Source organism: Pagrus major, chromosome 14, assembly GCF_040436345.1.
Source record: "Pagrus major chromosome 14, Pma_NU_1.0".
NCBI classification, from domain to species: domain Eukaryota; kingdom Metazoa; phylum Chordata; class Actinopteri; order Spariformes; family Sparidae; genus Pagrus; species Pagrus major.
In genome coordinates, this window is record NC_133228.1 from 19,491,568 (window position 1) to 19,563,656 (window position 72,089).

At 43.0% G+C, this 72,089-nt stretch overlaps 3 protein-coding genes across 3 annotated transcripts in view; 1 reads left to right on the forward strand and 2 right to left on the reverse strand.

The window, feature by feature from the left end:
- The window catches only part of gnai1 (guanine nucleotide binding protein (G protein), alpha inhibiting activity polypeptide 1), a 17,458-nt gene extending 9,056 nt beyond the window's left edge, over positions 1–8,402 (reverse strand). The window contains exons 1-2 of the mRNA XM_073480301.1: positions 7,853–8,402; positions 865–907 (exon numbers count right to left, since the gene is read on the reverse strand). Coding sequence (XP_073336402.1) covers positions 865–907; positions 7,853–7,970 — 161 coding nt within the window. The 5' untranslated portion in view covers positions 7,971–8,402. The remainder of the gene's footprint in view (positions 1–864; positions 908–7,852) is intronic.
- A 5,507-nt stretch (positions 8,403–13,909) lies between these two features.
- cd36 (CD36 molecule (CD36 blood group)) lies at positions 13,910–19,966 on the forward strand. Its single transcript, XM_073480898.1, has 11 exons — positions 13,910–14,865; positions 15,221–15,381; positions 15,453–15,594; positions 17,207–17,362; positions 17,445–17,536; positions 17,623–17,742; positions 17,954–18,141; positions 18,219–18,337; positions 18,420–18,493; positions 19,219–19,273; positions 19,368–19,966. Exons 1-11 carry the CDS (start codon positions 14,743–14,745, stop codon positions 19,542–19,544), a joined length of 1,407 nt encoding a protein of 468 aa, XP_073336999.1. The 5' UTR covers positions 13,910–14,742; the 3' UTR covers positions 19,545–19,966.
- A 1,010-nt stretch (positions 19,967–20,976) lies between these two features.
- Positions 20,977–58,134, reverse strand: sema3c (sema domain, immunoglobulin domain (Ig), short basic domain, secreted, (semaphorin) 3C). Its single transcript, XM_073480899.1, has 17 exons — positions 58,052–58,134; positions 43,966–44,126; positions 43,230–43,292; positions 38,788–38,907; positions 36,226–36,316; positions 34,191–34,310; positions 33,949–34,091; positions 33,319–33,433; positions 32,292–32,361; positions 30,622–30,766; positions 29,585–29,807; positions 27,235–27,323; positions 26,111–26,152; positions 25,705–25,862; positions 24,817–24,884; positions 23,382–23,512; positions 20,977–22,716 (listed from the first exon to the last, which is right to left on the reverse strand). Exons 1-17 carry the CDS (start codon positions 58,077–58,079, stop codon positions 22,294–22,296), a joined length of 2,190 nt encoding a protein of 729 aa, XP_073337000.1. The 5' UTR covers positions 58,080–58,134; the 3' UTR covers positions 20,977–22,293.
- Between the last annotated feature and the right edge of the window lie 13,955 nt (positions 58,135–72,089).

The window sequence follows — 72,089 nt, forward strand, 5'->3', positions numbered from 1 at the left end:
ATTAAACTGCAGCTCACGCTCCTCCGAACACAAACTCTCAATGCTGCTGTGTGTTTATCTCTTAGCTCTATTAGCTCCATAGCTGTTAGCTCCCTTAACCAAACACACAGCACGACTCTGCTGCCCTCGGGCTGCTAACGGCTACCAGCTACACACTTGAATCAATTTATCTTACGTTTTGTAAGACATCCAACTCAAACTAAATCAGCGAATCAATATATGAGTGCAAGTTATTAAGCTAGAGAGCTTTTACTAGTCACTGATATCCAGAGTGTTTTTATTTCCCATCCCTTAAAGCAACTTTCACCAGCTAACAACATGTAAATGTATTCTGTCACCTTCCTTATGCTACAATAAGTAAGCTAATAATTTCCTTACATCAGACAGACACTGTACCATAACATCTCTCAGCACACTTGTATTCCAGTGGATTTATGACTGTTCATCGTGAGTAAAATAACATTTCTCCAGGAACAGTTTCACCGCTCTGCACATCCTGCACAGGTAGAGAACCAACAGAAGAAGCAATATCACAGCTGCTTCTGCCGAGCATCTGACATGTGAATGTCTGCTGTTTGATGAGTGTTATCAACAAGGATGTTTATGTAAGATATAATTCATATGCAGGACACACACACAACATGTGGATGATGTATAGGCAGAGTCTATATTAATGTGCTCTGCTGGGTTGTCTTCACGATTCATTATGCACGGTACCTGTTTGTACCGCTGTTCACAGAGCGTAACATTACCAAGAGGGACGCTATAAAGGCATGATTGGTGTTTGACACTGTTTGTGTTGTGCTCTCTCCGTGCCATTATGCATATCTGATGAGTGAAGATGAAGAAGAAGAAGAAACTCACTTCATCTGCTTGACAATCGTACTTTTCCCTGATTCGCCAGCACCTGGACAAGACAAAAAAAGGAGGGTTATTAGGGAGTGTAAATATTTCAAGAAGTTAATGTTGCACGCAACACGCCAAATGATTTTTAAAAATCAATTTTTAATGCTTTCGTCAACCAGCTCACTTCCTTCGTCTGCATATTTTTTTTTTTAAAAAGCGCTTAGTGTTTTTTTTTTTTTAAAACACAGTGATCTAATGCGGCCGAATGGCATGATGAGGAACCAAGATAATGAAACCGGAGCATAACCACGTCAACCTGAGGAGAACTGAGAAACAAAGAGTGTGTGTGTGTGTAACTTGTGGTTTGTGAAGGAGTCTGGTCTGGCCGCTGCTCCAGGCAGCTCCAGCCTGATACGCTGATTAGTTTGCTTGCTAAGCTCGCTCTAGTTTAACGTTACTCATTCTGACATTGTGTAAGCCAACTGTGTTTGGAAGTTTAACAGCAGCAACTTCACGTTATCAAGGCTCTGTCGATAAAACAGATTATTATTGACAGTGCTGAAGAAGACGCCGTCACGGCAGGATGGGCGGGCACTCGGCGATGGCGACTTATCGGATTGACGGCGTTGTAGTTGAGACACAGTTGAGACAATGCTGTGATGGAGAGCGCCGAGTGGGAGGGAGAGATAGGGCGAGCATGAAGGGAGTCAGACTGTCGGCTTCTGCTTTTTGTGGATCTCTCAAACGTCACAGTGCCATGGCAACTGCTCTTGTTATATCCAGGACATCTCGAGTGTGAGGCCGCAGTCACCTGAGTAGGCTTTGTGGTTGTGAGCGTGTGTGTGACATGTTGTCTTCCACCGTGACTATTATGTATTATGCATCCGCTGCTCTCACCATAACCAGTCGCTTGGAAGTGCCCTTTAATTTTTTCTTTCTTTTACCAAATCAAAGACAACTGTACGGAAGCCCATTTCCGCCAGATAAAGAAAAAAATAAATAAGATGAAAACTAAGCTTGATGAGCCATTGTTATGGGATAGAAAGTCTATTTTCCCAAGTTTTGGGATAAAAAGTCATAATTTTGATGCAAAAAGACAAAATTTTGATGCAAAAAGACAAAATAATGAAATAAAAGTCATGATTATAATACAAAAAGTCAAAGAGTCATAAGTAATTGATACATTTTTTCCCCTCATAATCTAATTATGACTCACCATGGCAGAAACTGTGCTTCCATAGATCTGTGATGTCATCATGAACCCCATTGATTAGACTCCTGTTGTCTAATGGGTATTACCATAAACTACACTAGCTCCACTAATGTGCCCTCCTCATGTTACAGCAGCAGGGACTCGGCCATAGCCAGGCAATTGGCCGGTCGACACTGACGTAATGCTGCCCTGCCGGCAGGGAAGATTTTTCAAACCACTTGAGAGCGTCTATTCCCAGAGTAAACAGCCCCCGCTTCTCTCTCAGCTCTAGAAACAGCAGAAAAAGAGGAACCACACCATGAATTCTGCCATTATGTGTGACCTCGTGATCCTGTCAGCAGAGACAAGAGGGTTTACTCTTTCATCATAAATCATTTGCTTATCTACTTCCACTTTATCCGACGTTGCAAAAACAACTTAAATTGGGACATTTTTTGACACATGCCACTTGTAGCAGAGCCTGATTCATGCCGTCAGTAACGTTTCTAAGAATATGTACTCAAAATGATCACATATTTCTGTCTGAATTCCTACAAACTTTCTCTCAGCAAGAAGTGCAGGCTGATACCACAGCCCTGGCACTTCACCTTCAGTATCATTGAATGATATTCACCCGAGGACACATTATTTTAATTACGTGTCAACACTCGGGTGCTGGAGCACCCTGGAGGCCGGTGACAATACAGTGGCAGCTCCCTGCGCTCTGAGGCCAAACACTTGCTGTGTGAATCCCTGTGGGAGCGGCTCACAGACGGCAGATACGCTGCTCGACTGGGCACGGGCGGGCCGGTGAGCTGGCACAGTTGCACCCTTCGGCCTGCCCGAGAGCCATTTTCCCCGTGCCAAAGACACTTCACATACCGACGCAGTGCCGCTCGATTTGGGATGCGTGAAAGTCCACTCGAGGCGGGCTATGAGCTCACAGTGAAGTTTCAAAGAAGCCTCCTTATAAAGGAAACGTTGAGCTAACTGCTAGTAATGTGACTTTTTAGTGGTCGTTATGGCTTTTTTTATGGCTTTGGTTGCTAAGAAAAAGTTTACTTTACTGACAGGGTGTTATCAGCAGAGATTTAAGAGACCAGATGTCTGGAGCTGCAATGATTAGTCAATCAACAGAGAAGTTACTGGCAACGATTTTGAAGTTTTAATAATTTTTTCAATGCCAAACATTTGCTCAAGTGTAATGCTTTGCTGCTTTTTAAATACTTATATCATTTTCCACTGAACATTTTTAGGGTTTTGACTTTTAGTCGACCAAATAAGACATTTAAGGACGTCACCTTGAACCCTGGGAAACTGTGATGAGCAATTTTTTTGTTATTGTGACATTAGACTATATTTTGTCTTGTTGTTTTACTCTGGTTTTAAAGGCTGCATTAATGTAAAGTGATTATATCCACATTACTGATTATTATTTGTCAAAAAATCTCATTGTGTATTGTGTAGTAAAGATGTATAGTCATCAGTATTGAGGTGTTTGGTAAAAATATTGTGATATTGTAATGTTAGCTACTGTTGCTCTCTGTTAGGGGTATATGAATGCGTGCATTAAGTGACTTTTACTTTTAGACAGTCATGGGAAAATCTGAATTAAGAAATCCACATTCCAGCAGCATCAAAAAACACAAACAAATCGTCCACAGGCTTGTACGGACAACCGAGTGTGACAGTGACACTAAGGTGCACCGCGCTGGTTGAGAAATACTTTGATATGGTGAAAGCCAAGCGATAATAAACAGTGAAGTTTGATGAATCGTTATGGGAATGTACTCAAACTGTGAAAAAGTAGCGTCAGAGAATAAAACCAGCAGCACAACTAACTGCCTACTTATTCCCAATGCGTCCCAATGGTTAAACTTTGGACCAAATACCTTTAATTCAGTTCTGAGTCTCCATTATAATCAATGAGACGTGAGCTACGTGTTTATGTAACTGACTTGGTTCTGGCCTCTCAACACCAGTGACATCATTAGGGTGTGGATCCTGTCAAAGCCTCCAGGCCTGATGAATACAAAACACAGAGGCTTCCTGATTTTGACTCTCTCTCTCACACACACACACAAACTCACCAACACACAGAGCTTTAAGGGTTATATGGCATCACAGGCCTGACCTATCGCTCCTCATGCAGAGTCATGTTACACACCCACAGCTTTGATACGCCCACCCCAAAACAGCTTCAGACTAAAACCACTGGAGCAGCTGGTTTCTGTTTCTAGCGGTTCAAACTATTTTGGGAAAATCCAAGCTAACCCTTCCAGGGAAAATGGAGGAATTTTTTTTCTTCTTCTTCGACCACAGAGAACAGAGCAGCTTCTATCTACCGACCGCAAACACATCTTTTCCTCTTGGAGTCGATCCTCCTCCTATAAGTATGAAGGCAGCAGGGACGAGGAATGTTTTTATAACAATGGCAGTATGGAGACGGATGAGATTAAAATGGCTACCCATGCCCGGGCCTTATTCATTTATACATTAACCATATGTCGCAGCTAATTCTCTTGGAGAATGTGTGCTTGCGTGCGAAACCCAGGGGCTCCACATTCGCTGCAGTTTACGCTGGCTTTTGGGTCGAATTGCTTGCATGAAGATAAATTTCTGTGGGTTCAGGAGGTTTATGAGGGGCCAGGCTGCCTACCCAACACGTCCACTTTTAGGTGAGAAGTCCAAGGACTTATGAAGCCTGGCACAATGTGCTAACCACATTAGTGATGCCACATTAGCAGCATGAGTCCATCCATCCCCCTCTCTCGCTCTCTATTTTCCACTGTATACACCCTTCTTCCTCTTTTACATTCCCTCCATCTCCTACAGTCGTTCTCCCGATATGATTTATCATTCCCTCACTATCCAGTTACTCTTTTTTTTCTCTCCCTCTGGGAAGATTTAGGTATGAGTCACTCGTGAAGGATTCCAGGAGCCTCCGAGCAGCGCTACCCACCGAGGGAAATGACCACGGGGATCGATCTGCCAACAAGCAGATCGATAGCTAAAAGATTGTTTCCCACACACACTGGCACAGACCGGACTATTCACGGAGATGTCCAATTATGCTCGCAGCGATGAAGGAATGTGAACAGTTCAACTGCTTAGATTGGATTGTCCACGTTTGTAGTGTTTAAGATGAGTGTCACTGTCATGCCAACATTTCTGGTTACATAACTCAAAACATATGGACAAGATTCAAGAGAGAACAATGACAAAAGTTAGACAAAGGCTGAGGATTATTAATAACATTTTCCCACAGTCGCACGACAGCTATAGAAGGAGTAATTAGGCGGAGGAGATTGTAATCTATTTTAGCATGTAGATATGAATAGTAGGATAATTGGGTCCTGGAGATGATGGAAATAAAACGAGAGCGAGACCGAGAGCTAAATGAGAAAATATGTTCAGTTTTCACATTCCCCCTCTCTCTGCAGGAAAAAAAAAGACACCTGAGCCTGCCAGCAGCACGCTCACAAAGATTCAATCATTTTTCATGCAAATTGCGGGTTTTTACGTCAGCGTGATGATTTCGTGCCGGTGACGGAGAGCGTGCATAAGCCTGTGATTAACATTTAAAGACAGAGCTGGAGAGCCAGGTGGTCACAACATGAAGCTGCTCGCCAGCATCTCCAGAGGTTCGCTGCTGGATACACAAATATCTCCGGTAGGGGTCACCTCCATGTAACACATCTCTACAATCCTCCGCCAGCCTTTTACTACCAAGCCACATGTTTGTTGACTTACTACCTCTGTTGACAGGGTGTGTTTAGAGAAAAGCATACTCCAGAATTGCTTGTGCATCAACAGCGACAACACAGTATATTTTCACTGTCTGTTTATCTGCAAGGTAAACAACTCAGACTCCTAACTCAGGCCCTCTGTTCCTCTGCTGCTCGCCTTTTTCATTTTTAATGCTTCAGTCATTAGCGGTGTTCTCATTTTACAGCCTTTCTCCGGCTCTCCTGTGTGTCACTTCAAGGCAGTAACCTGAGGAGCCTATCACGCCGAGTGGATCAAACACGAATGGCAGGAAACGGTGCCAAAGCGGCAGCGCGTGGGGGCCACACGACCTGGCACGCAACTGTCACGACAAACGCAGCTATTCCCACCGAAAAGACGGAGGGACGCTTCGACTGACGTCACGAGGTTTGAGTCAAGAGCAACGGCTGATGAAAAAGTCATATTCCACCCTGGAGACGCATAGCAGAAACTTGACCTAACTTGCTCGCCTTCAATCAGCAAGTCCCATCTGGCTTCTGAGCACCTGAGGAATGTGGCCTACCTTTAGCGAGAAAACGACACAAAATGTTCTGTAACTGCGGAGAAATGTGTCACTCTCATGTGTAATCTGTTAAGAAGAAGTATTGCTAAATTATGCAAAGAACATGAGGAAATGTTTATTTTCTCCGGCTCACTAACAGCTCTCATTGTGCTCCCTTCTGTTAGGTGTTTGCCTCATATTGTTATTGGCATCGGTTCAGGCCTCACGTCCTGGTAACCCACATACCATGTGTGTGCATGTCAACATTTCCCAAAGCTAGGGCATTGATGGAAAAGTTTTTCACCTACGCTCTCTGTTTACATGGATAACAGTGTTTCCCCTTGTGTAAGTAATGCCATTAATTTGCGCATGGCTGGCTTCTGAATGTAAAAGCGGATCGAAAGGAGAAATTACACGGCAGAAACGCATGTAACGTAAGGAAGTGGGCGTCGTGTACCATTCATAATGTATTCTCGTAGCTGATTTTAAAGGCGCAACATGTAGTTTTGGGGACGACATTTTGATTAGAAGAGAAAGAAACCAACTAAATAAACAAACTCTCTTCGTTTTCACGGCTGGATAAACTGAGTAAACAAGCTGAGCTTAAAGAACAACACAATTTCACGCTGTTTTACTTTGTTTTTATTGGCGGACCCTGCCACCTTTACAAGTTTAAACAGTGTTCAGGAACCTTATGTTCCTCTGAGAACAGCTCGTTTATTCAGTTATGGAAAAAAATAACTATTTCTGAGTTTCATTTTTATGAGTTTGGATTTAATCTCAAAAAAGGGATATGCCAGTTTACCAAAATAAAAGCCTGTGGTGGAGCTTTTTTTTCTAATTTAATGTCACCAAAATTTTTGCTTTTGTCATTACTGTCATTTCCTGTGCTCGTTACGCAAGAAACTTAACCTTTTCAGGCATCTCTTTGTGATCAGTCTTATTCTTGAACTTGACACGATGACAAGACAATTGACAGATCAATTTCAGCCACACCTTAGGCTCAACTTTGGGGGTTGCACCTTTAAACTCCCCCAAAAATGACTGGACTCAACAAACTTTTCAGCCACATTCAGTCAGGCCTGGGCCCCCCCTAATGTGCCATGGGCCTTTTTTTTTTTTGTCACTCACTGGGCCAGACAAGAGGAAATGTGCCATTGTTGAAAGGGTTTAGTCAATACAAATGGTCCCAAAGGGGGCGACTGAATGGACCCAATGCCAACAATGGAGGGGGGGAAAACTTGCCGTGTGTTTAATTCTGACAACAAAAATGTAATAAACGTCAAATTGGCGCTTTATTTTTTGACATTCAGGCTGGTAAACATATTTTTTGGGGGTTTTTCTAACATTATGGTGCGTTTACTGACCAGAGTTTGTCAGTTAAGCTAGCAGAGGAGGGGGGAGTATGCTAGCGATGCGGAATTGAAACTCCCCAACACTTTAAAGCTGACAACAAAATAATAATAAAATACAATAACCAACACTAGTATGAGTTCGTCCACCACACCGACCCTCCTCTCTCCTCTCTCCCGTCCTCCTCTTACCGAGCAGCAGCAGCTTGACCTCCCTGGCCGCCTTCTCGCCGTCGTCCCGCAGATTCCTGTCGATCATCTTGCTGCGCTCCACCGCCGCCTTGTCCTCCGTGCTCAGCGTGCACCCCATCCTCGACCGTGTTAGTCCCTTCAACACCCGAAGATGTGTTTTTTTTAAAAAAAAACAAAAAACAAAAAATATACACCTACAACAGCTTTAACATGAAATGGTTAAACTGCTGCCTTCACCCCGCACACACGCCCTTTTTTTTTTAAATGACAGGCGATCGATCAGTGCGGAGAGAGAGAGAAGGGGGGAACGAGGGGGAAGCGAATCGACCTTTTTTTAAAGAAAATAGTGCGGTTTGTCTTCAGTGTTTTCGGGGTAAAAATCCTCCTCACGGTCGACGGAAAGCTATTTTGATAGCGAAGCGAGTCCTTGGTGATGTCTCCTCCGCCCGTTCGCCTCCATTCGTTGCGGCGGCGACTGCCAGTACTGTGTGAAGAGCAGCGGCTGGGAGCGAGCGGCGAGCCGTGTCCATCCGCCAGCGACAGCAGACACGCTTCCGCTCCGGGGTCTTCACAATAAAGGTCTCACTTACACTGACATTCACATTTATGATATACTGGGCTTAAAAGTCTGTTTCTTTTCTAAAACAGAGAAAAAAGTTGTTAAAAAAGTACTCAAAAGTCATGAATCAAACTTAAGATGTGTTAAAATTTAAAAGTTTTAGTTCAAGTTACCCATATGAATATTTTAAGTGCTGTATCATATAGAATAGATAGAATAGATATACTTTATTGATCCCAAGCTGGGAAATTGAGGTGTAGCAGCAGCATTACACACAGAGACGAATGACAACACAGTGAAATAAAAAGAACAACCTAGACATATTAACATAACAATATAAAATGTAATATAAAAAATGTAAAAAATTTATATATACAAAAAATATGTATAAAAATGTATAAATGAGCAGTGTTGGTGTATACACAAGCAGTATTAATTGTAGTGCAAAATAAAGTATAAGGTGCAGTGAACAGATGAGGTGCAGAACAGTGTAAAAACATATAAAGTGCGTAGAGACTGTATGTTATGACCAGAGTTTTAGCTGAGACGATATGTATATGATATGTAACTGGACATGTTTTAGTTTCTTGAAGACAGTAAATGGACTTGCGTTTCTATAGCGCTTTACAATAGCCAGCGTCTTGTTTCACGATCGGAAGGTCGCTGGGTCGATTCCCCTGGTCTGCATGTCAAAGTGTCCTTGGGCCAGATGCTGAACCCCAAAACTGCTCCTGATGTGCTGGTCAGCACCTTGCATGGCAGCCACCGCCATCAGTGTATGAATGTATGAATTGCTGTAAGTCGCTTTGGACAAAAGCGTCCGCTAAATGTAAATGTAAATTGGGGATTCAGTAGGGGATTCGAACAAGCGACCTTCCGATTACAAGACAACCCGCTCTACTTCTAGAGGTGAAATGTCTTCAAGAAGCTGAAACAGATCCAGTTGCCGACAATACAGCACATTACCATGACCTGGATGACTGAGAACCTTCATCTACACCCACATGAATCATCATCTTCTCTAGTCTCAATTAGCCCATTGTTCAGACATGTAAGCGCTTTATAGTTAAAATTGTGGGACATTCAATGATTTATTTTTATGTTGTGGACCAAAGCATGTAAATATCTTAAGCCTATTGTAACCACAGAACTTATTCCAGACATATACCTGACAATCACTTCAAAAAAAACCTCACAGACTTTGAGACGGGGGGAACAGATGTGAAAAAATGCTGACTGATTTCTGGGTTTCAGGGTTACAGACTACACCACACGTACACTCATTTGGTCCGATGCAACATGTAATCTGCAAAGTAACTAGTAAATTATTGAATTAATGATGTGAGTAAATGGAAAGAACAAGTAAGTGAACGTGTTATTCAGGTACAGTACTTGAGGGAATGTACCTAGTTTACATTGCATCACTGAGTGTACACCACATTGACAAATCTTTATTGATGCACAAAATACATACAAAATATCCATGCAGACCTGTAGTATTACCTCACATTAACATTTTGACCATTGAAAACAAAAAATCCCAGCAGTTCGATGTTATAAATGTGACATTTTAATGCCAAAGTTACTCAGAATGGGGTGTCCTATACAATCACCACAATGTCCCTGCATGTCAGTCTCCCTGCCTCTTTCTACGGTCCATTATCAGCAGCCCAGGGTTTCACTGTCAGCGTTTGACTGCTGCTGAAGCAAAGGCCTACATGAGTATGTGACATAATGCATGCATATTTTAAGCCATATGTATTTTTAATCAACGATAATATTGTAACGGTGCTTTCGATGTATGATCTTCAGTCTGTTTTGTGCAGTTCTTATTGGCAAAAAAGTCACATATTCGTCTATTTCCACCCGTTTCCTTGTGTTTTCTATGTGTGATGACTTAATACCAAAAATGACAATTTATTATTCTGACGCTTTTATTTTGAAGGTGGACGCCCAAACCGGAAACGCCTCAACAGTGGACTGCATTTCAAACCTGCACAACCTTAACTTTACCAAAATAAAAGCTCATGTAATTTTAACATTATAGGCTCTATCATGTGAGTTTTATTTTGATATAAAATAAACAATAATTATTTACATTATGAGGGTCAATAACAGGAGTTTGGAGTTGTTCCCATGGGAACCAAACCCCTAACTCTGGCAGTCCGCCCTTCAAACTGACTGTACATGACCATTGTTTGTGGTTTAAATAATTCAGCCTCAGGCACAAAGTCAAGTGTGCAGAGTCCTCAGAGTCAGCAGTCGGTATGAAGGCTGGCCGCGTTCCCGTCAAGATTTCCCACACAAATCCCCATGTCGTAATCATCGCCGACTTTCCATGTAATTTTCATTTCAAATGTGCCTTTTTGGGAGCACATGCAAATTTGTGGTGCTGACCTTTCCATTGTAATCCTATGCTGGCTGGAGGTTTCCCTCTCTGCCATCCAGGCCCCTCTCCAGGTTTGAGATGACAAGAGGCAGAGGGAGTATCCTGTAGGCAAAGTAGGTTATGCCATTATGTCTAACTGAGAAAATACCACAGACATAAAGTGTAATCAGGTTCTTGGAAAAAGGACAACGATATAAAATACGTTTGCACTGTACCTTTTATTTTTATGTCAGGCTGTGTGTATGCAAGAAGAAACTTTCATTTCTAGATGTGATGCACACTCAGTGTTCAGTTTCATGTATTTATTCAGTCATTTAAATAAACACACCACCATAAAAAAGATGGCTTACTGGCTTGTATATACACTGTAGGTGTTCTGGATGAATAAGAAATAACTGGTTTGTTAAAAACACATTCTCTTTCTCTTTCTCCACTTGTATTTACTCCCTATACAAATAAATGTAGGATTAACTCATCTGATGTTTTCATTGTCAAAGCTCATGATGACACAGCGATCAACCAGAGCATTGTGTGTGTGTGTGGGTGAGTTTGTTCTTGGTGTCGTGCAAGTTTCTCTCCAGCTAAACAAAACTAAAGAATGATCTTTGATATCAGAGTGAAAAAACAGATATATCAAATAAACACAGGATAGGATCTACAGGAGAGTATTTTGACTTTCTGCTTCATTGCCTGTTGTTTTTCACTGTTAACTGAATTAACAAGAACAAACTCAGACAGACTGTTTGAGGGGCACTCCTTCTTTTGGAGGAGAAATTCAAACCCAGAATTTTAATACAAGAATACAGGAAATGACCAAAGTTTGGTAACATGAAATCAGAAAAGCTCCCATTTAAACCAAGAATCCACCACATGCTTTTATTTTGTTAAACTGGTACATACCTCTAAAGGGACACTTGTCTCAGATTTTTAATATTTACAATAAAAATGAAACCCAAAAATATTTATTTTTCCATAACTGAGTAAAACAAGCTGTTCTCAAAGGAACATAAGGTTCCTGAACACTGTTTGAAGCTAGAAAAGGTGGCAGAGTCCGCCACATGTAAACAAAGTAAAACAGTGTGAAACTGTGTTGTTCTTTAAGGTCAGTTTGTTTATTCAGTCAGTGAAGATCTTTCTCTTCTGAAAACAATCCTCAGTGTTGTATTGTTACCATGAGGAAGCAGGTTGGTCACACCTTTGTGGACTAAAAACAGCAATAAAAACCCCAAATTAATGATTAAAAATTGATTAATTTTGCTTCCTATGAAGCTGACAAAGGTCTTCCTCTTATAGATGATGTGAGTAGATAATAACAAAGACAGCAATTGTGGTACTTTTGTCTCACCAGTTGACAAGTGGACCGCTGAAACCAAATAATAAGAAACTTTTCACCTGCACTGTGAGAACTGAACTCCAATCCAGATGTTCAAGTGTTACCTTCAAGGTCAAAATAAAGTCAGTCAGGGGAGATTGTGTGGTTGGTTATAAGGTCTTTGGTAGAGAGAGACTCACACAGGCAGCACTGAGCGGTGAGGGAATGATGCTGCCGCCCTCTTGTGGTGATAATGTGTAACTTCACAGAGCTGTACAGTGTATAGATTGACTGGGGAGTACTGTACGCTCGGTCCTACAGCGCTGTGAGGCCTTAGAGTGCTGTCATTTTAAAGGGGCAGTCCACAATTTCACACAGTATGAGTAAGTAAAGCAGTAAACGACCCCTGATGATGTCACCATGATGTCATCAGGGTTATGATGAAGCTTCGAAGCCGGTGTTGGAAACCAGGAGTGCTGGTTTTGATGGATACGTGCATTTAAAGGCGAGGGAGGATATAAGGAAAGGTGTTCTGTTGCATTCTGGGAAGTGTAGGATCCAGTGTTTTGGAGCTGAATGAAAATGATCTCTCATAAAGACGTCTCGCCGTGCTTATCTTGATCGATTGTTGTGATAAATATGATTTCTAAAGTCACGAGGGACTTTAGACCTGAATCAGCAACAATGTAATCATGATGATAATGATGGATTCAATCCTTTGGATTCTTTGCTGAGATTTTAAAGTCACAAACCAGCCTCATAAAAGCTGTCAGTGCATGTGTTAAAGGGAATTTTTCGAGAAGGTTTTGCGTTATTTGTCCTCCTCGCACTGTGTTTGCTGTTTAGAGCGTACCCCAGACAAAAGCTGCATACCCTGGCACGACTGTTGCTTAAAGGAAAAGTTCACCCAAAAATAAAAATGCAGTCTTTTTCTACTCGCCCTTGTGCCGATCGGACAGTCAGCTTCGAAGCTTCGAAGCCAGTGTTGGAAACCAGGAGTGCTGGTTTTGATGGATACGTGCATTTAAAGGCGAGGGAGGATATAAGGAAAGGTGTTCTGTTGCATTCTGGGAAGTGTAGGATCCAGTGTTTTGGAGCTGAATGAAAATGATCTCTCATAAAGACGTCTCGCCGTGCTTATCTTGATCGATTGTTGTGATAAATATGATTTCCTCATCACGAGGGACTTTAGAGCCTAATCAGCAACAATATAATCATGATGATGATGATGGATTCAATCCTTTGGACTCTTTGCTGAGATTTTAAAGTCACAAACCAGCCTCATAAAAGCTGTCAGTGCACGTGTTAAAGGGAATTTTTCGAGGAGGATTTGCGTTATTTGTCCTCCTCGTACCGCTGTTTGCTGTTTAGAGCGTACCCCAGACAAAAGCTGCATACCCTGGCACGACTGTCGCTTAAAGGAAAAGTTCACCCAAAAATAAAAACGCAGTCTTTTTCTACTCACCCTCGTGCCGATCGGACAGTCAGGTGAAGTTTCGTAGTCCACGAAACATTTCTGGAGCTTCACAGCAAAACAGTGTTGCACCAACAGCTTGAAGTAGATGGGGACTTGTTTTAAAACATAAAAAAGAAACAAAAGAGAAACATAAAATGGCTTCTTAGAGCTTATCCGGCATAAACCAAGTGTCTGGAGATCCCAAAATTGATTTGTAAAGGCAATATTTGCAGATAGGGTGCACGCTAACGCTTTTAGCTTATTAACAGCTAGAGTGCAAATTTGGGCTTCAAACTAAGAAACTTCACCTGACTCTCCATCCACATTGGGGTGAGAAGATAATAACCCTTTTTTTTAGCATTTTCGTTTTGGGGTGAACTGCTCCTTAAGTGACTTTTGTCTACTTTTGTCTTGACGGACAGCCGACAGCAGAACGCTCTTAAAAAACAATCACTAATGCTCGCGCTGACAATCAACATGTGCATAACTTATGTTGCGCTGTTGCTGATTATGCCTGTGACATGGAAAGCATTTCTATCAGAGTCATGAATCAAGATAAGCCGGGGCGAAATATCTTGGAGAGAGAGAGATAAGGGGCAATTCATTTTTTAACACCCACCCCCCCCCTTGATATTACACAGTCAAACAGTCTCTGCACAATGTGGATGTAGTTAATAATTCATACGTTCCTCCTTTTCTTGTCGCTGGGATGAGCAGATTTTGGGGAGGATACGGGAGATGAAGGGCTGGATAAGATGGCATGACTTGAACTTTTTACTTCATGTAACTCCTCCTTCAACCTTTCTCCTCAGCCCGTTGTAGCCCGTTATCACCTCGTTAGATAGTGTTTGTCGATACTTAAGTGGGAGACATCTCTCAGCTGGGAACTTTCACCTCTCTTGCCATTATATAACTCTATTTATGGGAGGTCCCTAGACGCCTCCCAGAGGTGTCTGTACCTTTTACCTGGCCTCAACTGCTCTGTCAGCTTCGTCTCATGGTACAGCTCGCCTGTGCTGCTGCTGCTGCTGCTGCCGGGACACAAACACAGACGAGCTGCACATACTAGCACACACCAGAACACAGAGACAGAAGGAGAACAGGCTGCCAGGGAAGGCAGGCAGGCAGGCAGGCAGGGAGACAGGCAGACAGACGGAGGGAAACGCACACCACCATGGGCTGCTGCAACAGAGAGTGCGGGCTGATAGCCGGAGCTGTGTTTGGGGCGCTGCTAGCCGTTCTGGGAGGCGTCCTCATCCCGGTGGGGAACAGCATCATTGAGGGGACGGTGCACAAGGTACGGTGGTGCTCAGTTTCACCTTTTTTTTTTGTTTTTTTTGGAGCGCAGGGAGTGACTGAAGGTGTGAATGCGGGAGATCAAGGTGAATCAGGAGAAATGAGAGGCGTGCATTTTTTTTTTTTTTTTTTTAAAAAGCTGGTAAACAAGAAGCTGTGCAGACAAACCAAGTGTGCCTTATCATTTTCATCTGTGACAGGATCAGCAGCTGTGATTTTTCAATGGTTGAGACCTTTTTTTTTTTTTCCTCATCACAGAGCATCCATTTCATGTATCAGCGGGGTAGATGGCCTGCTGGCTGTCTTGAGGCATGTTAAAAATAGACTTGTCTGTGTGTCTGCTTGGGGTTTTTTAGGAAGCCGTCATCATGGACGGAACGACAGCTTATGACAACTGGGTGTCCACGGGGGCATCGGTGTACAGGCAGTTCTGGTTCTTTGACGTGCAGAACCCAGTGGAGATTGTGGAGAACGGTGCAACTCCGGTGGTAAAGGAAAGAGGACCTTACACATATAAGTAAGTTTGATTATTATTTTATCATTGTGATGATGGTTCAGAATCTAAGTCATCCTCATCTCCACCTTCAGGACAAGATATCTCCCTAAAGAGAACATCACATTCAGTAATTTCACCGCCACCTTCCTGCTGCCCCTCGGCGCCATCTTTGAGCCCTCCATGTCAGTGGGACCAGAGGAGGACAAAGTCACCACCCTCAACCTGATTGTGGCTGTAAGTGAGTGTCACCCCACCGTGCGGTGATTCCTGACTCCATGTTAATAGTTAACTGGACCTCTGTGCCACAGACGAGGCAAGCAATGCCAGTTCAAGCTGTGCCGGCCTGTGGTGTGCAACCATTCACTTTATTGGTGGTTCACAACCTTTTTTTGGCTCGTGACCCTCGGTGACATGCTGAGTCTAACCACAGGGTGATTTACACTTCCCAGGTCGTCTCCTTGGACACTTTGTTTAGCAGAAATAGTCGATTAATCATCTTCAGCTACTTAGATTTATCTTGTAACCCCATGGACCCTCCCGAAAATGAAGATTTTTATTGAGATTTTAATTTCCAAGAATTGGAAAATGGAAAAAAACTCTTAGCGACTCTTAGCACATTTTTCATGAATGGGCAGCTAGCACGTTTAGCTGGCATCTTGTCTTGGAAGATAGCTACAATAGCTAACGCAGTGAGCTAACTTTTGTGTTTACCTCGATGAATCTCAGCCAATTTCAATAAAAGGCATCTAGCTTATTTATCTGGAAATTTTCCTGTGAAGTACCATGCAGTTAATTACAATAGCTAATGTAGCGGGTTAATTTCTGCGTGTTACCTCATGACTCTTAGCATGTTTTTCATGACTAGGCAGCTAGTGTGTTTAGTCAGCAAGTTACCCCAGAAGTTAGCTACAAGAGTGAAAGCAGCTGGCTAATTTTTGTGTTTACCGTGACGACTCTTGCATGTTTTAATGAATAGGCAGCAAGTGTGTTTAGTCGGCAAGTTGCGCGAAAAGTTAGCTAATGCAGTGGGCTAATTTTTGTGTTTTCCTTGATGAATCTCAGCCGATTTCATGAATAGGCGGCTAACGTGTTTAGCTGGAAAGTTGTCCTGGAAATTGGTTACAATAGCTAATGTAGCGTTCCAATGTTTTTTTCAGGAAAAGGCATCTAGCTTATTTATCTGTAAAGTTTCCTGTGAAGTACTCTGCAGTTAACTACAACAGCTAATGTAGCGGGCTAATTTCTGTGTTTACTTTGATGAATCTTTGCACATTTTTCATAAATAGCCAAGGCAGCTAGCATGTTTGGCTGGCAAGTTCCCCCAGAAGTTAGCTACAATAGCTAACGCAGTGGGCTAATTTTTGTGTTTACTTTGACGACTCTTAGCACATTTTTCATGAATAGGCAGCTAGTGTGTTTAGCTGGCAAGATGCCCTGGAAGTTAGCTAGAATAGCTAACAGAACTGGCTAATTTTGGCTAACTTGGCTAAGTTTGGACACAAAGTTAATTAAAAATCTTTTGGATGCTGATGTTGCTTGTCTTGATAGATGTTGTTTTTCCAGCGACCGTGTTTTCTTTGCAACTGCTAAGTTAGCATGGCTCACAGTCACAATGGTCACGAGTAGAACAACCTGGTAAAAACTGTGCTGGAGTATAGAAATTATTAACAGCTTGGACGTCATCATTTCATAATGGTAATCTTTGTTTATGGGGACAATTTATCTTCACCTAAAGATTTCATTAAGATTAAAAGATGAATGTAAGCAGTTCCAGTATCTGTTGCCTCACCGATCACTGATGAAGACATTTTAATTTTAATCCGTCTCATGTTGTTTTGTTTTTCAGGGAGCTTATTCACTCATTCCACCTCCTTTGCACGGCATGGTGGAGAGAATGATACAGAGCAGCAACTCCTCTTTGTTCCAACGCCGTTCAGTCAAGGAGCTGCTGTGGGGTTACCACGACCCGATGATGAACACCACCACGGGCCTATTTTCACCTGTGAGCAAGCAGTTACTATGACAAAACACTCAACATCAGAAATATATATCAATGTATTAAATTAAATCTATTTCCCCCCCAGTACAACGGCACTTATGATGGCCCCTACACCGTCTTCACTGGGAAGTACGACATCTCTAAAGTGGGAAAAATTCAAAAGTGGCGCGGAAAAGAGTGAGTGTTTGTTTTTCATTGGGATATTTTATTGAAACTGTAAAATTTTAGGTTCCCTGGATGTCTGATTTTATTTTGTCCAACAGGAGTTTAACTTTCTGGGACGACCCGTATTGCAACATGATCAACGGGACAGATGCTTCTTCGTTCGCTCCCTTTGTGGATAAGAAGAAGCCTCTCTATTTCTTCTCGTCAGACATCTGCAGGTGATGAGAGTCGCTTTTGTGGGAGCAATTTCATCTGATCTGTGCTTTGATAACATCTAACATTTAACATCTTTAATCTGAGAACTTGACCCATGGACTTTTCTTCTCAGTAGCCACCAGAGGTCAGAGCTTTCCAGTGCCAAAGAGCCAGAGATTACTGGGGGACACGGTGGGAAGTTGAACTAATCTCTTGTGTTTTTTTTGCCTTCAGGTCTGTGTCAGCCAGTTATGAGGAGAGCCTGCATCTGAGAGGGATCGAGGTGTACCGCTTCACCCTGCAGCCAAACACCCTGGCCGCCCCTAACATCAACCCAGACAACCAATGTTACTGCAGAGATTCGAAGGTCACCAAGAACTGCACCATGGCCGGAGTACTGGACATCAGCTCGTGTCAAGATAGTCAGTTTTCATTTGTTATCCAGAATAAACAGGAAGTTAAAGACCGTCCTCTGATGTTTGGTTGTCTTTCTGAACAGATAAACCGATCTACATCTCCCTGCCTCACTTCCTTTACGGCAGTCCGTCCCTGCGAGAGTCCGTGCTGGGCCTCAATCCCAGCCAAGCGCACCACGACACCTTCATGGATGTGGAACCTGTAAGTGCATCTCAAAACGTATCTTCTTGACTTTTAGAGGTGGAAACTCTGAAGCTCATTTTTTGTGGCGTTTTCCCACCAGATAACTGGGTTCACTTTGAGGTTCGCCAAGAGAATTCAAGTGAATATGATGTACGGACCATCGAAGGTCATCACGTAAGTTGTGCTTCACTTTTTTTAAGGGAACGTTTTAGGTAAATGTGCCAGTTTGCTATTATTTGTAAGTGTACATGATACAAATATTTTTTCAGCTGATCGTTAACCAATAAATACCTGCTTCTCATGGCTGATACAATAAGAACATTGGAAATTATACATCTTTGTATTTTTAAAGGAAGTTTACTACGTTTAGTTCATGCACACCTTCTTCTTCTTCTTCTTCTTTTTCTTCTTGGCCTTCTTTGTGTTCTTCTTCTTCTTCCCTTTTGTCTTACTCTTCGTCTTCTTTGTCTTCTTCTTCGTCTTCTTCTTGTTCTTCTAAGGCTATGTCTTCCTTTTTGTCTTCTTCTTCTTCTTCTTTGTCTTCTTCGTCTCCTTTGTCTTCTTCATTTTCTTCTTCTTCGTCTTCTTCTTCCTCTTTGTCTTCTTCTTCTTACTTCTTCTACTATTACGATATTACCCACTAACTAGGCCAAATTTGTTCCCCTTGGATAGAGCCAGGGCAGCTGTTCCCAGTGTTTGTGCTAAGCTAAGCTAAGCTAAGCAGAAAGACCACCTGTTGACTGTCGCTTCATATGGATCCTACAAAACATGAACGTGTTATCAATCTTCTCAACTTACGAGCGAATATTGTACGAATAATAAACGTCTTCAAGATAATATTGCGCATTTTATTGCAACCAGGAATATTGAACACCAATTAATAACCTCTCTCCCTGCAGGGTGCTTAAGAAAGTCAAGGATTACACCATATTCCCTATTGTTTGGCTGAATGAGGTAAGATTAAAAAAAAAACAATGTTGCCCTGTAGTTGTAAAGTAGGTATCGTCTGCGTAATAACGACTCTTTCTCCGTCTCCATCTGTAATCAGACGGCTGCGCTGGACGAAGAAACGGCCAACATGTTTAAGAAGGAGCTCTTCTCCCGTGTCGAGATGTTGGAGATGGTCCAGCTGTCACTGCTGGGCATAGGTGTGTCTATGTTTGTCCTGTGTTTCAGCATGTACTGTGTGGTGAGGAGCAGACGTAACTCGGGCAAGATCGTCTGAATGAATCGAGCAGAGGTGTCTGTTGTTGAGAGGCATAGCACAGTGTGTTAAAGCTGCTAAAGGACATTAAGCCTTTTGATATAGACTTGCACTTTTTTGTAATTTCAGTGTTATTTATAATGTCGTACCTCCTTTGATTAAAAAAAAGGGGGGGATACTGTGATTTTTTGCGAAAAGTTCAAGAGCTGAATTCCTTTGCCAAGTATTTGTTTTTGATTGCAAACACTGTAACAATAAACTCAATCAGGGATTTCTAGCGTGAGAGCAGATGGAGACTCCTCTGTACCGTCAGGTTATTGATCCACACAGAGGAGACATGAGTTTGCTTGATATCCTACGAAAAATGAAAATGTACATGAATCTAATCTCATGAAAATGTTGCTCAAGTAGTGTCTAACAAAATTAATAAAAGCTGAAAAGGATTTACTTTCTTTCTATTTGGTTGTTCGAAGCTGGTCTACGTCCACCTCGGTCCAGATACGGCAGAGACTTTCCTGCTGCCGAGACAAACTGATTTGGTTTCCTCTTTACCTTGAGTGACCCATAAATCAAAAGGAGTTTTTAAAACGGACCGGGGGATGGTACTTGGGTTTGTTTGGTGAGAAAGCAGTATTTCTGCCCCTCTTGGATTTTTATGGGTTTTAAATGACCCTCTGTTCAGGTCTGAATCAGACATGTCACACATATGTGGGAGTGTTTCATTAGGATTAAAACAGGCAAAGATTTACACCCTCTCCCTTACGGCCTTGAGGTATCTCAGGTACTGTACGCTGAGATTTAGGACAAAAAAATCCGGTTTGAAAAGCTAGAAGCTAGTAAGATAAAAAAAAAGATGATCTCACTCTCTGTACTGTAAAAGTGAAGCTACAGCCATTAGCTTGCTAGCTTAAATCCACAACACCACTTGGTTAGGTTTAGCTAACAAAACCACTTGGTTAGCTTTAGCTAACAAACTGCTTTCTTAGGTTTAGCTAACAAAATTACATGGTTAGCTTTAGCTAACAAAACCACTTCCTTAGGTTCAGCTAATAAAACAGCTCTCTTAAGTTTAGGAAAAGACCAGGCTTTGTACTTGTTGAGATATTTTCTGTTATTGACACAAAATGTGTTGCTTTGGACGGAGCCAGAGTGGCTGTTTCCAGTCTTTTTTTTCTAAGCTAAGCTAACCAGCTGTCGGCTACAGCTTCATATTTACCCCACAGACATGATTGTGATATTTATCTACTCATTTAACGCTCAGCAAATAAACTTATTTTCCAAAAATCCCATTGTGACAACAGTGTGACTGTTCCTTCACACAGCACCATGATATTAACCCACCATGGGATCTATGAAATAGAAATGGAGATGACGTATTGATCAATAAAAGAAAGAGAAAGTCCACATTTTGAGAACTTACACTAATAAAAATGTCTGACAACAAAAAGCATGGTCTTTCTGTAAAACTGGGATTCATCTGAACAGATTTATTCAGGCTATCATGACATTAATAAATAGAAATACACGTTTTCATAACACTGAAATTACACCGAGTTGAAGCTTGACATGATGCTGGTCACACAGTTTTTATTAAACGTGTAGCAGAGATCTGAAGATACAGCTCGAAAAGTCTTTTTCTCAAAATGAAAATAATACTGTTTGTCTCTGCAACTTGCAGATACAGTCATACTTGGTGAAATATGTTACGATATGAAAATATGTACACGATGAAAAACAACATTTTCACAAAAGATCGGCACGACTTTAAATTAAAGGGATGAAATGAAACAAGGAAAAAAACAAAACTCTGTACACAAGCAACAAATAAACTATCTACATTAACTACGCTTCTGAAAAAAAAGTCTATTCACATGTAACAAATGGTCTATCTCGCTGATAATGACTGAATTATGACTGTCTGCGTCACACTAACTAAAATGTGCCGACTGTATCTGCTAGTTTTGGTTGCCTTCATCTAATCCAGGCCAAAGGATTAAGATCTACGTTACTCACAAATTTCTATAAACATGCTTCTGTGCTAGAAACAAGAGAAGGTATGATACAATATGCAGCTGAGGCACGTTCTCTTACATGTAAAATCAGAGTAATAAGAATAAATATAGCAGGAGAGATCATGTTTCTGGACAAAGTCTACGTAATACAGCTTAACTTTTGTAATACAACACTTTTTACGGGGGCCGATTGCCATCTGCGCTTTGTATGAAAAGAGCTTTTGTAGGAGAAAAGGTTTTCTTTTCTCACATACGTTGACCTTTTTGTTACCCAAGATGTCCTTTTGCTGATTTTGTTAGTTTTAAAAGTACAGAAATGTGAGAAGAATCTAATAAAACGCGAGGATAATACTTCCAGAGGGCGCTCAATGTCAAACATGCATCTGTCTCCCTTTTGTTCCTTTTTACAATCTCCTCTTCATGATTTCAAAATTACCCCCGGCCGGTCCATTTCCCCCTCCCTCTAACACCTTAAAGTATGCTAACATCAGAGCTGCATCTCATCTCATGGTGTGTTTGAGAACCACAGTTTATTAGCGGCGTAGCGGGGGCCACTTCAGTTTGTGATGAACGGCTCGTGGGTGCCTTGTGAGTGTGCGTTAGTGTATGTCACAGCCATCTGGTCGCGGTGCCTCATGCAAGAAAAATACAGATATCGCTGAACTCCCCGAACCCACCTCCTCGTTTTTTTTTACTGTGCGTCCGCTCTGCAGTTTGAGATGAAAATGAGAAACAAGAGGAAGGTGTCAGTCTCTGCGTCACACCTCTGGGATGTGATTGCGGCGGTTGCGGCTCTTCCTCCGGTCCAGCAGGGGTTTCAGTTTGGCCAGGTCCCCCCTGAGAGGTCCGGGCGGCGGAGGCTGCTGCTGCTGCCTCTTCTGCAGGTTCTGGAGCTCCTTCCTCTCTTTGCAGTACTGCTGCACGGCCAGGCTCTCGGCCGGACTGAACGCCGCCAACAGGACCTTCGGGTGCAGTGAGCTGGCCCACGCCCACGGAGACTGCTGTTTGTCCGTCAGCACGCTCACCATGGCCTCGCTCAGCACTCGCAGGCGGATCTTGGCGACGGTGCGCTTGAAGCCGTTCTCGGTGGTCAGGCAGTAGTAGAGGCCCTGGTCCGACAGCTGGACGGAGCGGATGAGGAGGCCGTGCTCGGTGGAGAGGACGCGGTCGCTCAGCTTTACCTGTGGTCGGCACAGCAACAGTTAATATACAGTACAGACAGAGACTAAACTGATGCTGACTGTTTATTCCTTCTTCTACTATAAAATCAGGCAGACTTTAGCTTTGAAAAGACTCCAGTGATTACACACCATAAAACTAAAGTGATTTATTTTCTATCCCCACGAGGAAAAAGCAATAAAACGGCCATTACTCTGAAGCCTACCCCAAAGGGGGCCGGAGCCAAATCCATAAAAGATGTGTCTTTATCAAACTCTCTCTCTCTTGCCCCGGCTTTTATTTAATCTTTCACAGCCTTCAAATATTTGTAAAATGTTTCCCTGCTGACAATCCAGTCATTAGTTAAAGATCTATATCATGTTTGATCGGTATCGCTGCTCGTTACGATGCTCCGCTGCCAATAAATGTCGACTGTGTCGCTCCTCGGGCGATACAAGTCCTTATCAAACCTGTGAGCTCATTTGATGGCGTGACACGTTTAAGTGTTGGACGTAATATTTAACGACGTGACCGAAACACGAGAGCAGATCCCCATAAATCAGAGGAAAAGGACATTTAATTCGTCATATCTTTAAGGGGTTGTCCTCGTGCCCTTGGCCCCTTGTTACGTACAAGCGAGGGCGGGCTGTGAAGTTGACCTTTGACCCCCTCTAAATGTCAGACTGACCTCTTTCCGCCTGTCGTTGTCCCTCTGAATGAGCCAGCGAATGGAGGCCTGGGGTGACTTGGGAAAACACTCCAGGAAGGTGGTGTTGTTTTTCACGCCGTACTGCGTCATCTCCACTGCGTTTCTGTAAGCTGCCACACACACACACACACACACACATGCAAAGTCAATGGAGTCACGTCAGACGTCACTCGCTGACAGACACGAACCCCACAGATGGACTCAAATCTGTCTCGAGTCCCAGCAGTGAGACTGAAATGTTGACACAGAGATTAGTCCGACACCTGCAGCCCCCAAAACCAAACTCCATCAAGATTTCTTCACTTTCTACAGACTAACAAAAACAACCTCACAACGCGCAGGGCCGACTCGTCTCGTCTACCGTGTCGTCTTTGTCGCGGGTAAACGGTTCATCACTCGGCTGGATGTATGACAGAGCTCCCGCTAATTAGTGGTAATGGCCAGATGCTTAGTTCCCCGAGCTCGAGTTAATTTAGAGACGTTAACTGTTCATGGAAATGGGGACTCTCCGGGGAGCAAATCCTCTCCCCTCATTAAACTGCATCCTGCCAGTCGACTGTGTGAATTTTTTGGTGGAGGATGTTGTGCATCACCTGAACAGGCAGCAGTTGCAGCTACAGCTCTGGTGTAAACATCTGTAATTGTTGTATAATATAATTGTCACATAATGAATAACTTTTAGCAGTACGAGTGTGATATAACTCTTAGATATCCATAATATTATTAGTCACAATGCCCAGCAAGGTGATACTACGTGAGCGCAAGTGTTTTCATTTACAAATCTTGCTAACGCAGCAACATCAGCATTCGTTCAAGCTGTGTTTTCTGTCCACCTGAAGATTATAAGTTAACTATTTACTTTAGTTTTAGCCTGGTTTGATTTTTGGTCTTATTAGCCGTTAGCCGCTTTTCATCGCCAGCTATATGCTAATTTTGTCCACAAAAATTGACGTATTAACACCTTATAAATTTGTTAGGGCTAGCATGTCTTTCCACCTGAAGAAATATAAATTGTGTATCTACTTTTGTTTTCTGTCCCTCTGACGAATGCAAGTCAAATATTTACTTTCGTTTTGCTTTTGGACTTAATAGCCGTTAGCTTCTTTTCGTTCAGCTGTTAGCTAATTTAGTCTGCTGTCTGGTGCCGGGCAGGTGGGGTATAGAGTTTTTTTTTTAATCAGAGCTCTTTTTGGCTGAAAAACATCTGTCTGCTGTCGTGGGGTTCATGACAGTGTAATTTGTGGGCTGTAAAATCAAAACAATTAGCTAAAAGGGGCTAAGCTACAAGGGAAAAATGCACATTTGGGTGAAAACCTCTGTGTTCTTGTCCCGAGGAGTCGTACCTTCCACACTTCACACAGTCGTTTACTCGTTCGTTACTATAAAAATATCGATAACGTGCAGCTTTAATTACCTTTAAGGTTAAATCCTCTGCATTGAGTGAGTGGATTTCCGTGCATAATGTCCTGCCTTCGGCTTCTCCTAAAAAAAAAGACAAAAATAGCAATGAGTATAAATACACAAAAGCTAAATACAGAATCTTCCTCTTCACATGTTCATCTCATATTAAGAGCGTGGCGAGAGCAGCCGCTGCCAAAACAATAAGAGGAAAATCTGACTTGTTATTCCACTCAGCGGTGCACACTCATATAACAGCTTGAGGAAAGAGAGCACGTAAACAGCAGACACATCTCAGACACATTTCAGACACATTTTCCGTCGCCGCGCTTTTGTTCTCGACCAAACTAAACTTGACCTGCGACTGACTGGGAATGTCAAGAGACGGGCAGCTGGCCGCTCAAAGAGACCTGGAGAAGGTATCGGCTCAGAGGCGAGGTGTCGCTCGGACCTCTTTGTCTGTGTTATGTCTAGACGGAGGGAGGGGGAAACAACAAAAGCAGAATCAGTGACAGGGCCGACACTGAAGTGTGCGCTGAAGGAGTCCAGTCCTGTGATCTTTCTGCCCTCAGAAGTTGAGAGCAGCTCTTTTCTGGTCTTGTTGAACGAGGGCGTGGTGCTTTGATTGATTTGAAACCTTATTTGGCTCCCAAATGTGAAAAAATCTGTATACTGCACTGTGCTGAAGTTTATCATAACACTGGTGAAAGTTTTCAATAGCTGCCTCTGTGAACGGCCTCCTGTCACCACGTTAATAACACTGAAAAATGTGTTTCTGGGGCTTAAAAGCTCGTTTATCCAACACAGCCAAGAAGAAGAAGAATTCTTGGTGGACACTAAATACTCCCTCCTCTGGAATTCAAACATATCGAATACTCCCACAAAACTGTAAACCTTTGTGTACCTTTTGCCGCTGGGATAGAAGCGTGAGCAGCTGAGTCCGTCCCAGGCGCAGTAGGGGTCCCTGGCGAGGCAGCAGTCGGCGCAGGCCGAGCCGTAAGCGTGACAACGGTGCAGCGAGACCTGCGAGACCCCGAACTCGGAGCTGACGTACAGCTGTTGCTGCAAAGTAAACAGTTCAAATGTCAGTCCGCCCTGTTTGTCTTAATAAGTGGGCCGGCTGACAGGAAAATGAGGCAGAGCGCCGAAACCATTACGGCTTATTATTTCCTCGCCTTTGGGAGGTTTTATTACGCTCAAGAGATTTCTGTGTCGGGCATTACATAGTAGCTACAGACAATGAAAAACATATTAAAACAATAAAACTGCAGTTAATGTGTGAGGGGAGCAAAAGGTGGAGGGACACTTACTTTTTTGGAGGATATTCTCAAGTTTGTAACAGGAGCTTGATTCTGAAAAAAAAAGCACATACAAGAATCAGCTTTTAGCCACTGTAGACTATTTTTAATCAGAATTTTAAAATAAAACAACCTATTTGAGACTTTGATGATCAGACCAGTACCACTCTTGTGTCCATAAAGTAAATATTAAAGCTACTGCCAGCAGCCAGTTAGCTTAGCTTGGCACGAAGATTGGAAAGACAGGGACACAGTGAGCCTGGCTGTGTCCAAAGGTAACAAAAAACCACCGTCCAGCATTTCTAAACCCACTAATCGATGTGTTATTTCTTACTTGTATATTGAGGGCAAAAATAGAAGTGCAAAAACAACACATTTTTTGATTTTGTGGGGGGCTATGTAAGCTAGGCTGCTTGTGGTAGCTTCATATTTACAGTGCAGAAAGGAGACTGGTATCGACTTCATCTTCCAACTCCCAGAAAGATCATATTACCCCCAAATTTTAGAGTAAAAAAGTTTCTGTTGAAGAAAACAGGTTAAGTTGAATTTTCTTTAAAGCTGCTACAAGGAAATTTGATGTTGTTGATTCTGGCGCCCCCTGTGGACAAAAGTGGTATGAGCACCCCCGCTTTTACAAATGACGTGGCCCGGCTGGAAATTGGAAAATCTTCCTTGTGGCACATTTAATAAAAAAAATTATTCAAAGCAAAGAAGGTAGTTTCCATCTCAGCTTCTCACCAGATGTCTTTCCTTCTCAGCTTTCTAGTCTAAATATTTTCTGTCTTTTGAGAAACACGTCTCTTCCTTGTAGCTGAAGTTTAAAGCAGCCGCAGCCTTTAAGTCTGATCACAGGTTGATCACACAGTTTAGCGATGTGAGCTAAAAGATAAAACAAGCATGTGCAAAAAAGGTTTCCCTCGGTGCCGTCTGTAAAGCATGTTCCCCATCACTCCACGCTGCACTACGCTGCAGAGCATCCATATCCTGAATGCCACCCTGCTTTTGTCTGTCCCACCCTGGCCTTTGTGGTGTGGCCAAGCTCGCCCTCCTCCTCCTCCTCCTCCTCCTCGCCTTTGATTTTGCGATGATGAAAGTAAGAGTGGAATAAAAAGAAGAAAAAAAAGCAGGCAGCTGACCTTAAACACTTCCAGCTCCTCCAGGATCAGATCTTCATGCAGGGATTGATTGCTTGGCAGCACAATCACCTTCTGTACTGTACCTTTGTCTGGGTGGGGGGGGTAGAAAAGCACACATGTCAACACACATTCTCTTAACAACCGTGTGAAACAGATATGACTATGCCCAGACGTGTGTGAAAACTGGAATAGAAACGCTCGGGGGAAAAAAAACAAACTCCCGAGTCTGTTTTTCCTTTGCCCGTGTTTGCTTTTGAATTAGCCACGATAGCCATGTTTCCATAGCAAAATCGACCGTGGCAGCGGTGGGGATGAAAAGCTCTCGAGGGCCACGAGGAGGGCCGAGAAGCAACACTATCACCGTCGATGCGGCTGTTCTGTCCTGGGAGTTTGAGCGGCGGAGCGGTGAGAAAGGGAGTCACGGTAAAAGGCTCCTGGAAGTGCCTGATAAGAGCGTCGCCCTCATCCTTCAGACAAAGCAGCCCTTTTTCTGGGCTCAGATGTGGTTAAGACAGCACATGGCTTTCCTTCAAGAAAGCAGGGCAGGAGAGGCTGCCTGATAAACACAAGCAGCTGTGAGGGAGGGAGTCCCAGGGCGCCGTTGACTGAACGCTAACATGAGCACAGGTGGACGAGAATGCTGCATAATTACGTGCGCCCACACACTTATTATTCTGTTGTGCCACCGTGTTATTCGCACAGGGAGCTCTTAAGATAGTTTCCTAAAAAAAACTGTGATGAAATTAGGATTTTTATTCGATTGGGACCAGGCGCTCGTGTTCTTTCAGCTGATCCAATCAAATTAAACCATAAAAGGGCAAAGTCCTCTCCTAAAAGACATTGCCTTGTCACCCCATCTATGATCTATTTGTGGCATAATGACGATGATAACGAGCTACATGTTGTATAACGCCGTCTGCATTTTTGTATTGGCCAACACACCCATACTGTACCATCCACTCTGTTATCTGTGTCTCTGATAACCAGCTGTGCCAACGGGACCTCACAGAACAATCATTTACTTATATGACAGAGTGTTATTTTCGGACGTTTCAATGTAAATAGCTTTGAGCTGAAACTGCCTGGTCACAGGATTGAAGTCACAGTGAGTGTTTCTCATTAATAGTAATATCAGCTTCTAACAAAAGCATATATATCATCTATAAAACTGTAAAATGTGCAGCTTAGTGCATATTTTGGTCACAATTCCTGTGAGGAGATATCGACTGAAGTTAGCATACTAACCAGCAACCCCTGGGCCTGAACACCTCTCTCTCTCCCTGTGGTCCAAAGCTCCTGTGCTACTGGTGTAAACACTAACATTCCCCCTGGTAGTCTGGCTAGCTGCATGGCTAACTGAGCTAAAAAGCTAACAGTAGCTACAGTCACGGATGTGTAAGAAAATATACAGTTGGCAGCAGTTAGCAGTTACTCTGGTGAGATGCTGCCCCCTATTTGTTGGGAGTATGAATTCAAGGTGACTAATTCTTACATATACCATCTTTCAGTAATAAGCAAAGTTAATTGATCTGGATACTAAGGTAGTGATCTGCCTTTATGCAATTAGACCATCTTACCTGAAAAAAAAAGCTCAGTATTTTTTTAAAGAAAAACTCAAATTTTACATCTGAAAGACAAATTCTTTTTTTTTCTGCATTCCTTGTAACCGATTCATATGAACGTACATTTCCTTATCTGTGAATGTGTGTTTTCTGGTCATTCATGGAGAGAGAAAGCCCATAAAACCCAGCAGTTCAGTTTCAATGCAGTCTCACCTGTTTTTACACAGATCAAATAAGACAGATCACTGAAAAAATTGAGATTCAAGGGTTGGACTGTGTCTCCTGCATTGTGGTAACATTTAAACAAAGAATGTCAAATGACTCAAATTTTGCTTTTCATTCTCAGAAAACACTCTCCCTAATGACTGAAAGAAAATTGGACGTGGCAGATTTTACAGCCCCGTCCTTTCAAACTTCACAAAAGAAATTACAAAAGCAATTCTTCTCTCCAGAGCGTCTGCAACGTGTCTAAATATTCTTTCTCCTCCCCGTTTCTTTGTCCGTCCTTCACTCACTGAGGAGGACGAGGCGCAACAATACAGCAGACTGCACACTGTACAGACCCAGAAACAGGTTTTACATTCAGGAGAAAACACAGGAGGATTTTGAGCCTGGGAGGTAACTGGAGGGGGGTGATGAAAAACTGGAGTCCCCCAGAAAAATGGGAGGATCTGCAGTTATGGATATACATGAAATTTGAATTTAAAAATGTCCTGTCAAAGCTTTAAAGTATGACCTTATCATGCAACACAAAAAAAGGTATTTGCAACACCTGTCTACATTCATACCTGTGCCCAGGAAGAGCACTTGGTAGTTCCCGTCGGCAGCCATGACCTGGTCCACGGCCACCGACGTGTATTTGTAGTCAGCGTTGGTCCGGACCACCAGAGGTCTCCTCCCCACTGGGTAGATGGGGTTGAACATGACCGGATGGTTCCGTACGAAGGTCACCACGTCGTCTGGGAACTCCTTTGTTGTCTGGATGTCGGGTGTGAAGGCTCCGCCGGGACACTGGAGAAGCAAAAGAAAGGGAAACCACAGGTTTAATGCTTCAGACGAATGTTAAACAGTATAATTAAACAAGTTATAAGTCAACAGTTTGCTAGTGATTGATCTGAATGCATGGAGGTTAAATCTGGTGTTCCTCAAGGGTCCATATTGGGGCCTTTGTTTATTTTTTTGCACTTATTTGTTTCATACATTCATGTTACAACACCGATGTTTGCATCATCTGCCTCCTCAAGTGGTTGCCAGTTTGTGCACAAGCTAATGTTGTTAAAGCAAGCTAACACACGTTAACGTTGCTAATGCTAGCTAGGTAACGTCCGGGCAGTAGAACCCAGCCATTTCGTGTTTTTCCCACAAACTGGCAACAACAGGACTAAAACTGTTGATCGCTGACGAAACACAGACACCACGTGATACAGTAACAACAGTGTTACACTATTGGCTGACAAGTCTTGAATTCATAAAACATCATTTTGGACCTGACAAACATTTTCAGGTAATAAAAAATGTATAAAGAAAAAGTACAATATTCATGTTCACCTGCTGATTGTGTGTGACTGTTCTTTAGCTACATTGTCTTTCCCTCTATTTATATAAATATATAAAAGAGGTTGTTTAATCATTGATGTTATTTATCAATTTTTTAAGACGGAGGCTGGTTAAACAAGCATGTTCCTCTCCTTACTGCTTTTCTGGCTTGAGATGTGTAAGTAGGTAGGGTTAACATGAATATTTTATATGAAATTTTGTTTTTGAATCATGCGCTAAAATAACTGATGAATGCATGAATGAGTGGATACCCCTGAAATGAACTCACAGTGCCGGGCCTTGGATACGGGATGCGCCCTTGGAAAGCCACCCACTGAAAGTTGGGCCCATCTCTGTGAGCGAAGGGCCCGTTGAAGACGGTGAGGATGTCGGCCATGTTGTACACACACACGGCTGAGCCTTTGAACACGGAGCTGAGGAAACCAGATGAATACTTTAATGAGACAACGGTGGGAACCTGCTACGCCTCGAGACCCACCCCGCTGAAATATTCTGCAGTTGTTTATTAAGGTCTCTGTTTCTGTGGATGTGCGAGTCATTCTCCAGCGAGGACAGTTTCCCCCTCAGTGATCTGATGTGGTTTGGCTCAGTCATTTTTAAACCACACTGCTTAGCACATAAAAGAGGCCTTGTAGAATACGGGCAACAGAAGCATATTGTGTGAAGTGGAGCTGTAACGCAGTGTGAAGAAGTAATAACACAGAGTTAAGAGACCTCAAGGACCTCACTGTTTGGTTTGGATGTGTTCTTTGACTCAGGATACATTGGCTGAACCCTTATATGATCCTGAGGTAACATGTGGACGGAGTGCCTGTGGTGGTGTCGCCCTGGGTTAACCAGATGAACTCAATTTGAGATGAGAACATGTAGATCAAGTGACCAAAGTTGCCATGTGATGCTGACTGTGACCTTTAATGAGAGTGTAATAAGTTCTATTCAGAGATTCAGACGGGATGTGGCAAACTTTTATCTTCTTGATTTCTTTTATCAAAGATTGCGATTGTTAAAATGATGTTCATCATTATTTTAATTATAATAAAGATGTGATCAAATTTAGTTCTGGGATTCACTGAAATGGCGCTACCACAGCCTTATACTTACTTTTTTATTTTAATATGCGAGTTTCTCCTTTATTGTTTCTTTTTTTTTCTTTTACACTTTTTAAAAGTATCATTTAAGTATACTTTAAATTAAGCACAAAAAGTAAAACTATACTTGTAATGAATTTTCTGTACCTAAAACATATTTAGCTCATGAAAAGCTGACATCTTAGAGATACACGGTTTTAGCATTATACTGTAACAAGAGTTAGGATGGATGAGAACTGTGATGTATGTGGGAAATTAGTAACTACAATTGGGAGAAAACACGGTTAAAAGAAAATAAACAAAAAGGACAAAAATCCACAAAAGTGGAAACAGGTGGTCAAACTGTCATAATATGAAATAAAGGCAAAAATTGCCAAATCTTGAACTATTCAGCATTCAAGTTCTGCGATACAATAGACAGAGAAAAGGCGACTATATTCCTTCCTTTTTTCTCAGAAACCTGATGAACAAGGCTCAAGTTTTACCAATCTGAAAAATACAATAATAAAATTCTCTTTGCACTCACAAATACTGCTGTGTAATGTTTCTCTGTGCTTGTGGAACACATCCAACAATTCATTTCATGTAAGACATAATCTAATAAATAATGTACTGTCGCCTGCCATCATAGGAAATAGACATCAAAATGAAGGCCGTATGGTGAATCCACCAGGACTGTAATTGATAGTTCATCCTCTGACTAAGCTGATCTGCTGCATGACACATGACGTCTCTATGTCAAACGCCCTTTGACAAGCACATCCCCTCCTGCTGATACCCAGTCTGTGATTAACATAACCACTGAGGCCCGCAGGAATGTTACAGTTGGCTTCATCGCCGGCGGCCTTACCTTGTGGATGTGAAGACTCCAAACACCAACAGGCCCTTGGGCTGATCGGTTTCCAGCAAAAACATACTTTCTGAAAGGGAAAACACATATGTGCACACGTAGTCAAATGCACATGTGTAATACCTTCAACAAATTCCCTATATCCCATAACACCTCGTCCTGCAGGTGAGATTGCCAAGAAGGGATAAATTAATAACTGCACATGTTGATAGATGGACTGGACTGATGAACTAAATGGAATAGCAGGTCTAAAATACTGCGAGCTGATGTTTGTACTTTTGTGAAGCTGAGGCTGATAAAGGACTGGAATAATATGCTGATAAATGAATACAGGATAACCAAAAACAACAGAACAATTGTTTTGAAAATTGATAAAAGACTACAGCCTTAATCCAGACCAAATAAAGGAGGTTCCATGTGGACTGTTTGTGGAGAAAGCAATCACTGGAAAATCTTGAAACATAAATAGTGAGCGTTCGGGAATTAGGGTGGTCTCTGCCATTATATTTTTTAAATACAAAATTTGCTTTAAACTTGTTTCATGGACCGTGAAACTAAAATGAATCATTTTACTTAACCAGACGGCTGAATGTAGGGAGTCGCATGTAGGAAGTCACAAATGTATGGAGTAACAAGGGGAGTAACCAATGTACGGAGTGATGAACGTACATAGTGAGTGAAGAATGTAGGGAGTGACCAATGTGCAGATTGATGAGTTTACAGAGTAACATAGTGAGTGACCAACGTAGGGAGTGACAAACATTTATAGGAATGCAGGTAGTAATGTCTGTAGGGAGTGACAAACGTTAGGATTCAGGGGAATGTAGGGAATCACAAATGTATAGAGTAACTCTGGGTGACAAATATAGGGAGTGGCAAACATACATAGTGACGGATGGACAGAATAACAGGGAGTGATGAATGTAGGGAGTGACCAACATTTGGAGTAATGTAGGGAGCACTTGAAAGTCAACAAATAAAGGAAATATGTGACAAAGAAAAACTATTTATCCTTCACTTTACTTACCCAGTTCGTCAAAGTGCGTTTCGGTACCATCTTCCTCCAGAACTGAACACACCATCCTGGCCTTGAGGAAGGTGGTCCATTTGTTCACCAGACTTCGCTGTCCTCCGATGTCACTCTGCAGACAGAAGCAGCACATGGCAACTCAAAACTACAAAACATATGTTTCATGGTTTGGGGGTTTGGTTAGTTATTTCCTGTTTGTTTCCTGTTGCTGTCACTTTCTACTTCCTGCTTACCTGCCCTGTTTCCAGTGTCTCTCAACCTGCACCTCATCCCATGGTTAGTTTAGTTTGTACTTAAGTTTGTGTTGTTCCCTCACTCTTTGATGGTTTGTCTGCTTCTGTCCATGTGTATCCTGTGCTCCTGTGCCTGATCCCTGGTCCTCATGTGTGCCCTGTGTTCCTGATTTATTCCTTGTGGTTTTCTAGTTAGTCTTCAGTTTTGTATTTTCTCTTTAGTTTTTTCTTTTGCCTGTCTTTTGTTACTAGCTTTTTGGATTGTGGTTTTCACATCAGCTCATCAAAGTTAGATTTTTCCAACCTAGCTGCTTCTGTGTGTCTGCATTTTGGTCCTATTTTGAACTGTGACAATATGCTGCTAATCTATTTAGGCACAGACTAAGGCACTCACCGGACACACTCTGGCCACCATGGTGTGGATATTTTTAGTGTTTCCACTGTTATCCGTCAGCCTCTCACGGAAGAAAAAATACAATTTGGCATCGTTAGGGTCTGTCCCGTCTGGTATCAGATGGGCGTCAACGAAGATTGGCTCTAAATGACAGAAAGGAATACATGGAAACTTTAACAATTCACAGCAATAAATAATTGTCTTATTCTTTTCATATATATGTATTATATTTGTGCTCTCACCACTCAGCCACTTAGAGTTGTGCTGGTCTGTCCGCACTGCATTTCTCTTGGTCAGGCTCCTGAAGATGGCAGCATCTGTCCCCATGAAGTCAATGTACATGCCAGAGAACAGCTCCTGGTCTAGAGGAATCCACACACACACACATACAACAAATCAACAACATGCTCACATATTTTACAGAAAATGAAAACAGACAACAATACACCAATATGTTTTATTTTATTATCCATAAAGTTGAGATTGCTTTATAAGTGGCTGTACAGTCTGTGTGTGTCCTGCTGCTAATAGAGAAAGTATGCTCTCCATGGCTTTTTATCATTCCTTTACTCTCACTTCATCATCCATCAGTTCCAGACCATCTGTTTTGGAGGATGGGGGGCAAGTTAAGGGAGGATTAGGGGAACGTGGCTCGCATCCAAGCTGGCTTGCTAAGGAGCGAGTGACGACAGCATTCAGACAACCACAAAGAGTCCAAAACATGAGGATGGGGAATATGAAGCGCAGATATGTATCAAGCCCAGACACTGCCTCCGATTGTCCTCTAAAGCTCGCTCGCTGTTGCTACAGCTTTGTGACCTCGACTCTATTTGGCAGAGCACCTTCCTTCCTTCCACCCTTTAAGGGTTATTCCACCCTCCCCCTTTCTGGCTCCCTCCTTGGCATCTCTGAAGGCGCTCACTAGCTGGCAAAGCTGCTGCTGACATGGCCGTGCTCAGGTGTCAGAACGCAGCGCTGGGGGTGCAATGCGCCGCCTTTAGTCGTGTCAACAGCAATCCTACACCCCCCGGCCAATGAGAGATCAAAGGAGAGAGCTGGGGAGAGGGTGCGGCCTGAGTTGAATGAGATACTGCATTAGTCTTGAATTGAACTCTCTTTTAGTGCAAATAAACGGTGTTTACTGCAGTATGAGTTTCACATTAGTATATGACTGTTCTTATATTTCATATAAATGGAATCAGTGTCTAAGCCTCTATGTTGGTGTTTCTCATGGCAGGGGCTGACTGACATTTGAAGGATAGCATTGCTGGGATATGCACTGTCAAGTTCTGTGGTACACTACTGACTGGGACATGTGATATCATTGAATGACATGCTTGGTTGGTTTTGAATGTTAGCAATTTAATATGTCAGATGAGCTATATCTAAGGGGTGTGGTTGGCATTTGCTGTATCTCTTTCATGGGTACAGTTGTGGTGTGATGTGGTTGAGTCATGAATGGAGGGATAAACATAGGGAGTGACGGACGAAGAGAAATACGACCGTGCGGAATATCATAGGGTGTCAGAAACATATGGAGTAACAAGGGGAGTGAGATTGTACGGAGTGAAGAACACATGGAGAGTCACAAATGTGTGGAGTAACTCAGGGGGTGACGAATGTAGGGAGTGACACACATACAGAGTGACGAACTTACAGAGTAACACGTGGATTGAGGAATGTAGGGAGTGACCAACATACAAAATGATGTAGGAAGTGACAAACAAAGAGAGTCATGAACGTACAGAGTAATGAAGAGAGGGAAGGAAGTAGGGAGTGATTTACATGGAGACTGACGAACATACAGCATAACATAGGGAGTGATGAATGTACGGAGCAACATAGGGAGTGGGGTATGTAGGGAAAGACCAATAAACAGAGTGATATAGGGACTGATGAATGTAAGGACTGAGAAATGTACAGAGTAACATAGGGAGTGACCAAAGTGTGGAGTAATGTACGAAATAACCAAGGGTTTCACGAATGTACAGAGTAACATAGGGAGTGACAAATGTAGAGAGTGACAAACATACAGAATGATGATTGTACAGAGTAACATAGGGAGTGAATAATGTAGTGAGTGATGTAGGAAGTTACAACAAAGGAAGTACCGTACCTTCGGTGTAATGTAGGGAGTGACGAACATATAGAATAATGTAGTAAATGCTCAAGTTGCAGATTGGACAAAGCCAAACTTAAATTTTTTTCTTTTTAGTGATTTTTTTGAGGAGTGTTGAAGAGGCATAAATCATGGAGGTAGACTTCAGAGGCACCTACTGAGCATGACAGAGACTGTATTCACTTGTGGGTTGAAGGAGCACCTCCCTTTTCCAGATTCGGTCCTTGAGTCAATGTGAAAAACTTGTTCCTGTCACAAAGAAAAGAGGAAGTCAGGGAATTTGGAGACAGGTTTATATGATCGGTTATTCCATCGAGTGGCCTCAAACACAATAAAACTGCACGTATGAGCGTAACAAATGTCCCAAAAGGTAGCCCGGCTCACGTTTCCCCTCTTTTGTGGTTTTAAGGAGGCACAGAAACGGTTCTGGCCAGGTCCACCTTAACTGGCCCTTGCGGAGCAATAAAAAGAACATTCCATTTGGGAGGAAAAGAGGAATTTCCCTGCTAATGTGCTGGATAGCCATCTCTCCATCTCAGGTGGAGAGACTGCCAAGTTTCAGCCCCCCTCCTGGTGGCGGTCTGGACAGTCCAAGCGCCGTTTACAGCAACCTGGGTAGATGATAGAGATTCCTGTCCAAGCCTATTTAGATCTGACCCATGGTGGCAATGCAGCTTCCTATTTAGATCTGACCCATGGTGGCGATGCAGCTTCCTCGAACCGGATGAGAGTGATGTCAGCCGAGGAGTATTTTTCCAGGAAAATGCGTCTGTTTGCCAAGAGGTTCCTGAGGTGGACTGGATCCATCTGGTAGCTTCTATCATTTACGTCAACACTGCAAAAAGTGTCTATTTTAACAAGAGATTTGATTTTGCAATGGATCATTAAATGTGTTTTGTTTATTCGTAGTTCATTTAGATGTTTGACCACAAACTTTAATAAACATTTAAGTGCAGACAGGCTGTTTTCACATACATCTGCTAAAGGAGGAATGGTTGTCTGTGCTCACCTTAAATCTAAAGTTAACGATGTGTACGCCATGACATCACACCTCGTTTGGAAGCCAATGGCAGTTGATATATGCAACTTATGCAAGTGTGATGTGGAAAGTTGAAACACCCAACGTCAATACACACTCACATAAAACTGTAGTGAAGTAGGGGATGTCTCGCATCAGGCAGTTAAAACTTTGGCAACAAAACATATTTGCGTATTATTCAAATCAGAGCATTTTTATCATCTTAAACCATGTCTGGTGGGGTTTTCTGAATAACATTTTATTCTTTCAACAAGCAACATATGTTCCAACTGATAAAAGTTTCGGGGGAAATGAGTTACTGGACCCTATAAAAATAAAAAGACTATATAAAAGACTAATTATTTACTTTTATTGCCGTGCATCAGAGAAGCACAAATAAAACACATGCAAATAGCCTCTCTGTTGCAGCCATCCTATCCAGTTTCAAAACAACATAATAGTCCGGGGCACGTTCTAAGGGCAAAGGTCCACACTGCAGCTCGACGTCAACTTCCCACCCCAGCAGCTTGTTATACTTAACAGATCCCTTTCCTTGAGACGCTGACATGTTTGAGCTCAGAAGTTGCAAACAGAGCAGTCTGCCTTTCAAACAAATAACCCCCAAATGACAAAAGGCACCGCAGTGCGGAAAGCGTCTGGTTAGGAGATCTCTTGCTGTGCTTATTAACGTTTGGCAGCGGTCGGCCATCTGTGGCTAAATGTTGTTCACTCAGTGAGCACTTTTCTCCTGGAGGGCTTCCCTGGGCTCACTCACAGAGCTGTGTGGCCGGACATGAGAGCCCAGAAAACAACCTTCCATCCCTGACACTAGAGCTCCATTTTCCCCCCTCTTGTCCTCACCCTCTCCTCTCATGGGTATAAAAGCTTTGCCTGTACATAGTTATGAGGAGTCTGCAAATGAATATAATTTCAGTAAGAGATTATGGCATTTTCAGGTGGGCTGGTTGTCATCACTTCATACCTTTCCAGTACTTGATGACTCTGAATTACAGTAATGTCGTTCTCTTTCCATTAGAGAGTGGTGTAGAGAAATTATATTCCATATTATTGCAACTATCCATCAAAAACATGTTATATTCAGTTTTGAATCTCTATATAACTCGATAAAATCTTATTTACCAAACCAAACACATTCTCATTCACATCCCTTGGGGCGATTTTATTATCACTTTATCTCTCTTTCATAAAAAGAGATGTTTGTTTACTTGCTCTGGGTGGCAGTATTCCCACTACTTTGATTCTGCTGCACTCAGGGGTGACATTAACAGTGAACATTAAGAGTGTTTTAGAGAAAGAGAGCCCCTGTCCCAAGTGAGCAATGAGAACATTAATCACATTAACTCAATTAAGTCAATTATGTAATTAGCTTTACTTTTGAATTAACCACAAGGGAGCCTCTGCATTATTTTTAGCTTCATCGCCAAACCCCATTCATTTTAAGTACAATTTAGGATTAGAGGTACTAGATGTTGTATTTTTTCACTCTTGAGATCATGTTGATCAACTGTGGGGTAAAATTCAGCAGCCTGCAGTTTATTCTCAAGTGTGAACAGAGTGAATAATCTACTTAACACACTGCAGCTACAGTAATGCCTGTGACCACGCCGATGTCCCCAAAATATGGTTTATACCATCACGAGTTTGTATATTTAGCGGAGTGAATCTGTCATCGTGTTCCCACCTCTGGTCTGCGGCCCCTGTTGACGTACACACAGACGGGACTGTATGCTCCGCTGCCACACATGAACAGATGAGTTCTGTTATACGGCTGCACCACCCGGATGAAGTTCCCACAGCCGTGCTGCAAAATACAGATGAACAAAGGGAGACACGTGAAAAGTTCAGTAGGTGAGAAGCGACAATAAAAATCAACACTCTGATTGTAAAATAATAACAGTGAACCTTTTACAAGATGATTGCTCTTGCACGTGATTTTAAAGCAACGCTAAGCAACTTATGAAAGAAGTAAAAACACATTGTTTCTACAAGAGATAAAGAATGGTTTTCATAGGCAATGAAATGCACCACTGATCAACCTAATACACTCAGGAGTTCTGCAGCTACAGCCTTACTTGGTCTGGTATGATCAGTAGCTTATGACGGTTATTGTTAGCTAATGTTGGCTAACTTTAGATAAATATTGTTGTAAAATAGGTATTAGTGAGTCAGTCTGCTAAAGTTATTACTCTTCTTCCTATTTGGTACAGTCAACATAGCTTAGCATTGTAGCTAAATGCTAAATAGTAGTTTAGCATTCAGCATTATCGCATCATTTTCACAAAATTTAAATACTGTCACTTTAAAGTCGAAACATGTAAGAATCGGCCACCTGTCAAATTCAAAGCAGGCAGCAAATCACCAGCATAACCGCTAACTGCTGCTAATTGTAGCTGCTGTTAGCTAGCAAGTTAACCTTGCAGGTAGCGGTCGTATTAGCCGACTCTGCCGGCACTAGAAGCTCAAAGTATCGGGGGAGTGTTGTTTACTATCGGACAATCACCTCTTGAAGTACAAATTGGCTAAGGGCTAGCTGATTAGCTAGCTAACTTCAATGGATGTCGCTGAAATACAATACAAAGACGTCTTTGACATAATTATTAGTTTTAATTCACTTTTGAATGTTTTAAACCAAAATTCTTTCATATTGTACCTTTAATGTCCTTTAACCTTTTAAAAATATATAATAATAAATAAAATAAATATAAAATAACAATATGAATAGCAGTTGGCAACACTCATCCAATCCATTACAGATCTGTAAAAATAATAACTGTTTCATATTTTCTTAAATCTCAGCTATGACACGATGCTCTGAAAAAGACATAACAGAGGATAAGGTCTATTTCCTGGTGTACAGCCAAGTGAACAGAACTTGTTTATCTCTCCTGAAGTATCCTATTCCATATGAGGGAGTAATTCAAACTTATCTCACTTGCTATGACGGTTATACAATCACATGCTGCATGATAAAACAATCCCAGTGCTCACTCGTGTGGTATTAAGGCCGGTGGAAAAAGAGCGTCAGTGGTATATGTGATATGTCTAGGTAAGGCAAGATTACTGATCTCCCTCCACCTCTGCTTTCACTTCCCAAACCCGAACGGCAGCAGCAGGAGTGCTGGACTTTGCGGCTAATCAAGCCTGAGCTTGCAGAAAACGAGTGGAGAGGGGAAGACGGAGAGGAAAGAAGTGGGGAGGAGAGGAAGACGTATCCAGGGAGCCGTCAGGAACTTGGCCATGGCTGAAGGAATGGCAGCTGCTGCAACTCACGGTCGGTGCACAGCTCCACTGAGAGCTTTTGACCAAAAACAACAGTCACACACCCAACTCTGTTATTCATTTTCACCTCCTTTATCTCCCTCTGTCTCTCTTGTTTTTACCTCCATCTTATCCCACATTCAACTCATGTGACCCTCCAACTCTCACACACCCACCGGGTCTGAGGCCTGGACCCATATCTGATGTCAAGTCCCACAGAGCCACATATATGTAGCTTCCTATGGGACGATTGTAGAGAGTGATGCAAGTAGGGACTGACAAACTTACAAATGGGTTGACAAATGTAGGGAGTGAAAAACATGCAGAGTGACAAACAAACTGAGTGACAAACATACTGAGTAACATAGTGAGTCATCAACATGAAGTAATGTAGGAGTCATGAAAATACGTAGTGACAAACTTACGGAGTCACATACGTATGGAGTGATGTAGGGAGTGACGTAAGTAGGGACTGACAAACATGAGGAGTAAATATAGGAGGGGGTGACAAATGTAAGGAAACATAATGGAGTAAGTCAGAGGGGGGAAAATGTAGGGAGTGACAAACATACAGAGTGACGGACATACAGAGTAACATAGGGAGTGATGAATGCCAGGAATGAAGTGATGTAAGAAGTGACGATAATATATCGTCATCACTATTGACAAACATAGGGAGTCACGCACGTATGTAGTGATATAGGGAGTAACGAATGTAGGGAGTGACAAATGTTCAGTGACGAATGTACGGAGAAACATAGGTAATGAAGAATGTAGGAAGTGACCAACGTATAGTGTAATGTAGGGAGTGACAAATGTGGGGACCAACAAACTTACAGAGTGACATAGGGAGTGACGAATCTAGGGAGTGACCAAAGTACGGAGTACCGTAGTAAGGCCTCAAATCATAGAGAGGGAAAAGCCCATTTCATGTCATATCTGAGATTGTGTAATTATGAATTTTCGATCCCTACACACACACACACACACACACACACACACACACACAAACACACACACACACACATAGCCTTTGTGACCATGCCGGATAAACAGCATCCAGCCACATGGCCATGAGCTAATCAACCTGGTTGGTCCATATTTCTCCTTCGATGCCACCCTCCACCACGAGTAATGTGCGGTCGCTCTCTTGGAGACGCGCTTCACCACAGATTCTATCGGTGAAGAGGAACTTAATATATACAGATGGGGAGGGTCACCATAACACAGGGGATGGGGGCCCTGATTCATACGGAGAAACCCATGAGAAAGGAGAGCGGCATTATGGTAGAGAGAAAATGAAATATACTGCGGTGAAACAGAAACCAAGAGTTGGAAAAAGTGACCAAGAGAAGTGGAAAAAATAGTAAGAAAGAAACTGAAATTTGTGGAAGAGAAACTGGCAGAGCCGAGGGTTAAGAAGGGATGACAGGAGGAAGAAGTGGCTCCACACAGAGATGGCTCGCCCAAATATTTGTGGGAGCGTGTCGGTGACTCAGAGCAGCACAAATCACTCAGTGACTGGAAACAGCTTCGTCTTTAATCCTGCAACAGCGTGTTGTACAAAGCCCCTCTCTCTATCAGCCCAGCTGCTGTCAGGGGACGTAGAGATGGTGGAGAATGTAGGACACAACAGGCATCGCTGGTCTCCGTGTGATGCTTTTTATGGTAACTTGTACTGTACTTTAAAAAAATAAAGTTTCAATCCATGTAAAAAAAAGTTGCGAGGGAGTTTTCTTCTTTAAAAAACTTCTCCATCGATTCCCCTGCACTCTGCACTGCAGCGTCTATAGGCGACTGTGCATTATTCCAGAACAACCCAATTAGAGGGGAAACAGAGGCGACGGAGGGATCGGGCTTCTGACTCCTACTGTATGTCTTCATTAAATCTTGTCGCAGCTAACAAGTGCTGCTCAGAATCAGGCCGGGATTATGAAATCTCTGCGTCAACGAGCTGTGGCCCATTTGCAAGCTTTGATTCTGGTTTGTTTTTCTACAGCGCTCTGTGACCCTCGATTCCTCCCACGCCTCGCTCTCATCCCGATGCCAGGAGGACTCCAGGCAAGCCGGTGACCCTGGAGACATCAGCTGCCTGCTACCACATGTGGTTGGACCTGACACAAACTCACAGATGGGAGAGGGAAATCCCAGGAGGCGGTGCGCTCAGTTCCGCTGGAGACCCACTTGGAGGAACGGATCTGGGAACAGCTGATAAAACCTTTGGTCTGGATCTCGACCATCGTGGCAAAAAAAGCATGAGGGCTTGACGGTTATACCATTTTCTTCTGTAATTAAATAGGTTTGCTACTATTAGCCAGGTTGTCCATTCGTCCCATTCTTTTGAATGCAATATCTCAAGAACCCCTTGAGGGAATTTCTCCAAAATTGGTACAAATGTCCACTATGACTTGAGGATGACCGGATTAGAGTTTGGGGGCTAAAGGTCAGAGGTCAAGGTCACTTTGACCCAACAAAACACAATTACGGTAAAATTTGACAAATAAATGTCATTCAGTATCCAAAAAGTCAGAGGTTAAATGCACTGTGACATCATAATATTCAGCGAAAAAATGATTGACAGGGCATCATCATCTTTATGTAATTCATTAGCTGGTCAGAGAAGTTGTTGTTGGAGATAACTTGGCTTTTTTCCTTGTCTTGGTCGACGTTATCTTGGCATTTTACTAGCGTTAACCAAAAGTCAGCTACTGGCGGCATCTGGAATGTCTTACCAACATGCTTTTTAGTACTACTGAATTCCAGGTATTGATACCAGTATTGGTTCAAGTGTGAACGGCATCCTTAATCATCTGTAGTATTTGATACTATCTATTGGTTGAACTGTAAAAAGATGAGGATTCTCACCGTGGGGTCCTTTCCCGCCATTTGGCATTCCTCTATCTTGCTCGTAGACGCAGGCCAAAACACCTGGTGGGGAGAAACAGCACAGCTTTTAATCAAGGGACAGGTGGGGAGCTGAGGAAGCCAGTAACAGATTGAGAAAGACATAGGATGCATATGTCCATGTTTAAGTTTGATCGTAGCTTGTTAACATGGAGGGAAATCACAGGGAAAATTAACGGAAAATAAACAAAACAAATGTAAAAGTTTGGACAGAAGTGTCAGTGATTACAGCAAACTACCGTCTGTGGAAAATGTGTGTGTTTTCAAACCCGGGAGAGGTGCTTAAAAGGTCTAGCTCGATGAATACATCAAGCAATTTACTCTGAAAAAATGGCTGCGGTGCGGCGCTCCCTGGGGGAACCTAAATGCTTTCCCATCTGTTTATGCACTTCATGCCTGTCAATTACACTGAAGATAACTCCTTCACTGCATGCCAGATCAGTTATCAGAGAGCTCCCGCATTTTTATGCCTCTTTTGAATAACCCTAAAACCAACCCGATCATGGCAAATGTATGGTAATTTGCATATCATTGCACGCATTAGAATAATACCACTGCAGCAGTTTCGTGATGCGCCTCATATACCGTTAAATTCAATATTTTATTTTCTCTTTTGCAGTAGCGAGAGAAAACAGATGCCAGCGTCGCCTGAGAACACAACGTTAATCAAAGGCAGGAATAATAAGCATCTGCTGACCTTAAGCGTGCCATGGGTGATGTTGTTGATATCCATGGAGAGGACGTGGTCCTTGCAGCCCACATACATCCTGTCCTGGTCCTCGTCCATCTGCAGGATCCTGTAGTCCATGGCCTTGTCTGATATACTGTAGTGTTCAAAGGACTGGGAGGCCTGCAGGTCTGAGAGACATACGGAGAAAAAAAAGAGTCTTAGGAAAGCATCCAAATAAGCTTGTTTCCACACTGAGATGAGAGCAGTTTTCTCCTACTTCTACTAAATTAAACTCAAGAGAGACAGCTACATATTAATCACTCTCCGATCAAAACAAGAGATTTCCAAATTAGGTCTCTTCACGAGCCCACGAGTTTTAAAGAGAAATCTCAAAAGACAACGCAACAAGACTTTTTAGGATGCTGCTCTTCCAACATGTTTTCTTACGTAATAGCGGTTCCACATTGAGGGTAACTTCAGATGTGAGGCAGCGCTGAGTTAGTGCAAAATTGAGATTCAAACCTTAACATTTTTGGTAACGACTGAAGTTTTGCATTGAATCCCTGGTCACGTCTTTAAAGGGGCAGTATGTAGTTTTGGAGAAGAAATTTAAACTCCACCACATACAAACAAAGTCAATGAAGATCTTTCTCTTTCTGATTAAAATGTCTTCCCCATAACTACAGCATGCTCCTTCAATTATTGTCTGACACTTAATGAACACAGAACAAATCGCCTGTGAAATTGATCTCAATGATTTGCTGCTAAAGACACTTCACATTTCATCAAGAGGCTGCGACTGCTGCTGTGGATGTTCAGGAGTGATACAGTTGCATGCTCCCTTTTCCTCTTCTGCTCATTAAAAGCGCGCATTGTATTCACGCACACGCAGTAAACATTCGCAGACAGTTATTTTCAGCCTATTTTGCTCCAGAGATAGAGAGAAAACCCTCAACCATACCATCAAAGGCCTCCGCTGTCGAAGCCAAACTCATGCATATTTATCACTTTTTCAATCTGCGCTGAGAGCAGGGGCCAATGTAGATCTACACCCCTCCGCTTCCTCCCCTCCGCTGACCCTCTCCCAGCTCGTTTTGTATTCCCTCCTCTAATCAACAAACAGGTTGCCGGTGCTTCGCCTCAAGCCCAGGGCTAAAGTCACATTTTCATTATTGTGTGACATACGCTTTTTTGAGGCTGGGTCCCTTTCATCTTGAGGGAAAGCTTTTCTATGGCACCACTCACTCTGATCCCAGGCAGTTGTTTGGCACGTTCGGCACGTAAAGGCTGGAGTGTTTAACTTTAAATAAAGGCGAGTTAACCACTTCAGGCACAGGGGAGTTTCCCACGACTCTTCACTCTGAACATCCACAGTGTTTAGGTAAATAACTCTTAACGTCTTGAAGTGAGAGCCGGGTATTTTTGAACATATCATCTGGCTGCTAATGAAGAACACGCACGCTGCGACGTCTCTGTTTTCACCTGACTTCCCAGAAACGAAACACATCCTGTCAAGCAGTGTGTGTATTTAATAAGGCAAACGTTATAAAAGAGCGATGGCATCAGCCTCCTGCTTCAAAGCTCGAGGAGATAGCAATCGCAGAAAGCATCACAGAGCCAATGTTTTCCTACCGCCGTAAAGGCTCAGGATGTAACATGCATGGTGTGAGCCACCGAGGGTGAAAGACTCGCTAACAGCTAATTAAAAACATGCAGGGCTCAAAATTCTGCCCAGAAAAATCAATTATATATATCTTCCTAAAATAAATTCTTGGAGGTGATTCAGGAAAAAGCTTTTAGACCGCACTACTGTACCTCACTGTTTCACAGGGAGGTGAATCTTAATTTAAGCTTCTGGGGCTCAAACGTGGCAGCTGTCATTAAAAAAATACAGCTGCTGACAAAGGACAGTCTGGGCAGGAGTTTTAGTTTTACAGTCGTACATTACAGGCAGAAATAATCTCAGTGGCTGAGTGGGTAGAAACCAAAGGACCACAGCTTTTTAAGTTATATAAAGTTGGGGGTGTGAAAAGGGCAAGAGGTGGAAGAAGAGGTTGTAAGCAGCTAACTCTCAGCTAACTGGTCCTGTGCTAGCAGTATGAACACCAACAATTCCTCCTTCCTTCCTCACTCTGACAGCAACAGGCGACTATATGAAGCTCACCAACGGTGTTGTCATTTTTAGACATTTTAATGCACAAATGTCACATATTATATCTTTAAATGTTACAGATTTGTCTAATTTAACTTCATGAACAAGGGTCCATTCTTCACTAGCTTAAGTCAAAAGCTGCCATAGTGCTTTAAATATTCTCATTCTTAAGTGACAGAGTGTTGAAAAGGAATGAAACTTTCAATGGGCAAAAGTTTCTTTTTGCCATCCAAGTTAGCTTAATTTATGCTCTGAAAAAACTGCGGTTCATCTCCCTCTGTCATTTGACTAAGAAATGATGGTACACCCCTGTGTTTTTAGCTCTCGTCTGACAGCATCCCTCCAGAACATTCCACATGGGGAACAGATTGTTCGGAGGGGTGTGGTGCTGGGTGAAATAACTGTTTAATATTATGGTGAACTCTGTATTGTTTTCTCAGTGGGGGGAAACAGGAGACTTTCATTTTCCTGCGTGAGGGTGGAAGGCCGGTTAAGCCCCGGTGCTGTGATGGGATGCGTCGAGGGCGTGTCGCACGGATCCAGCTACAGTCAAACCGAAACCCTCTGGAGCCCACATACCATCGGATCCAGTATCTTCTGAGTGCTCTGCTTTCAATCTCACACAAACACGAGTCATGCCTGCACTGCTGCAGCGTAGTGGAGCAACGTGAAGAGTTCATAATGCCAGATGGTGCACCTGCTCCGCTCTGAACAATCGTCAAGGTTTTCGGAGTCATCCGGTGTATGCAGCGGGACCAAGTGTTTACAGAATCAAAGCCAGCCTGTATCCTTCGTATGAGGTCTTCTTTTTTAGACTGACGCAGATACTGTTGTCGAGTCCAAACTCGTTCCCTCAGCCCCAACCTCACAGTTTACACAAAAATGTCAAAATCAAATGTGCAGAGCGACACTTTATGAAAACAGAAAAACAAAAGCTCGAGCGCAACTGTTTTTCATTTATTCTTTTGTTTGTGATGAAAGAAATGCTCCGGACCACATGTGGTTCGTTAGTCGTGTAGTTTATAAGCATTCCTCGTTGTTGAGATCACACAACTTCCCCAGGGAGAAAAGCGTGCCAGAAGTGTTTGTGGACATCATTATTCTGGCATCGTGTTGTGCTGTTTGGGATGATGATTTAAGCTTTTTTGTGGACGCCGGAGGATAGAACAAAAAGGTAACAGAAGTGTGAACCTCTCGTGCTTCACGAAAAGAAAGGAGGTGTATCGTGCAAGATGGAAAACTTGATAGTAAGATTAAGAAAAGCGAGTGATGACATGTCTTATTCTGTGTTGTTTTGTCTTTCTTGCTGCTGCTGGGACAGAAAGAAACTGAAAAACCGAGAAAGAGGAAGCAGGGTTTGCGCAGTGACAGTTGGTGGGTTTTCTATTATGGATGTGGGCAGGTGGGCCTGACACCTCCCTGCGGACCTCGCAGCAGGTCCCCAGTGTCCTGCCTTTGACTTTGGGCTTTGACCCATGGTGCCCCATCGGTGCAACGGCAGACAAGCGGGGATACAATCCACCCTGATCCGTGCGCCGGACAGCGGGGGTTAGCAGAAAAGGGCAAGGTGGCGACTGGAGAGCCGAGACTTCCTCTTTCTCTTCTTTTGATGTGTTTTTTTGTGTGTCTGAAGTGGTCAAGCGGAAGCAGCACAAAAGCCTTTTGTTGAGCGAGCGGTCATTCAATATTAAACAGCAGGTTGCTCTCTTTGCTGCAGAAGAGATCGTATTAGCTGAAACCATTCCCCACAAGCTGGAGGATGGGTGACGTGATGCAAAGAGAATAAAAAAGAGCGAGGAGATAAAAGTTTTTGAAGAATTTTTGAATAATTGATTAATTATTTACAGGGGCACTCCTGCAATTTAAAGTTTGAGAACTTGTGAAAGACAGGAGGGTCAAAATAAAAGCACCAAAGGCCGTGATCCTGATTTTTAGGTCGTGCATGGGTCATGCTCCAAGAATTCTGGATCCTACAGTTCCCACAATGCAAAGTGATGGAATCTTTTATAAGGCCACTTCCTGCCTGAAGTGACATGACAAAGGATTATTGACTCAGACTTTAAAGAGCTCCCCCAGGATAGAGAAGACATTATACACATGCTTTTACAGACTTAACTGACCTTTTTGTGCAAAAATGTTCTATTTTCAGCTTCTCAAATGTGAAAACTTTAGCTCTTTTTCTTTCATTTATATTAGTTTTAAGCGCGTACACCTTTATCTGTATCTATATCTGTACTTTCATGGGCGGGTTTAAGTGGAAGTTGCTGACTTACATGTGAAATGGATACGGGTTGATCCGAAGTCGCTATACTTAGAAAACTATTTCCAGAATAGCCTCAGAATTAGTTAAAACAATCAGTGGTCGCAGCCCTAGATCAATGCCCGACCGACAGAAGCGGTCCAGTGTTGTGACATTCATCTTGTATGTCATGTCGACTGATGCCCCTGACTGACATCCATTGCCGGGAATTGAATTAAAAACAGCCCTTTGGCTCTCGACAGCAGACTTTTTGTTCTCTGAAGCTCTGAAGAAAAGAAATCTGAAGAAACTACAAGCTGTGATCACTGTGGCGGGTAATTCAGCCCTCTGTAAACCGTAAGAGAATCGATTGTTCATGGCCTCAGGCTCCAGACAACAAGCCACCGAGTTTCACAGACTTAAAAAAAAGGACATCCTCTTTTATGTGATTGCGGTGAAAAGCCAAGCAGAAATGTGGGCAACCGGAAGGGACCTGTCAGTGCCCCTTGTTTTTGTGCCAGCAATTAAAGTCGTAGAGGAGATTGCAGTGCTCGTTAAACTGCTTTTTTCTGCTGTGATTATACAGCCAGAAAAGGAAAAGCAACAACCACAAGGAAGCGTTACTCAGGTTTTCAGAGAGAGTTGGCCTCCAAAATTGTTTTCCTGATCAAATAACGGAGTTTTACAGCAGTGCCTCCAGCAGTAAACAATACTTCCATGGTTCTGGTTTGGGATGTTCAGACAAGGAGCGGTTTGTTGTCATGCAGCATCCTTAAAAATTGGAGATTCACAGTGGCTGGAAAGTATGTGGGATCTTCATGAGAGAGGCAACTGTATATTTGGACGGCACGCATCTGAGGTTTGAGGAGCTGGTGCCAATTGACTGAGCTGGTGTCACTGCAGCAGCCTTATCTGGGTTCATGCTTGAGGCAGTGTCCATGGCGAGAGGGCGAGGACACCAAAAATGTCGTCATCACATCTCTGACATTTAGCACAAAGGCTCTGCAAGTCATTGGTCTTGCACCTCTGCACTATTATTCTATAATTTTTGGGGCCTTCTCATGGCTTTATTCAATAGTGCAGGTGAAGAGTGACAGGAAACCGGGTCAGAGCGAGAGGATGACATGCAGCAACAGGTCGGATTCGAACCCTGGGCCTCCTATGAAAGATTGACTTCCCAGGTATAACATTTCCTGCATCTTCCACGCTGACTTCCGCCTCCTGAGCCGGCTAACTTCCGTTTTAGCTTCCGGCCAACTTGAAAATTGACCTTTGGCTTCCTCTCAGAAGGTTTTGCTTGTTCGCCCCCCAGTGTTGTAGATTAATTACTGCATCCAACAACGTGTTGAGTATAACCGCAGCTGTGCACGCTCGCAGCTCGTGCGCCATCTGTGGATGCTCGCGCCTGGTTGTCATGCGCTCGTATAAACAATGCTGTAGGGTTTCATTCCAATTTTAAAGGAAGCGATGAGAGAACATGAGCGGAAACAAAGTGTGGCATCATGATTTATTGTGAAGGGATTTGTGGTTAAGATTGAAAAACACAGCTGTAGTTTATAAGAGCTTCCTGCTGTTTGCAAAATGAGGGAGTCACCTCATTAAAATCCATCTGCAGAGACTTTTCGGCCCCCATGAAAAAGGTGATGAAAATCAGCGTGGGGCGACAATATGGGATTATTTTGTCAGAACATTAGCTTAGCCCTTCTGGAGCGGGGATGAACAGCTCTGACCACATTGACTGGGTGTCTGGAGTGTTGGGTTTTTTGATTAACGCCAGTGTCTGAACACAAGCCAAAAGGTCCCTGCACCTAATTAACACTTCAGGGTGGGACAGTGGGCCAATTACAAACCAACCTCGGTGTCTCCCATGCAAATCGGCCCTCATCAATTGGCTTTGTGTCCCAAAGGCCAGCATGAATAAATTAACTCCATGCTAATGGGGCTCGCTCTCCATTCAGTTTGAGGAGGACCTGTTCTGTGGTTGTCAGGGGCAGCGGGTGGGAGGACCCCAATCACCCGTCATGATAAATATTGAAGCAGGGGCTTATACCGCCCCCTCGCAATTCATCTCCTCTCAGAAGATGGAGTGGGTTTCATCAAGGAGGCCTGACTTCAAACCTGGTGCCAAATACCATTGCTCTTTGTCCGGACGATGCTGAGAGCTCTTCTGGGTTCAGTTCTGGATGGCTGCACTTACCTAACGCAGCGCTGGCGCACTCACACATACTGCGCCGGTAAAAGACTTTATCCTGGCAACTGACGGGCCTCTCTAGAGATAAAAAATGGCAGTTGCCCCGAACTAGATGTCCAACCACTCTCCTTGGGGACGAGCCTGATGGTATACAGTACTGACTGGTGGCTTATACATATGTCAGAGGGGGTATTAAGGTGTCGTCCCAGCGCACGGAGAGACCACCCAGGAGGAGTTTGCGGCGGCAGACAGAGTCGTCCGATTGTCTGCACGACAGACGTGCTCCACATTCCCAGGCAGCCTTTGCTCGGCACTCGAAACAGCATTCGCAGATTTACTGTACTGCAACTACTTGTCATGGACGGAAGCCAGCGTTGGCTCGGGGAAGGAGGATGTTATACTACAACTCATTCATTTTCTGATTGTTGTCTGTCGGCGATTGTCTACATCCAGACATTCGTAATGGGAATCATATGGCTGGACAGAATGCCTCAGCTCTCATGTGTGTGTGTCTCTTCTCTCACATTAGCTTTCCAAAGCAGACGCCGCATCTAAATATGACATGTGAGCCAGGAGTGTATTTTCTCCCTTGACTGCATGTGTGTGTGTGTGTTTGAGTGATGTTATCCAGCACCAATGTCAACTGCCGGTTTCACTGCACGCCTGACCTGCTAAGGCGTTGGCTAATATTCCCTGTAGGAGCCGTAACTGGAGATGACAACCTGTCCATCATGCAGCGATGGTTTGCCTTCCCAATGCTCCAATTAGCACCTGGCCTCCCCTTCACATGTCACCGGCTCCTTCGCACAGAAACCAACCGGCCTCTTAGCCATGACCTCTCACCTGCCCACACCAGGAGCCTCTAGTTACATCTCACCTCCAGCAGACTGTAAATCTCTGTGATTTTACTGTCAGGGAGGCTTTCTCATAGCGACGGGGGGGCTCGCAGGAGATATGGGTCAGAGGATTCTCAGAGTTGACGTGTTTACTAGTCATGGAGGACAGCCAAAGGAAGGAAAGGAAACGCTCGACCAGGTGGGAGTCCTCTTTGCCATCTTCAAGGCTGAAACTGTGTCAGATTGACAAAGATACACGTCCTCGGTGACATGATGTCGCCGAGGTCGAGTGGTTGTTTCTGTGGTGTTGAGTGAAGGTAAAGATCTGCTGTGAGGGCAACAATGACAAATGCACCTGTTGAAACTTTCACCGTTTGGCTGTGTGACTCCAGGAAAAGTTTTTTTCGTTTTCTTTTCCCTTTTTTCTGTTAAGACTAAACTCAGTTTCGTTTTTACAACCATTGCGTTGCTGCTTTCATCTCCAAACAGTTCTCAGCTGAAGTACTTCGATGTAAACGTGATCCTTACCCTAACCCTTCACGGAGAAGATCTCTGTTTGGCCCAAACACATTTTTCTATCATCCCCGGCACGACAGAAGTCATTAAACATCTCCAATAATGGAAAAAGAATCAGTCTTGAGCCTTAATCCAGAGATATTAAATGTTTTTTTATGCCCCTGCAATGTTAATCACTGCGTATCAGATGGAAAAGCTCTAATATAAGAGTAGTTATTGAACAATTCAATAACTAGAGCGTAAAAAATATATCACACACCAAAGGAAGGAATCCAAACAAACTTGCATGAATAGTTTCATAAGAAGATGTCATTGATTTATGATAATTCAGAGTATTTTTCCAGTTGACCTTGGCTATCCTTGAAGAGACACTGTCTTTGTCCATACTGATGGCCATTGATTACCTTTCAACATGTTGCGGAGGAGGAATAATAAAACATTCAACAGGGCTAGCGAGGTCAGACGCTGGACTGGCTAAACACAGGCGGAGAGAGCGTCCGGCTGACAGAGGAGCTGTCAAACATCTCACACACTGTCAGCCCCGAGGCGGTGCAAGCTGGAGCTCACAGCGCTTGCAGAAAGTGTCCATGCTGCAACTCAGGCAATTAGATGGACATCTTAGGACACGAGTCTGGGGGAATGCAGGCACACACATAAAGAGATGAGTCTGTTCATGCCATGTATACCAGTATTCAGGGTCAGTAGACACACACACATGCACTGATAACCTATAGCTATTTGTAGCACGTCTCTCCATGCCGTTGCTGACAGCTTTGACAAGCTGAGACTTTGTCCTACCACGAATTCCCCATAACTACAGAGCATCACTGATTTTACTTCACCACACCAAAGTGGAGACGCTAACGTGCAGGTTAAATGTAAAACTGAGACAGGAAGCCATCCTGAAAAGAGAAGAACTAACCTTAAGGCACAGACAAAGACATCCCGGCCTGCTTCTGGCTACTTGTCAGCGCTGATCTTTGACTTTTTGACCTTTTGTTGACTCCAAAAAACTCCACATGCCGTTATCCAACCACGTCTGGTCATAAAATCCTTAAAAAGGCCCGATCATTTATTATGAGCGGTTACACTCTCAGACAAAAGAAGACCATGTGCATCATATTATTCTTCCTCACAGTCATTTTGGATTCAAATCTGAGACATTACCTCAGTGGAAAACTTCAGAGCTGAAGAATGAACCCAGTGCTGAAGTGCCAAAAACTGCAGTTCCTTCAATGGCCACTTGATGTTGGCACCAAAAGCGAGCCAATCCCCATAAAACAGCATATTAAAATGCCCAACTTTACAGCCCAGTTCAAAGAAGGGCTTTGGTCTTTTAAGGCTTCAAGTTATGCACAATTAAGGGTGTGGACACTTTCATTGACAGCTAGCTGCTAGCTGTCTTGCTAGCTGTCAGCAACCAGGCCTCAGCTCCACCTTCTCTGCTCGTTTTTGGATCAGTTAGATGGATTCGGGCGCTGTCTAGAAGGCGAGAGCTGCATCCGCCACACCGGGCTTCAAAACGGCTCCCCAGAAGTAAAACAAGAGTAAATGGACGGGCATTCACTTAATGGAGAGCGCTTTTTTGTTGTTTTTTGCTTTTGACGGTAGCCAGGCCATTAGCGATAGCCATGTTGCTACACTTTATTTTGGAAGCAAGCATTGTATTTTTGCTAGTTACGCTGCTGATTGCATGCTGCATCGGAGCAAAAGTAACAGATTTTTAAATTAATTTATCTCATCAGATATCTGATAAATCAGTTGACCCATAGTATACAGTATATGTACATGTAAATATATATAAAATGTACTTTTACTTATACTTTTGACACTTAAAACTTTCTGTAAGTATCTGATATTAAATGTACTTGCCACTGAAATGCAATCAAGTCTCAGGAATTCACATCCAGGCACTTTCTCCGACAGGCACTCCTGCAAACCTTCATTACCAAGTAAACATCCTTAACAGACTGACCTTCACCGACTGTGTATGAACAGTATCAATGCTGTATGAATAATGGGGGGTGAGTGGAGCTAGTAATGAGGCATGATAGAAGCGGGGAGGGATCCGGTGTATCCGCCCTCCGATGCCTGGTTCCTGGTCTCCACGCCTGGTTCTGTTCAGGCCGTGAACGAAGCCCATGTGGTTCATACCAGCGTGAGGGAGCGCTCATTAAACCACACACATCATCTTAATCAATCTCTGCTATGTCTCAGCCGGGCTCGCAGCCAAACACACGTGTGCAAATTATACATTATCCACACGAAAGCACGCGAAAGGCTTCTGACTTTCAAATAAACATCTTCCACGGTTGACGTACATACTGTGTATATTTCTGAGTTAATACAGTATATTGTATACTGGAGCTTTGCCAGAACAGGGTGAGAGCGCTGATGAGGTTAAATGATCCTGATCATAAACACAGATGACCACTGCCCCAACTGCCAACTGAAGGGATAAATGAAGCTGAAATTTGGATCCAAACACTTCTGGAATGGCATTTTGGCAACAGCAGGGCCGACCTCTGATACAGTAGCATTACTAATCAGCAGCATAATAAACTAACTGTGTCTCTCAGTATCACTCTTCTTCCAGTTTACGGCATTTGAAAGCAATGTGTGTCACTTGATGTTAATGCTTGCAAGAGATTTGGTCAAAAATGTGCAGGAAACATGTTCAGAACTTGTCATTTTTTTGTCAAACTTCAGTTTTGAAGTGTTCGTTTATTTCATGGCCAGACAAAAAAAAGCTGTGAGATACTTTACATATGACAAAGTTGTAATAATAGAGTTTGACTAGGACTGCCAATTGTTATAAAATGTTGAAGTTTTGAATGTCAGAAAAGATTAATATCGAATCTGTAATGAACTGTTTGAATTCAAAGTTCATGGAAGTGCAACAGAACGTACCGTTTACGTTTATGCTGACGATGTTCTTCTTGCTCACGCAAATTGGAGAAAACTAGCTGAACAGATAATCGTGACAATCTGAGAAGTTATGCTGAAGCTTTTTGGGTTTGATACCATCAACGGAAAACTCTTTGATAAACTTAATACTGTTGGCTGACTTTATTCATCGAAAAAACCTGCCATACGGTAACGTTAGCTTGTTACTTAGCAGAGCCGACTTCAGTACGTGCATTGCATTTGAGCGAACCCAATTTAAGTGATATGATTACTGTTCATTTAATTGATTCAAACTTTTTGAGAGACTGACAGCTCTAATGAGGACTTTAGGAATAAGGTTGAAGGACAGGCTTCGCGGAAGTGCTGAAATCTATTTCATCAAGGATATCAGTCTGGAATTTTAAGATTGTTTTGCCGAGGTGTTGATGGTAAAATATTTCTAAAGTTTCCACTAAAATGTTTACAGCAGAGATTGATCGGGAAGTGATTATCTTTCAATGCACAGCTTCAGTCAAACTGTCTCTTTCAGATCAGGATACCGCAGCATTTCAATCTGACAGCAGATTTCTCAAACCGACCATGAAACGGGCCAAAATAAATGTTGAGAGTACAAGACATATTTAGAGCAAAATGTTCAGGAGTAATTATCTTTTATCACACTGGGTCTCCCTAAATAGCTTTGCTGTATGGAAGAGGGGGGGCGGCTGTGTTTATTATCCGAGGCACGGAAGAGAAAGGCACCGCTCGAGAGTTTATTATTTGGGTTAGCTGCATTTTTCACTGTTTATTATGCGGTTTTAATTGTGGTCTGGCTGTGTTCGCCTGAGGAACACAAGAGTAAGCAGAGCGAGGGAGCGAGGAATGTCAGAGACAGCAACTTCTCTGCAGGATGTGAGGCTTCGCCGGGAGTCCCGTGAACCTGCCTTACCCCTGGATTGGATTTCAGTTGGACACGAGGAGGAAAAAGGGGGGGAGGTGATCCAGCGTCCAGATCTATGAACAACCCAAACGTCTCGCTCACTGGTTTATTTTCTTGATTTAGTTTTCTCCAGCTTGTGTTAATCAACCAGGGAGTCAAAAGAAGCCAGACTACAGCACTGACCTTTTGGCCACCCAGCAGGTGCCAAACCACCTGCGCCTTATTCCCTTCTTCCAGTCTTCTTCTGTGACTCTTCATTCATCTTTCTGGCTGATCTGGATGGAGCCCAAACTCCCTGAATTCTTCCCTCGGTGAGGACTTCCAGTGTTTTATTGGGAGAAATGAACCTCCACCCTTGGGCCCTGAGAGTCTCTCTACATCTGTTGCTCACCCATGCCGAACTCGCTCCTGCAGCCAAGAGGGAGTCGTCCCCCTCATCCTCCTCAGCTGAGAATCAATTCTAACTCAAAAACAAAAAGGTCCACTCAGAGCTCTTTAATGGTTTTGTCGACACAAGACACGCTGGAGATGCTGGAAACTGTCATGTGGTCTCCTTAAAAATATTTGGCCTGGGCCAGGGCTAGCTGGTTAGCATGCTAAGTGAAGTAGATACCTCTGTAATAAAATACACAGACATCATGACATTAAAACAGTTATTTCTTCACACTCTGTTGATAATTTGTTATTTTAAAAAGGTGCAATACTTGTCTTGTATTACAGAGCTATCTACTAAAGTTAGCCTGCTAACCAGCTAGCCCTGGCATGGTCCAAAGCTCCTGTGCTAGCGTTGTAAAACACCCTGGTCCCCAGGCTCCCAGTCAATACCACTAGCTGCACGGTTAACTGAGCTAACTAGCTAACATCAGCTAAAGTTAGTAGCACTTACTCTGGTGACATGCTGCCCCCCATTTCTTTTAAGTATAAGTTTGACATGTGGGCAATTCTTACATATTTCACCTGTAATGCTTTCAACTAAAAATCCTACATATTGCACCTTTAAGCTCAGGCGGTGAATCAAAGCTTGAATGTAAATTCACACCTGAAGTTGGCTTTTTAGCTTTGAGCAAACATCCTCTTGCTTCGTGCTGCCATTTCCTCATAACTTTTACCTAAATGCAATCTTACAACCCCATCAAACAGATGAACACTCATTAAGAATAAAGTCCAGAGCCTGTTAAGGAATAAGTGTGCTGCAGAAGTCAAACTCTCCTTTTATGGTCCTCCCTGCAGCGATACCCACCTACAGTGACCAAACACAGATCGAATCTAATCCGCACTCTGAAAGAGAATCGAGCGTTCCAGGATTACAGGGATCGGCTCTTTTTCAGCTTGTCCACCTCTGACCTTTATAAGCTGGCTCTGTGAAACGCTGTGAGGAGCGACGAGTGAGTCAAAACCAAAGATAAAGGAGTGATGATGTATGGTTTGGCTTTTTATCAAGCTGTCATATTTCACAACTCAGTCTGTATGCAGAGCAGAAGCAGACTGCAGAATGGTTCAGACATTTGGAATGAAACAACTAAAGGAAACCTGAATGCATGAGAGGGAAAAAACAGACAGACAAGGAAAGAATGAGACCAAATTGGGGAGAAGAGAGAGGGAAGGAAAACTACACCTGCTCCAGCCGAGGCTTTATTAACTGAGTGGAGAAACCTTGCTGACGGACAGCCTCAGCTGCTCTGCGCTGCCTATTGCACAGCGAGAGGTAGTGAAAGGTGATCAAACGTCTCCTTCAGCCCCTGCACACTATCCAGCCACTGCGAAAAGGTTACTGCACCACTCATAGCTCAGGGATCGGCCAAAGCTCGTCTACACCGACTCACGCAACATGAGCTCGACCCCCCGATCCCCCATACCGCACCTCTCATTTTCAAAAACTCCATGAAATAATCTGTGTCCAACAAATTAAATAAAACAGGAGAATCAAAACCAGAGGCAGCAACAATGCCCACCGGCCTGCAGCATGGAGGGGTGTGATTAAAGTTTAACTAGGAACAGATTCAGGGTAGTTCTGACGAGTAGTGGCACCTCCTGCAGAGGTTTGACTTTTTGCTGACACACAGCAGGACGATGGATGCGCCAGGATTAGTGTGCGTAATTGAAACCTTTTCCCGTTATCGACACAAACTATCACAGACGAAATCTGATTAAAACAAACAGCAAAGTTTGTACGCTGTAAACAACTCCGTAACAATGTCGCCCCTAGGTATGTCTCGATTATCAAGCATTTGTTCAGCATTAACGGACCGAACACATGGCACCGCTGCAGCCTCATTACATCTTCAAGTGGATGCAGGCCAAGTTGATGGTTTACATTCACTTCAGGGGGTGCATGCTTGTTATTTCTTCTTACCCTCAAAGGGAAGGAAGACTCTTGGCATGGGCTGTGGGAGGCTGGACACCCCGGTGGAGAGGAGAGAGAGAGCCAGGAGGGAGAGCACCATAGCTGACACCAGAGGTGGCCTGGCCAACCCCTCCGGCCTGCCCATGACTGGACCGCTCAGGAACCACCACCAGTCACCGCTGCCTGTTGGAAAGAGAGAAAGATTTCATTTTGGTAATATTTGCTAGGTAGTTTTTAAGCTAGCAAACAAACTTAATGTTGTTTGATTAGCATTTAAAGTTGTATGAATTGAAACACAATATAAACACATGAATTAACTATTAACACCTAAGTTGATATGGCTAATGTGTTAGCAAACAGTTGCCTATTTACACATCTGACTGACACAGAGGCACATTAGCATTCATTTAAAAGTCAAGTCCAGTTGATATGGCTAATGTGTTAGCAAACATTCAGGTACTCATTTACACATTTGGTGGACACAGATAGCAACATTAGCATTAATTTGGAGTCAAGTCCACTACGTAGTCTCCTTTTAGCTTTGAGTTTGTTTTCTATTATCTCCTGATGGAAATATCTGGCTCTGTAGCAGCTAAATTCCTCACTATGCTCAACAGCTAGATGCTAACTCAGTATAGCGTTCAGTTGGATTATCAGAGCTCTTTTTGCTAAAAAACGCAATCTGCTGTATCTGGAAACAAGGTTGACAAAATGATGAATTAGCAGCAAACAAACAACAACTAAAACAATGAGCTGAAAGACGCTAAAAAGCTTGTTAGAGCTAAGAAACGGGTGATAGTTTTCTGTGGGTTCGTCCTAACAAGCAATACGTCATAATATCAAAACTTTCACTTTTCAGTCAATTGTAGCCCAGTTATATGTGTAGGATTTCAGATTGCTGCCACCTTGTGTTGGCATCGACAAAAAATGCAATGCATCCTGTGACAAAGTGAAAATAGACACAAAATTTACTGAGATTGGACTCATTTTCCATCAATAACTTCAGCCCAGTTGCCAGAATAAAATGTTGGCTGTTAATGTTTCTGCAAGGCCATTGATACCTTCACATTTGTACGTGTCAATGACTCTGCACCATATTTCAACCAAACATATGTCATATCATGCTCACGTTACATGTTTACGACCTGGCTTTCATGTCAGGAAGTGGAAGGGATGGTGGTGGAGCTCAGCCAGAAGACTGCCAAGCCAGTTTCAACATTTGTACGTGTGAAACCGCTGGATATTTTTGAGGAAACCGCGGGACAAATTCCATCCATGTTTGTGGTGCCAAAAAATGGATATTTTTGACTGGATGTCAGGACATCTCTAGACATGTTTGTGGCGACCACAAAGGGAATTCGAAGCCAAAACATGATCTTTTCATGACCCTAACCAAGTTGTTTTCGTGCCTTAACCGAACCAGGGCTTAAGCAGAGCACAACACAAACTTAAAAGGTAAAGTTTCAACATATCCTTGTACATTGCTACCATTTGTTCTGCCGATTGGGTTGAAACGTTCTATAATCTTTCATATATTGTCTTTCAACACAGCGTCTTTTGTTCAGCAAATGATCAAACGAATGCCTAAACATTAATTTCCATGAGGATAATTAATTCTGAAGCAGGACAGAAATAATACATACAGTTAAATCAGAAGTCTGTCAGTTCAGGTAATTAAAGCAGAGCACTAACTACATTGAACGAAGACAGATCAGAGCACAACATGTCAGTTGAATCCTATATCCTTGCGATGCACCTCTCTTAAATATGGATGAGTTAAATCTGCACAAAAGAGCTGCCGGAGAAACGCTCTCCCTTCAGCCTCCTCTAGTTCCGTTTCCATAACAGGACAAGAGCAGCTCAATTATTGATAGTGGCAGGTACTGTACTGCCTGCGGGACTCTAACTCCTGCAATGCAAAAAACTCCTCGGCTGGAAAAATGAAAGGCTGTTTTACCCACACGCAAAACTAGCTGTTACACTACCTGTGTGCAACAAAACACATTGCACTGCATGAAAAGACAAGTCCTTTCTACCTGGAAAAAGATGATTATGTCGTTGCAACGGGGGAGTGAAGCTCTGCTCTCATGGCTTATAGATGTGCGATGAAAAATTGATGGCCGAGAGATAGGAAAGCTGCGTGATTGCTATGAAAATTTCAGGTTGGGCTGCACAAATGTACAAATAGGTTGCAGATACTGGTGTGTGTGGTGGAGTGAGGCGTGACTGATGTATGGAATTGGACAGTTCAGGTGCATCAGGATAACAGATGGAGAGCTGCGGAGGAATGAGATCTCTTTGGCTGCACTTGAGAGGAATAAAACATCATGAGGGCTCGTACAGACGGCCCAGCGCCGCTGTGCTGCAGCCCCTCGCCTCTCTCCTGCTGCATCGTCCACACACACACACAAACACACACACACACACACACACACACACCCTTCCCCAGAGGCGATTCGGCTCGGGCGTCTCCCGCAACTTTAGCCTCCAGGTGTACGACTCTGACCTTGTTCTAAGGCTCTGCTCTTGTCCTGCTCTGTCCTTTAAAGGGTTGAGCCACCCAAATTCCCAAAAATACACATTCTCTCTCTTTCCTATGATGATATGCATGCAAATCTTTGTTAGTTTTGGTTTCATGTGCTCCGTTTCGGAGATTTCTGCGTCTGAGTCTCAAGTGTCTGAATGTTGACCGTGAAAATGACATTTTCAGTTCAAAGCTGTGTTAATAGCTGAGGGAAGCTTACTCAAATGCATAGTTAAGCTTGGTATGTGGCCACGCAAGACCCTCATTTCACCGTGTTATTGATTTTTTTAATGTTTCGTGACTTAACCGGGTCCAGACCAAGTCGTGATTCCTCCTTTTTTGGTGATTTAAACATACAAAATGTGACAATTCTGCATTCAAATTTCTAGAAATGCTGATTTGTTGTATATTTTGTTGGGCTGTGCACGTACAATGTTAAAACGCTGAGAAATCCTGATTTCATTCAAGGTAACAGTGCATTTCATTTGCTCAGCCTGTGACTGTAACTTGTTAAACATCTGATGTTACATGAGTGAGGAAGGAAGACGGCGAATGTAAAGAAAACTTTTTGTGTTTTCACCTGTGTCCATTTGTTGGTTTGTGACCAGGATTACACGGAAACTACTGAACTGATTTCCACGAAACTTGAATGGAGGATGGGTCTCAGTCCAGAATAGACCCCATAAATCTTTAGTGCGGATCCGGATGAAGGGACAGATCCAGGAATTTTTTTCTCACTTTCTTTGACATTGCAAGATTGAGAAACACCGTTTTTGCAAGCACAATTTCATGCAAACAACTATGTGTGCTCTACTGAGCGCCTTTCTAGTTTTAAAATCTTTTCAGATGCTGTGAGGAGCACAAACAAACCTCAAAACACACAAACACAAGCAGCATTCTAGAAAATCTTTCCTCATAATTTACACCCGATGCCATTGCTCACTGCCAATGTGTTAAGTAGTGTGCTTTTGTGTCGCGAGCCCAGAAAGTAATGGTTTACAGCACGCCTGACTCATGGAGGAGACTTGAGTTTGCACCCCATCATAGACCAATTAGCATTTTTACTAGCCCTTAACCACATTGTTTCCCTCACTTTAACCAACCGTTTGTGTTGTCTAAACTTAACTTTACACCCAGTGTTTACTGCCAAAACCTCAATCTTTCCTCAACCGAAACCATGCAGAAATTGGGGAAAGCGAGAATTTTTAAAACATGTCATTATTGAATGTAATCTGGGGTTTTGCTGAATCTTTAATTATTGACATTCTTGTCTGGCGTCAGGACTGAATTACCACTAAGTGAGAATACACATTTTTTGTGTGATTTTGAGTGGATCGACCCTTTAATGTTCACACCTTCCTATCTTTGGGTGATCTCCCAGGGAGAGGCTCTCTGGAAACTCTCACAGCTGCTAAACTCATCGCCCAGGGAGTTGGTCTCCCGCTGAGCGTCCCGTCAGGTCGAGACACTTCCTTTCCTGAACAAACGCCGCCGTCTCTGCGATGATGAGGTCGCCACCGGCCTCCCTCGCACTTGTGGACCGGCGCGGCTCACTCGCCTGGATTAATGGGTCTCCATCAGTATTTGTTGCCATGCACAAAAATAATAAATACTTCAATTAATTTTGTTGAGCTCTTCGGGAGTCCAGAAATTCCAGCGATGAGGCTGCCAGGAATCTGTGCGACGGCAATTAAATGTCTTCACAAAAGGAGGTCAGCCCGAGTGAGCGAGCGGAGAGTTATATTTCCAGTGGGGTGTAATGATAATTGAGTTTATTGTGCATTCCTTGGCTGACAGCCTAATGAATTTTCCATCTCGGTATTTCAGAGGTACGGCTCAAAAAACTAATATTTATGAAAGGAAGGAAAGAAAACTGCTTTTCTGTAATTGTCTGGCTCCCATTTAATACTTTAAACACATGAACATAATTTAACTTGCAAGAAATTCAGGCACAAAGTCCTCCCATTTGGATTTATGTGTCTTAGATGGAATTATTTAGCATTTGGGTCTTATTTTTCAAGAATTAATCATGACATGGTAAACAACTTGCAAGTTGCTACCGTGTCCCGGCTCTAACAGGACAGTGTGTGTTCATACCACACCCTGTCAACAGCTCTGTTACAACCACACATTCCCTCACACATGTCTCGCAGGCGCAGCCAAGAGCAGCAAAATGTGTTTATTTCAAGTGTTTTAAAGTTTAAGATCCGCTTATTTAATAACATGAGAATCTTGCGATGGCAGCATTGAGGGAAAAACCTCCTCACAAGTGCTTTTTAAAGCTTAAAACAGAGCAGAAAGCTGTTCTGGTGCAATAAAGTCACAGAAAATGTTCTGTTTTTAGAAACTCCAACAAAGTCGTGACTCAAATGGAAATTAAGACTGTATTTAAAATAGATGCAGATGAAGGGGGACTAAAGTGCGCAGTAGTCTGATGTAATATAACACAAGATTTAGAAAAAGCAGCAAGTGAAATGTAATAAATCTCTACAGCAGTCACACTGAGTTTACTTCCAGATTCTCGCTGCACCTGTTAGCCTCCTTCCTGCCTAACCACCTCCCTCTCTGCCTCCACTACAGTCGGGTGCAGTGCAGCAGGTAGACCCCTCCAGATCAGCCCCGTGGTCCAGGAACTCACCTCTCAGTGAGAGCTTCCTCCGGTTGCTGAACAAAGCCAGGTATAACAACCAAAGCAGCAGATGTGGATCTTATATTTATCCTCCTTTAGGAAAAAAAGAAAAAAAAACACCTTGTTTCCAGTTTCCTCCAGTGACAGCAGAGAAGAAAAATGCTGCTATTCCATCTAAAGTGCTCACAGAGCAGCAGGCTTGACTGAGAGAGCACCGGAGAGAGGAGAGGAGAGGAGAGGAGGGAGAGAGGGAGGAGAGCGAAAAGACAGAGAGGGCTGGTGTTCTATTACACACTCTCCACTGGTCTCCCTCCTCCTCCTCCTCCTCTTCCTCCCCACTCCTCCCCTACATGATCTACCTCCCTCCCTCCCTCCCTCCCTCCCTCTGTTAACTAGACAGCAAACTTTAACATATGCGGCTCAACACATCAGAGAGGTGGAGGACGGGAGGTCAGGACACCTTCAGGACTTTTGAATCTGTGGACGATCAAAAAATAACCAGAAGTTCCCTCCGTGATATGAACGAAAACAGACATTTTCCATTCATTTTCTACTTGATCCGTCATATTAAAGTATCATCAGTTTTTCCACAATAATGAATCAGCTTGTAAGTATGTGCTGGAACCACTTTAACAGCCACGCTGCTTCAAAGTATGCGAAGAAATTATGACTCAGATATGGAGTTTCATACTGAAACCGATGATAGAGACTAAACACAGACATGCGAGCAGCTGTGAGGCTGTACGTGATGTCACACGAGGCAGCGTTGGTTGGGGCTGAAAGCGTAAAAATCTGTTGGAGTTAGGAAGAAGTGAGCTAACCAGACAGCCGTAGCCAGCCCCTGCTCTCTGCTTGAGGCTAGCGGCTACATTAGCTGCTACTAGCTTAACCAAGCCCACAGGAACAGCGGCTGTAGGTTTGTATAATAACTAGATACCAAGAGCAAAAATGGCGGCCGTTCAAACCAATGAGAATTGCTCGCCTAGCACCCAACTTTACATACCCAAGATAACCTGATGAAGGTCTGAGTACCGAAACGTTGTCAGTAAACTTAATTGCAAGTGAAGTGGACGGTGTGCGGGAGTCTTTTTCCTGATTTTGTCGGCCTTCGCTCTTCTCCTACGCACCTGTCGACCTTAAGGTGTGCAAAAGCTGCACTCTGTGAAGTTTTACAAATATAAAACCTCCATGGATCATAAATTCATAATAGAAAGAGTCATAATCAACCTTGTTTTCAGTTCTTGGTGTCCTGTCAACAGTTTTACAGGGGATTTTTTGGCTGCAATACCGCAAGTTGCCACCGGGCCAGATGGGAAGCAAGGCTGAGTGGTGCTCTTTGGTGCCTGACTTTCACTGTGGTCAGACATTTTAATTATAACGTCACGTGATGAATATTGGACCAAAAACTTTTATTTATTGGACCAAAGATGACGGCAGTAAAAAGTACTTTGTTTTGTGCCGCACCACCACTTCAATACTCACCCATGAAACATAGTTTTAATTTAATAACTTATCCAACATGAGTAAGTCTGACTCAGACCCTGTGACTGGAACTAAGAAGAACCATTTTACTTTTACAGAAACAGCCAATCTTCCTGCTGATAGCTGCTTATGAAGGTAATATAGGGGCATCAATATGAAACTGAGACTTCCATACAAGTACAAGCTCAGGCTGAGGGAACATTTTGCAGGTATTTGGTCATAAACCAAAGCTGCTGTATTAAAAAGTTATTAAAATCACCCTGAGGGGAACGTGACACATAAATTTTGGACAAAATTTTCATTAAAATGCCAACACATTTCTCTAAAAACAATAAAATGAGTTTTCATGGCAATCCGTCCAGTAGTTTCTTTGGATATTTCAGTCTCGAGCAGTTAACAGAACATCCCTAAAGCTAGCGGCTAGATACAGCTGAGTTATCCTTTTTATTTTGCATTCTTTCTCGAACTGTCCGCATCATTTAATAAATTCAAATTCCCCTGCTTTGAGTGGTCTCGCTGCATAAGTGACCGTGAAGCGGAGTAATAACATGGGCCATTCTTCATCCGATGTGGTCAGCCATTAAAAAAAAAACGAGGAAATGCTTTTGGTGAGACAGTCACACCAGGACTCGCAAACCGGACTCATAAAAGAAAAGATGTTCAGCAACAGTTAACACACGATCCCTTTAAACTGGCTTATTGGAGAACGCTTGCTCAGCATGGGGAGCTGAAACGCTATGCAGCGAGTCTGCAGCGTGCCAAACCTGCACAAACACAAATGCTTATTTCAGTACATATTTGTAGCTTCGACACAAACCAGAGGAGTCAGGAGTCTAAGAAAGACTTGGCTGGATGAATGAACGCTACACTGCCATGCGTTCGCCACCAGCAACATGCATTTGATTTAATCATTTCCACAATGAGCTCCAGAGACGGGGAATATCACGCTACGTTTGCATTTTCATGAATGGATGCACTTGTGTTAGCTCGCTGCAGGTATCGGCCAGGATGTGAAAGGATTTTACACTTTAGCACTTTGGCTTTGAGGTGAAATTAGAGCTTAATGCTAAAAAAGAGAAAGGAAACAGGGAGAGTGTGTGAGCCGAGACAGACAGACAGAAAGTGAAATGGGGGGGGAGGAAAGCCGGTGATGGGCAGTGGCTGAGACAGGAGGAAATAATTACCCTTCTCCCTGACAATGGAGGCTGATTTACGCCTCTCCAATTAAAGTGTCAGGATGGCCCTCTAGAGCGATGCAGGTCTTTCATTGGGCCCGGCTGCACGCTAATCATTGGTGGAGAAGGAGAAGAATGGAAAGAGGTGGGTGAGAGCAAAATAAGAGATGAGGCGTATCCTTCACTAGCCCCCCCGACGGAGCTCCAGCAGTAAATTAACTTAATGAGCGCGAAGAGCCGAAGAGAGTGTAACCGGTCGACGAACGCCACGCAGGTGTCACGTCTGACGGGAGACGCGATTACAGCGAGTGATCATAAATCCTCTGTTGGCTTCAGGTCAGAAATACAGGGGCGGTCACGCAAACATCCAATCTGCAGGTGACATTGTGTCGTCGGGTGCTTGATCTGTCCTCCGTGCACACATCTTTGATCATCCTGTCCCTTGTTAGCGCTGCAGATGTTCTTCATTTGTCACACTGACGTTAAATGCGCCGGCCAAGGTCGGGGGAGGGCCTCCCGCCGAGCTCGCCGCATCACAAGCACATGGATGCAGTCGGTAAGATATTGTCTAGTCACAGGCTCAGCTGAGGCACATTAATATACTATCACCGCTGTTGTAAAGTCTGATTTTGGGTCACTGCTCACTTTTTTTTTGGCTCTTTCCTGTGCATGCAAGACTGAGAAACATGATTGACTTTACACAAGACGTTCATTTATTTTCCTATAAAGCCGAACAACCAGGAAAGCTCAACTCTGACCAGAGTGTTCCTCTGTGGTTTGGATTTCATACATATTATATCAACATTTCGTATCATGTTGCGCTCAAATTACATGTTTATTAGCTGACTTTTTCATCAGGAGTGGATTGTGGGGGTTATACCTTGGAGAAATGGTTGCCAAGTGAGAAACCTTGTTAAATCCCCCTTTCAAGCCACAAAACAGGGTAATTTTAGTGACCGTCTGGACATTTTGCGGCAACTAAACCAGGTATTTTAAGGCAAAACATACACTTCTTAACTGTAATCAAGTGGTTTTGTGCCTAAACCTAACCAGAAGTTAAGCACAGCCTTGTCATGACTTTAAATCAAAAACTGAAAATGTAAAGAAAGTTGTAACGTGGTTTGCAAAAAACTTATGAGACATTTGAAGCTTTGGTATAGCAGCAAATACTGAACTTACTAAACTTATGGCCATCATAATTACCCAGAACACGAGGTCCACTTCAGAGTGATTTAAAACCAAAAAGCTAGAACCAGTGAATGTTGCAGTTTTTCCCTTAAAACGACTTTTCTTCAGGGTCAGTTTTGTTTTTTATCTTGTGACATCGCTTTGATTAGTTTTTCGACATTTTTATCAGTTTCTCAGAGAACAGTGAGTGGATCTTCATGAAACAATCTGACATATTTAGCCATGAGTCAGAAAAATGTCTTGCAAATCCTAATAAGAATGCGTCTCGAGCAGATTTAAATGTTTTATTTGATATTGGATTAGGCTTGATTGGATTAAAGCGGGACCGTTGGGCCTCGGTGGAGGTTTGTGCTCGACTGAGTGCCATTCTGGTTTGTTTTCTGATTTTATACAACGTAAAAACACTTAATACTTAATGATAAAAATAATAATTAGTGTCAACAAGAAGACGGTCACTATGCACATCAACATCTTATCAGACAAAAGTCTGTCCTCAGAGATTAATGCTCTCTCTAAAATCTGTCAGAGAGGTTATCTTCTACACTAATTACATTTTCTATTTAATCCATGACCAATTAAACTGGCAAAGTGATCAGTCACACACATTCCACTCAGTTAAATACAGCACGACATCTCAATTAGCTTTGTTGATTGCTTGATAATGATTATTGAAACATCAGCGTGTCATTTTCCAGCTTGACGCCTGATTGAACCTGAACTGATTCTGCACATATTTTTTTCCAGGAATAAAAAAAAACAGATTTTTCCTCCCCCTATCAGGGCGGCTGATCTGACTTTGCATATGTTCGTTCCATCTGTGCAGCCGGTGCGTACTTGCGTCCGACACTTCTGTCAGAGCGAGGAGAAACAAAAAAAAAGAAAAAAGGCAGACGTGAAAAATGTGATCGTTAATTAGCCGCTCGCCACCGAAAGGGCAGATCTGATAGATGCTAAACAGAAAGAGGCGGCGTCCTTCACTTTAGAGATTAATCAAGACGTTTTGGCCACCCCTGCAAAAAAACGAGGTGAGGAATTCTGCCGGAGTCACGCTCCGTGTCAGAACAGCTCAGGGGAAATCTCCCTGCACCTCTTTCTCAGTGTCTGAAGTGATCAGCTGGAATCCATATATTACTGTACGAGTACAGTGCTGTGTGCTGATGGAGTCGGCACCGCTGAGGCCCTTTCTGCTCCGTAATGTGGAGTGACTGGTGGCTGGAAAGTGAGCTGTGAGCTGTGAAAGCTTCATTTCCATAAGAAGAGGCCTTTGGCAGTGCACGGTCTCAGCACAGACAGCGAGGAGGGAAAAAGGAAAGGTGGAAAGACAAGACGGTGAGCTCGCCACAGTGATTCATTTGTCCACTGAAACGCAACCAGACCCACATGTTTGCAGCTCTGTTGTGGATCTACAACCCTGGTACGTGAGGATGTAAGCAGGCGTCTCTGAGTGGCTTGGAGCATCAACAACAACAACAGCGGTTCAGAGCTCTGGTTCTCTGGTTTTTAACATTTTCCAGTAAACAAAAGAAAAAACTCCCCACACTGAAATCCCAGCAGCTTTAAATACCCGACGGTTGAAACCACCTACAGTGAGCAAAGGTGGGACGGACATCAATGCTGCCACCTCAACTTTAAAACGTACACGCACCCGTTACATTCAGGATTAAGATATTCTTACAGGTGTGAGGAAAACCAAACAACAAAGAAGAGATCAACATCTTTCTCCTTCATTACCTGATCGATCTGGAATCACTACCAGCACCTGGTTTCAACCAAACACACCAATTTTGGCATTGCAGCTGGTGTGATGCCATAGCAAGATGGTCTCCAGCCTCACAGGGCGGTAGGAGTTTCTTAGCTGAAATTTCCAGCTTCTGATCTCCAAGGTTTCCAGATGCGGCACGCTAAAAGTGAACAAAAAACTTGTGTGACTGTAATGAAATTACGTCTCTTTGGCAAACGTACGGACAGTTTAACCCTCAGCAGTGCAGCCTCCTCGCATATATAAATGAAACAGAGGAGGAAACACATGAGTTTACCATTATTTTACAAGACTTTTATATTTGGAAACGTATCTAAATATCCATCACTAGCCGAATACAAATGCTGTTAATCTACAAATACATTATAGCCCTGTCCCCATGGGTGCTGCCATTGTTGTGTGACGTTAGACATCTGCTCCTTCATGAAGTCGGGGTTGATAGATTCAACCTTGAGTTTACAAGCAGGAGTTTTGAATTGGCGGGCTTTTTCTAGTTGGAAAAGTCCCGAGTTGTCTGGAATGCAGCATCCTACCCCCCCCTACTTCTGTCCCCTTTGCTTGGGCCGCACCCACCTTCAAACTCTGCCTTCACTTCGATCGCATTGACAAAATTAGTCCACGGACGGACAAATATATAAACCCGGCACTCAAAACCACTGATGTGATTCCCCCTATATGAGACATTTAGTTGAATTTACAGGCAGTGAACTGAGATTTTAGTCGTCACTGTTTTGCATCATCACTGTTAGATTTAGTGCCTTTTATAGGCTTTTCCATTTACACGACACAATGCATTGGTGCACAGGAAATATAATGCAAGAGTGGTGGGGGGGCGATCTCAGACCAGGTAGGTGACCAGCAGAAGCTGATGAAGAAGGTATCGCAAGAGGACGACAGAAACGATGAGTCGTACATAGGAAAATCTGCTCAGCTGTGTCGTCATTTAATCTTTTTTCCAGTTTTCCTGCACTGTGGCTTGTGGCCTCACCTTGATCACCACCACGCACCGTGCCAACATGACAACGTCCGCAGCAGCTGTCCCGACATGCCCTCAACATTAGGAAAAAACAGCTTCTTCTCATACCTCCGTCTTTAAAAAGGGGCATTTGTGTTTTTTTATAGACTGGGAGAGGTAATGGGCTCTTGATTTAATTTGACTGTAATCCATTATATTAAAAAAAGATCACGATGCCGCCGTGTTTAGCAGAAAAGTAGAGCACATTTCTGCTTTATTGTTGCTATTTTTGACCCTAATGGCCGGTGTGGAGCCCATCTGTCCCTGTTTTACCTGACACATTATACTGGTGTATCCTCATGTGTGTCTCCTCTGCCATCACTGCACATCATTTCCTGTCCTCCGCACTCTCATCTCAGTGGGTGGGGGACATAATAAATCAAATTAAAAGTTCTTCACTCGAGGCATTAACTTCCACAGGGGAACTAATGGAGTCTGGTTATGTTTTCTCCCACTTCCTGCTTCTTGTGTAGCTGCTGTAACCGCTCCACATTAGGATTGGAGTTCAACACCGAGCTCTTAATAGAGAGCTCCTTTCCACGTCTACAAAGTTTATTAGTCTGTCTAATAAACTTAATGAACCTACATTTAAAAACGACCACTGTTGCAGTAGTTGTGGTTTTTCAGAGGCGCCTTTACAAGCCTCGTGCTGGATTTATATGTTGTTTACTGGCTTCTAGGCTCTTCTCCAGATATTAAAAGCTCTGTTTCGGGGCAGAGTCGTGTTCTGTGATGATCATTATTTGATTCATGCGTCTGATTCCCTGATACGGACATTGTTAGGCTTTATATCATACTGATCTGTCTTAAGGGATCGGCCAGATTACTTCCAAAACATTACGCCCAACCTCTTGAATTTAGATTTAGGTTTCCCCCTTCAGAAGCTTCCAAGTTAGAAAGGCATATTTTCTTCACGGTGTATTATAAGGACAGATATGTCTTCCACATATGTTTGTTCTCATGCTTGATTTGAGCCATTTGATACTTTTAACCTGTTAAGCTGCATTGAACAATACAAACACAGCTAAGCAAATAGGCTAATGCCTCAGATTCAATTCGTGCAAACCATTTCAAGATAAAGTCAGCAAGGTACAATCCACAAACCAATGAACAAACAAGCTAACAAACTAGCACGTATGAAGTAAAGTGTGCTCCAGGAGCGCATCAAACTCCAACAAAAGCTGTCTTCTCTTATCACAAAACGTCCAGTAGATCCATTTCAGTAACATATTTAGTCCAAAACACAGTATTCCAGGATTAAATGGTGTCAAAATGGCAAAAAAAAGAATCAATCACGGATGCTTTTTCATGCGTCTATCTGTAAAATGGGTAAAACACCAGCTAAGATCCTGAGCAAGGAGCGTCTATGCCCGTCCTAAAGCCTGCAGCCGCCAATGAGTGATAGTGTAGACAAGTGACCCACTCACTCTTCTTTCTTTTCTCTCCTGAACCACTTACACGACAGCTTCTAGGTTATTGATGCATCATGTAGCCAATGAGATTTCAAATCCCGCAATATATAGTTTCTATACATTTTTAAAGCCCTAAACTTGGAAATTATGCAAGTCTATGTAGTTTTATGCACTCTGCGCCGTGTATAGGCTGTTTTTCCACCTAAGCACTTGTTTTTGACTCGTTATATGCATAAAGTTAGTGTGAAAAATGTATGTATGTATGACTATATGATGTGGACCCATTGTGTGTTTTCCAGCTAATATGGGAAGTAACAGCTCATCTGCAGGCTTATTTGTGCATTAAAAAAATGTAGGCGAGAGAAATAAATAAATAATACAGTGTGTTCAAACTCCTATACTGTAGCCACTTACAGAGCTTGTGACAGCTTGGGGAAAAAACATCAGCTCATAACCTTTCAAAAGAGCCCAGAACCAAGCCTGTACTCCAGCAGTGGTAACATTAAGAAGCCCAAATATTAAAATGCCAGTTTTGATCATTTTATACTAATTTCACTGCAGTTAAGTGTGACATATTTGGTATTTTCTGATATATTTGTGACCTTGTCTGGAGTTGAAAATTAAATTCTTTGGGTTTAAATGATAGACCCACTGGTGGGTCTGGAAAAAGAGTTTCTTTTAAACGGTTGCAGCTTAAAATGTAATAAACGAACAATCCACCAAAGGGTGTGGATTCCCCTCCATGTTGGACTGGCGTGAAATTATCCTGTATTTCCTGCACTTTGTTAGATAAATTGTAATATAATAAACAAATTAATGTGAGTTATGTCTGGACATCTTGAGATACTGTAAAGTATTATTAT

Coding starts and splice junctions, on each gene's coding strand:
- cd36 (XM_073480898.1), top strand. CDS start 14,743: ATGGGCTGCTGCAACAGAGAGTGCGGGCTGATAGCCGGAGCTGTGTTT. Junction 14,866..15,220: donor TTGAGGGGACGGTGCACAAG/GTACGGTGGTGC, acceptor GGGGTTTTTTAG/GAAGCCGTCATCATGGACGG. Junction 18,338..18,419: donor CCTTCATGGATGTGGAACCT/GTAAGTGCATCT, acceptor TTTTCCCACCAG/ATAACTGGGTTCACTTTGAG.
- sema3c (XM_073480899.1), bottom strand. CDS start 58,079: ATGCCAAGAGTCTTCCTTCCCTTTGAGG. Junction 34,092..34,190: donor CAACTCTAAGTGGCTGAGTG/GTGAGAGCACAA, acceptor TCTGTCATTTAG/AGCCAATCTTCGTTGACGCC. Junction 24,885..25,704: donor TTCTATCCCAGCGGCAAAAG/GTACACAAAGGT, acceptor CTTTTTTTTTAG/GAGAAGCCGAAGGCAGGACA.